Raw genomic sequence first — 72,089 nt, forward strand, 5'->3', positions numbered from 1 at the left:
CAACGACATACCATTACAAAAGCAACTACTCAGTGCTCATCCAATGACCTTGTCATAAGTGTGTTACCCTTATAGGATATTATTGATCTCTTTGGGATAATATTTTTTCTCCCAATTTCATCCTATTTTATCTCATGATAACCATTACATCTTCCTTCATAAAAAGTCAATCACTATCAAATCGTAATCAAGTCATCCATCACAAAGATGGATGACCCGTGGCCACGTTTACCCATGTTTTAGGCTATGAATTCCACTGTTGTGAATGGAGCTACATACTATAAAAGTCGTACAACCAATGCACCAGCTTTCGGTTCCTTATCAATTTGGACTTAGGCTTTTACTTACATCAAAGTGTAAGAGTCATGCATACATAGTTCGCCATCCACTCAGGATTTAGGTATGCCACATGTAATAGCTCATTTTCAAGTGGTGTCAGAAATAGTGATTTTGGAGCCACAAAACCGACCTGAGAGTATTACATTGAATTTTTAATTTAATAGTTTTTGCAAATAGAAAAAATAGTTAAGCAAGTGGTTTGTCCCTAAAGTCAAGTGGTTTTGGAAAATGAGTTATCAGGACATCATTTCTATAAACTGAGCCTGTAAATAATACAGATTTATTATATTGGTGTACTGAAATTGGGTCCAATAATTTTGATATTTCGAAAAAGAACTAAATTATAAAAAGTAGAAAAGTCAACTATTGTTAGTTATTTGAGTTAAATGGTATGGAAAACATCATTGCATGGTTTTAAATGGTAATTAAACCATTCTTAAAATTTAGTGGCCGACCATGTGTTGTTAATTGATTTTTTTTAGTTAAAATATTATTAAAATTAATGTTAAAATGGTAAAAACAAAAGAAAAGTTTCAATCATCTTCTTTCTTCTTCATTTGGCAAACTGAACACAATTTTTAACACCTTGGAGCTTTGGTTCTTCTATTTCCTTGCATGGGTATGTTATTTTTGCCCCTTTTTAGTAATTTTTATGTTTTTGACATCGTTGCAATTAGGTCCAACTAACCTGTACATCCGTTTTTGAAATTGTTAAATATTTTAAAATGTGTCATGGATGAGTTTGAGTTATTTGTGAAAATTTGTGATAGATTACTAGGCTTGGTTATTTAATAGGATAATTTTGTAAAGTAATTTTTGTTGATTTTCATATTAAAGGACTAAATTGTTTAAATGTTAAAATCTTAAGGTAATATTGTGAACTTATGATGCATGGAAGGCTGTATAAAGGCCTTAAATATTTGACTGGTATGGGTTATGTTCAAATAAGGTTAATTTTTTAAATTCAGGTTTAGGGACTAAATTGAGAGAAATGTAAAAGTTTAGGAAAATGCATAAATAATGAAAATTTAAGGGTCATATGCATAAAATTGAGTTGGGATGTGTGTTTTAATTTCATAATATTGAATTTAACTATTATAGATCAAGGTTTGATTAGTACGGAGGATAATCTTGAAAAAGCTAAATTAACGGATTAGTCGTCGACCTTATTTTTGTAACAGTTTTTGTTTAGGTAAGTTCATATGATATTGTTTTGAGTATTTTTAGTATGTTATTATTTTCAATTATGAAATTTGATGACATTGGTCTTATTTGAAACATTGTGATTGAATTGGCGAGAAATGGATTGAATTGGAAACTATTATATGGCTATGTGTATCGAGCCCGAAGGAACATTGATATTGATTTTCAATAGTATATCATAAATTGATATTGATTGAATTCGTATGATTAAATGGGTTACGTAACTTGTATATTTGTATAACTCACCATTGACTGATTATGGTTGGCAGGACTAATGTTTATTGACATTGTTATTAAATGGTTATTTATGTTTATTCAGTAAGCTCTATCGTTTTAATCTGTGAACATACTAAGCTTATGAAATCTTAATTGTGTTACTTTCCTATTTACTTGTAGATAACATTTTGCAGAATCGGGTGATTGGATCAACACAAATATCACACTATCCAAATTCTTTTTGGTAGATTTTGAAAACGATTAATTGTGGGACATGTGGCATGTAATAGGAGTATCTCGTATGTTTTAAGTACTTACTACAAGTGGTATTTTTTATACTTGTGTGATAAATATAAGCTTTAGTTAATAATGTGTTAATTCATGGTTTGGTATGAAATTCAAATATAGTATAGAACTTGTCATGTAATAGGTGTTGGGCAAATATTTTGAATACAAGTTACTTGTGGTGCTTGTTATACTTGAAAGATGTTGCCTTGGATGGATTTTTTGTGCTTGTATATATATGCTTTTAAGGTTTAGCTTGTAAAGGCTCATAAGTACATATTTTGGTCATATTGTTCTATAGTACAGTGAATGATGCCTATGGTGAAATGGTATAAATGAATGCAAATGCACAAATAGAGAAATGGTAAAGTTTGTCTTGATTGTAAGATGATTTAAGTGGTCAAGTATAATTGGTTGATATATGTGTATGACTTGAGAACCTAGCATTGGTTTTGGGTTTTTTTGATGTTTGAATTGTGGTGTCAATGAAGGCACATTGGTTAGGCACATAAGTTGATTGTTTTTTTATATGTTTTGAGTCTATTTGATTGTGTTTTGAAGGCTTGTAAACATGTGTTTTTGGTATGTCCTAGTACTTAAGCAATTGGGTTGAAAATGGCTTGTTTTAGGGGTAAACTTTGTAGCACACGAGATGTCATACGGTTGTGTGTCACACACGGTCACCCTATATGGTCGTGTGTCTTTATTATTTTAGGTGCAGGTTTCACACGGTTATGTGAATCTATTTCGAATACTCACATGGGCGGACACACGGGTTGAGACACGGCCATACGTCCATATTTCGAATGTTCACACGAGCTGGGCTATTTCACACAGTCGTGTGACCCCTATTTTCAAAATTTTGATGTCTTTCCAAATTTTTTTAATTTTTTTCGAATTGATCCCAGAATGTCCTCAAACTATTTTTAGGGTCTCGTAAGCTCAATTTAAGGCCCATAACTGTATTTTTACCCTGATTTATATGAGTTATTGATTGATATGAGATAAATTTTATCATTGTTATGGTTTGAATTTAAATGTTCTGAAATTTATGGTAATACTCCGTAATCTTAATCCAACGACGGAAACGGGCTAGGGGTGTTACATTTAATGGTATCAAAGCTACGTTTTAGTCAATTCTCAGACTGAACATAGTGTGTTTGGAGTATAGAAATTACATGCCACATAAACCTGCGATAGGGTGATGTTATTTGATCCAATCTAACCCCTGTTTTTCTTATAGATTTAAAAGATGTTGATAGAATCTGATCGTGCTGATATTGATAAGAAAATAGTAATGTCCTAACTTCCGAACAGGAAGTAAGTCATAGTCTACTAGTTCCGTAAATGTCTAATGGTGAAGTTAAATGTCTTTTGAACTTAGAAAGTCAGTGGTTCACGGAAATTATGTGAGCCAATTAGTGGCTCAACAACCTCTACCCCCTATCTTACATCCTGTGGCACCCCGATTCCTCAACCGAGTAAAATAGTTCGACATTTTTTTATTGATAAATTAGAAAATATAGTAATGAAGAATTCAGAGGTAAAACAGACGATGATTCAACAAGGATGGGGTACTGGCTTGAAAATATCTAGAGAATTTTTAATGATATGGCTTGTTTCCTTGATGATTATTTCAGATGTGTCATGTCTTTGATACAAGATAAGGTTTATAACTAGTGGTCAGAATTAACAACAGTTGTACAGAAAGACAAGATTAACTGGGATTTCTTCGTATCTGAGTTCAGAAAGACATATGTCATCAAATGATATCTGGATAGGGATTTGTACAACTCAACAAATATAATCGAGAAATTGTGCCTATGGATAGTGTTTATAGTGTTTGTAATGTCCCTAGACTTGTATGGGTACATTGTAAAAAAATTGTATGCTGGTAAATGCATGACAAGTTAGGTACATGTTCAGATGTGAATCAATGGATCACCTCATGAGAAATTGTCCGAGAAAAGTGGGAGACACTGATGAGTGGAGTGTTAAACACTGATGAACGGAGTGTTAATCGTAGTGGGACCAAAGACAGAGTTGTTGGATTTGAAGCTACTGCACTTGATGTTGTTTATGGTATATTCTCTTCCTTTGATATTACTTACTGTATATGCACTGATTAAAACTAGGTCAACTTATTCATATATTTGCACTGCATTAGTAACGGATAAGGACCTACATCTTGAGTCAATTGAGTTTGATGTTCGAGTCATAATCTATTGGGTCAGAGTGTAATAGTTAACTTAGTATGTCAAAATTGTCTACTGAGAAACCATGATTGTGATTTTTCTACTAATCTGATGTTATTACCATTTCATGGATTTGATATTATTCTAGGAATGGATTGCTAACGTTATACGATGATGTAGTGAATTGTAAACTGAAACGGAATAATCTGAAATGTCAGACTGGTGAAATGATTATAGTTGAGTCCAATAATTCAGATAGTACTACCAGATTTGTTTTATCTCTGCATAGAAATCGATTCGAAAAGTTTGTAAAACATTTCTAGTATATATATCCACTTGATACTCAAGAATTGGTATTAAAGATTAATCATGTATCGATTGTTAGTGAGTTTCTTGATGTGTTTCCTAAAGAATTACTGGAATTTTTGTCTAAACGTAAAAATTGAATTTGAGATTACCTTAATGCCTAGGACTACTCCAATATTTATTGCACTATATTGAATGACATCAATTGAGTTGAAAGAACTTAAAGCGCGGTTGCAAGGGTTACCAGATGAGGATTTATTCGATAGAGTGTATCTTTCTAGGGTGCATTTGTGTTATTTGTGAAAAAAAACGGTCAATGAGATTGTGTATTGACTACAAACAATTAAATAAAGTCAAGATAAAGAATAAATATCTTTTACCTTGTATAGATAGCCTGTTTGATCAATTAAAAGGTGTAACGGTGTTTTCAAATCTAAATACAGATCTGGTTATTATTAGTTTCTAGTTAAAGATTGTGATGTGCTGAAAACTATTTTTCAAATTTGATATAACCATTATGAATTTTGGTAAAGTTGTTTGGACTAACTAATGGCCTTGTTAACTTATGAATTCGATGAATCGGGTTTTTCAGCCTCACCTGGATATATATAGTTCCAGTTGTGTTTATTGATGATATGTTGATCTATTCTAAAATAGAATCCGAGAATGCTCAGCATTTAAAATTTGTATTACAGACTTTGCACGAGAAATAATTTATCTGAAAGTTAGTAAATGTGAGTTTTGGCTCAGCGAGGTTGGTTTTCTTGGTCATGTAATTTCGACAGAGGGATTTGTGTAGATCCGAGTAAGATCTCCTCTATAGTTAACTAGAAAGCTCAGAAAAATGTCTCTGAGAGTTTTGACCAGCAGAAAGCTTTATTGACAAAAGTTCCTGTACTAATCCAGCCTGAATCCGGGAAGGAATATGTTGTTTATAGTAATGGTTCTGTATTAGCTGAAATAAAAGCTAGATCGTTATTTCTACAAAGAATTCAGGAGTTGCAAGATGATGACCTAAAAGCTGATAGCTAAATGAGAACATATATAGAGTGATCAATTTACAGAATTCAGAATTGGTATTATTGGTATGTTACATTTCCGTAGTAGATTGTGTATTCTAGTTGACTTGGAATTTCAACAAAATGTATTATCAAAGGCTCACAATAGTACGTACTCCATTCATCTGGGTAGTAATAAAATATTGTGATTTGAAATAGATGTACTGGTGATCAAGTATGAAACATGAAATTTTCAGAAATTCTGGCAAATGTATAGTTTGTCAGTAGGTGAAAGCCGAGCATCAAGTTTTGTCTGGTTATTACAGCCTGTTATGCTTCCTAAATGAAAATAGGAATAAGTCACGATGGATGTTGTATTTCAATTACATGTGTCACAGAGAAAGAAAGACTTAATCTGGGTTGTTGTTGATAGACTAGCAGAACCGACTCACTTTATTTCAGTCAGAACAGAGTACCTGTTTGAAAAGCTAGTTGAGTTATATGTGTCTGATATTGTCAGATTACACAGAGTGTCATTATCTATTATTTTTATCGAGACCCGAGATTCACCTCTAGGTTTGGGGAAAACTTCACGAGGCTTTAGGTACTAAACATGGCTTCAGTACAACCTTTCATCTACAGATAGACAAATAGCTAGAACAGGCAATACTGGTTCTAGAAGACATGCAACTATGTTATGTTCTCGAGTTTGAAGGAAGCTGGAAAAAAAATAATTATCGTTGGTAGAATTTGCTTATAATAATAATTATCAATCCACAATAAAAAATGGTATCATTTAAAACTTTATACGAACAGAATGTAAAACCCCACTATACTGGTTAGAATTGAGTGAAAACAAGATAGTTGGGGCAAACTTGATTAGAGAAAATGAAGATAGAGTTCGTGTTATCGATACTATTGAAAGTTGCATCAGAACGTTAACTGTCATATTCCGAAGAGCCAATAATGATATTAGCTCATGAGAAAAAAAAAGAACTTTGAAACAAGCAGGCATCGTTAGAAAAGTCCTCTAAAATCAACATGGTACTGAGGAAACTAATTAGGAAATCAAGGAATTTATGAAGACACAATACTCGAACGTATTCTCAAGTAAAAATTTCGAGGACGAAATTTCCTAAGGGGGGAGAGTTGTAACAGCCCGTTTTCCAATGGTGTCAGAAACATTGGTTTCAGGACCACAAAACCGACATGAGATTTTATAAACATTAATTATTTAATATTTACAAGTCAAGTATAGTATTACATTGAATTTTTAATTTAATAATTTTTGCTAATAGAATAAATAGTTAAGCAAGTGGTTTGTCCCTAAAGTCAAATGGTTTTGGAAGATGAGGTATTAGGACCTTGTTTCTGTACACCGAGTCTACAAATGATTTTTAATAATATTACGGAGTTATTATATAGGTGTATTGAAATTTGGTCCAGTAATTTTAATGATTGTCTAGTTAATTAAAGAAAAAAGCCTAAATTGTAAAAAGTGAAAAAGTCAACTATTATTAATTATTTGAGTTAAATGGTATGGAAAACATCATTGCATGGTTTTAAATGGTAATTAAACCATTCTTAAAAATTAGTAGCCGGCCACGTGCTGTTAATTGATTTTTTAGTTAAAATATTATTAAAATTAATGTTAAAATAGTAAAAACAAAATAAAAGTTTCAATCATCTTCTTTCTTCTTCATTTGCAAACCAAAAATGATTTTTAACACCTTGGAGCTTCTGTTCTTCTATTTCCTTGCATGGGTATGTTATTTTAGCCCGTTTTTAGTAATTTTTATGTTTTTGACATCATTGCAATTAGGTCCAGCTAACTTGTACATCCATTTTTAAATTTTTTAAATATTTTAAAACTTTCCATGGATGAGTTTGACTTATTTGTGAAAATTTGTGATAGATTACTAAGCTTGGTTGTTTAATAGGATTATTTTGTAAAGTATTTTTTTGTTGAATTTCATATTAAAGGACTAAATTGTTTAAATGTTGAAATCTCAAGGTAATATTGTCAACTTATGGTCTATAGAGGGCTTTATAAGGGCCTTAAATATTTAGCTGGTATATGTTATGTTCAAATAAGGTTAATTTTGTAAATTCGGGTTTAGGCACTAAATTGAGAGAAATGTAAAAGTTTAGGGAAAATGTTAAATAATGATAATTTAAGGGTCATATGCACAAATTTGAGTTGGGGTGTGTTTTTGAATTTGATAAGATTGAATTTAATTATTATAAATCAAGGTTTGATTCGTACGGAGGATAATCGTGGGAAAGCTAAATTAACGGATTAGTCACCGACCTTGTTTTTGCAACCGTTTTCGAGTAGGTAAGTTCATATGGTATTGTTTTAAGTGTTTTTAGTATGTTATTATTTTTAATTATGCAATTTGATGACATTGGACATATTTGAAATATTGTGATTGAATTGGTGAGAAATGGATTGAATTGAAAATTGTTATATGGTTCTATGTATCGAGCCCGGATGAACATAGGATAGGATATAGTTGGAATGCCAATAGGTTATATTATGCGCTGTGCGGGTCTGACTTGAGATGAGATGAGGATTCCCGATTTATTCTTATTCACTAAATATATCAGAGTCTAACATTTGTTGCAGACTATCGTATTATATTTACAGTGTTTCGGGTGTGTTATTGGGGGCAAATGTAAAGCCTTCGAGCTTGGCACTTGCTGCCGAGGTGTGTTTCTGGAGGGATGTTATGCTACGAGCTAAGCACTTGGTGTCAAGACATGTTCTTGGTTGGTTAGGCTCGTTAGAGCATTTTGGTGTGTTTCGGTGGATAATCGCATATCCAAGTTTGTTATATCGTTCATCGAACATATTTAAAATGGCTAAATGAATTGCGTATTGAATTGTATAAATATTTGCTTGATTTTTTATAGTATATCGTAAATTGATATTGATTGAATTCGTATGATTAAACGGATTATGTAACTTGTATATTTGTATAACTCACCATTGACTGATTGTTGTTGGCAGGACTAATGTCTATTGACATTGTTATTAAATGGTCATTTATGTTTATTCGGTAAGTTTTATCATTTTAACCTGTGAACTTACTAAGCTTATTAAAGCTTACTTGTGTTATTTTCCTATTTCCTTGTAGATAACATTTTGCGGAATCGAGCAATTGGATCAACGCAAATATCACACTATCCAAATTCTTTTTGGTAGATTTTGAAAACGATTAATTTCAGGTTATGTGGCATGTAATAAGAGTATCTCGTATATGTTTTAAGTACTTACTACAAGTGGTATTTTCTATACTTGTGTGATAAATATATGTTTTAGTTAATAATGTGCTAATTCATGTGCTAATTCATGGTTTGGTATGAAATTCAAATATAGTATGGAACTTGTCATGTAATAAGGGTTGTATAAATATTTTGAATACAAGTTACTTATGGTGCTTATTGTAACACCCAAAACCCGACCTAGACATTATGCCCGAACCTAGGAGTATTACGAAGAAAGGTTTCGAAATCAATCTTATTATTATTTTCGTTAAGGAAAACATTGTTAATTTTCCCTTTTAAAAAACTTATTTTGCAGCGAAAGTTTGATATTGTTAAAGTTGAAAACCGAGTTTGTGATTTTAGAAAAACATTTGCTGGCGTAAAACCGTGCTTCTGTCAAACCTCGCAATATAAAAGTCAAAAACACATCCAAAACCAAAATTAAAACAAACAGTCCAGAGAGTCCCAAAATTACAAAACTCTCAAGAACAACCAGTAATTAAAATAAACCAATGTTTAAAAGATAGTTTCTAGACTAGTGGTCACCGCTGGGCCTCCGTCACACCGACCTGCCTATGTTTGAGGATTCTCTTAATAGAATAGACAAATAAATGTGAGTTTTCATAAACTCAGTGTGCAACTCAAAGGAACATACATGCATATATACTCAGATTTTTCGTATACAGAATAGATACAAATACAGACATTAATCCTTAACAGAATCAGATCAACAGAGTCATACAGATATGCAAAGTCTTACCCCCATCCTCTATACATCATCTCCGTCCATCCCAAGACACCACGTGGGGTATAAAACACCCACCTGGCCCTACACACCATATAGTGTCTGTACAACACTTATCAAAATAATTTGCAGCTGTGCTGCCAGAAAAACGGTGAAATATCGCCTTACAGAATACTTCCTCCAATAAACAGATCCCACCCCATATATAGATACAAAATAAAGATATACCAATATACAGATGTGTAGATATACAGATATACAAATATAAAAATATAATACATGCTTATACAAAACAATCAAACATATGTGTCAGTTTTTCCTAAACTTAAATTAGTCTATCGGAATAGTAGATCTCATGCATTAGGGTTTGTTTTTCCTTTACTGACCCTACAGAAGGCCCACGGTCGATCGGAATGACGTGTGCGACCCTAGGGAAAATTTTAGAATTTTGGGCCCACACAGACAAGCCCACAGCCCATATGCTCGTGTGGTATGCCCGTGTAGCCTACACGCCCAAATCGGCCTAGCCTGTGTAACCCACAAGGCCACACACTCACCCGTCACACGGCCGTGTGGCGTCAATAGGCCACTTTCTCAACTTTCGTCAAACCTCGTTTTCTCGTGTTTTCGTTACACACCTAGTTTGATTTCGAAGTACTTCCGATGGTGATGATACTAGTACCTATAATCTTCAATACTTTAATAAATTAAAACAAATAAAATCTCAAATTACTGATTCAACATCATCAATGTTCTTAACATGTTGAAAAACCCGAACAACCGTAACCACACAGAATTTAGTGGGCTCACTTACCCTCGAAGGCAGCGATCCACAACAATCACTCCTCTAGAGAAAACACCCACTAACTCGCAATCCTCCCCTAATCGATTATCAAACAATAAACAAAAGGGAAAATGGTTAAAAGAAAACCCTTTAAACACATTACAACACAAACGAAACCCCCAACCTATTCCTCAATTTCCATAACCAAAACTTAAATAAAGTCACATACCTACCAAAACAATAGCAATCGAACCTGCATGACAAAGATTTCCACAAACCAAACGTGAAATGCTTGAACAGGAAAGTAAACAAAGAAAGAAAACAAAAAAAAGAAGGAAAACCCAAAGAAAAAGAACGTGAAAAGAACAAATTGATTTTTAAGAGAGAGGAAAAATAAAATAAAAAGAAAAAAATCAAAAAGATTATCCCAACTCCCTATTATCCCACTAACAAACAAATCCCCCAAAACTGACCCACTACTCTCATCCACTACCACAGACTTCCACTTCCATCGAACCTCTACCACTGAAACACTCACAGGAGCAAAAATTAACATCCACGCCAGCACAAGGATTCGAACATGAGACCTCAAGGCAAGCTAAGACCTGACCACTCAAACCAACAGGCTTATTTTGATATGAGCTTACCAAATATATAACATAAACCCACCTAAGAGGGACAACGGTAAGATAAAAAATAACATATTTTCTAAAAGTGAGACTTGAACCCAAGACCCCAAACTCACATCCAGAACACTTTGCCACTAAAGTAGATACTCATTTTTGACATGACTCACAGAAGCAAAGTTAAATTATTCATGGTGTTACACTTGTTATACTTGAAAAATATTGCCATAGATGGATTTTTGGTGCTTGTATATACATGCTTTTAAGGTTTAGCTTGTAAAGGCTCATAAGTACATATTTTGGTCATATTGTTCTATAGTGTAGTGAATGATGTCATATGGTGAAATGGTATAAATGAATGCAAATCCATAAATAGAGAAATCATAAGGTTTGTCTTGATTGTAAGATGATTTAGGTGGTCAAGTATAATTGGTTGATATATGTGTGTGACTTGAGAACCTAGCATTGTTTTTGGGTTGTTTTGATGTTTGAATTGTGGTGTCAATAAAGGCATAAGGTTAGGCACATAAGTTGATTGTTTTGGGATGTTTTGAGTCTATTTGATTGTGTTTTGAAGGCTTGTAAACATGTGTTTTTGGTATGTCTTGGTACTTAAGCAGTTGGGTTAAAAATGGCTTGTTTTAGGGGAAAACTTTGTAGCACACAGCAGTCATGCAGCCGTGTGCCACACACGGTCACCTCACATGGCCGTGTGTCTTTATTATTTTAGGTATAGGTTTCACACGGCTTGCGACATGACCGTGTGACCTTATTTTGAATACTCACAGGAATGAACACATGGGCTGAGACACGACCGTGTGTCCTTATTTCGAATGTCCACACGGTTTGGGCTATGTCACACGACCGTGTGACCCCTATTTTCAAAAGTTTTAAGTTTTTCCAAAATTTTTTAATTTGTTTCGAATTGATCCCAAAATGTTCCTAAACTATTTTTAGGGCCTCATAAGCTCTATTTAAGCCCCGTAATTGTATTTTTACCTTCATTTATATGAGTTATTGATTGTTATGACATAATTTGTATAATTGTTCCAGTTTGAATTTAAATGTTTTGAAATTTATGGTAATACTCTGTAACCTTAATCTAACAACAGAGACGAGCTAAGGGTGTTACACCACACATGTCCATAAATCCATAAATGATTTCAAGATCTATTCTGCTTGAGTCATGTATGATGTACTGTTAGTCCAGTCAGTTACATCTATGTCTCTATCTTTTGGGAGTCATCTGCTCTAATGCCCAAGACAAGGTATCTCTCCAATTGAACTTGATAGACGACATATTAGTCTTTCAATTGGTTTGTTCATTTCTGATTAAACTAAAGACACGGTTAGGTTCGTCTACTAGTACAAGCTTCATTTCTGTACTATGATCCGACCACGTAATACCGTTTAGTATTAGTTAAACATTTTCTTCCATTTTGCTTTGCGTGCAAAAACCATGTGATGACAATTATACAAATTATATTAATGTAATCAATGGATTTTTTTTATTAACCAATTTGTTTGAAAAAAATTACAAGTGTATATTGATGAAAATACTACACTTAAGGCACCAAATCTAATAGTTAATAGGGGATATAAATTGTGAACCGGTTGAATGATAAATTGAAATTGATTAAATGTAACGAAGTTGAATTACAGGTACTTATATTCAATATTTGATTATTAATAGTATGTGAAAGACCATGCAAACTAGTTAACGAGCCTGAGGGCTGAGATGGTAAGGTATCAAATGATTAGGTTTTGTTGGCAATAAAATGTGGATTAATCAAATGTTGCAAATTGAATAGTTGTATGGATTTTATTGGCGTTGAAATATTGTTGTAATATAACCATTTGACTTGATTAATTCTAATAATGTATAAGTGATTCATTCAAAGTATTTGGTATAATTGTGGTATATGTATATATGTTGATGTATTGGATGAGATTTGCTATATGGTAAACTAGTATTAATTTACCTTAGCAATCATAATATTTATGCTATTGATTATATTTTATGTTATATTGATTAAATTATAAAAATATCATTCAGCTTTATCGCTCAGCGTACGGTTTGTTTTCATTGCACAGGTTAGGTCTAAATTGAGATATCAAGCATCGACATTAGAATCCATTCAAAGATCCCAAACTCAACAATGTTTGTGTATTTCCTTTTGTTAGTTATATGGCATGTACCTAGGTTGAGTCAAATTTGGTACAAAACTATGTTTATATGCAATTTTGGTTTAAAAGGTTGATGTATGAAGTTAGTTAATTGAATATAGCTTGTAAATGGATTTAAATATGGTTTGAAATGGTATGAAATGCTATAAATGTTAATGTTCTTGGTGAAATAGGTATGAATGTATAGGATTTGAATGGATTACACTAAATGGTTAGCCTATAGGTGATAAAGAATTGGCATAATGTGAATAAGGTATTGAAGTGTTTGAATTGATGCTAGAAAGTTGCATATATTGGTTGATCTTTAGGTGTGAGTGTGTATTATATTTGCCTGAAAAATTTACAAGTAATGTTCAATTAGGAACTGCAGAAACAATATATAATGTCGCGACATCAAATGTATGTTGCTGCAACGAGATCTAGTCATCATGCCATGGTGCAACATCGAGGATGTTCATTGCAATGAAGCCTACAGTTTGTCACGTCACAACGAGAAATCCCCCTTACATTGCGAGGTCAACCTACTTTTGAAACATTATATTTTAGTCCCAAATCAATCCCGATTTAGCATTAGAGCTTTCGTAAGCTCGTTTAAGACCTTGATACATATGCATATTGTATTGTATGCCTGTATTGGGTAGAATTCATCATTTAATGGTATAACTTCTTTTGTATTTTAATTGTAGTTGCTCCAGCAAAAAATGTGACACCTTATAACTTAGACCTGACGATCGAGTCGGGTATAGGGTGTTACACATATACTTTTCAGTAATTTGTAGGGCAAAAGGACTATTAGAGCAAAATGAACATTCAACATCGTTAACCTTTCCTCTTTTTAATGCTTGTAGTTTTTTTATGGGTTTCATTTGACTTTGTAAGGAGAATGTAAAATTTAAGGGTTACCTTCAGTATTCTCCTTATTTTAGTCAAGGTGAAAGGAGGTGAATTTTTCTTTACCTTAAGGTTTTTGGCATTGAGGGGGACCTTGATTTGCTCTTAATTCTTGAATAAGCTAAATATTTGTTTGGATAATTCTTGCATAATTTTCATTTGCTCCTAAAGTTCCAAAAAAGTGTTATGAGTTAGATTTTAGGGTTGACATGGTTTGATCGAATTCTAAGAGAATGAGGTGAAAAAAGGTATTTGATTAGGGAATGTAGTATGATCCTGTTAGGATTTTGTGCCCTTAGTGCAATGAATTTTTCATTATGCTTGGAATTTTCTGAACAAATCAGTTAAATAAAATTATGATTATCCTTAATGGTTTTTGTATGAAAAGCAAAATGAATAAGTGAATAGTAGCTCATTAATTACCTAAAGTTTAACTAATATTAAGATACATCATAGGGATTTATCATGATGCAAAAAGACAATTTATATTAGTAGGTAACCTAAATGGTTCATAGTCTAAGGAATCAAAATGAGAAATTGATTCACGGAACTATTGTGTTGTCTATTAAGTCCAGTTGGGGAGATATACTGTCTTGGGTATCAAAGCGGTTGACTCCCAAAAAATATAAATATAGTTGTAATTGTTTGGACTAACAATACATCGAACAGAACCCAAGTAAAATTTACAGAATTCGTTAATGATTTTATTCACTTGTAACGTGCATAGTGTGACTTACCTTAATCCTGAATAAGTGAGTCATTATGTGTACCTAACTCATATGCTTTGATATATTCATAGCTCGTGTTAAATCCACTAAAAGCATAATTCTAAATTGATTCCGTAATTGTGTATAATAGGGAGATCAATCATGATACTGTTAGTGGATTGACTCCATAATCAAATGATTTGTAATTAATAGGTGTAAAGTCAAAATTAATTACAAATTATTTAATTCTTAAATATATATATATGTCCATTTGATACCTCCGCTAGCTCAACACAAATGCGTATGGGTTCAAATTAAAACCAAAATAATGAATGGATGAAAACAATGAATGAGAATTAAATTGTATGAATTACTATTCACGGTAAATACATTTTCTCGGAAGGAACAATATAAAACATAAAATTTAATTTAATTTCTTTAGATTATTTAATTAAATGTAATAAAATAATTGATTCCAAAGTGAAAAATAAATTATTTAATCATCGCACTTTCTTGAGTAGGACAATTAAATTTATTTACTCATATATTCTAATATGATAAAATTATCATGACTTTGATGAAATTATAATTGGGTTGAAAAAATAATTTAATTTAATTAATTATTTAATATTTTGGGAATAGAAAAGGCATAATGATAAATTTAGCCCTCAACGTTTACATTTTTTGTCAAATTGGCTTTTATTCTTTTTTTTAGCTAAATTTGGCCTTTAACCTTTCGAAAAAGAGTCAAATCATTTTTTTAACGGAAATATTGACTAAAATATTAATTTGTAACGTTGTTAGTATGGAAACTCGCATTGCAATCCATATGCACATCATGTTAACATAACACCATTTGTGATATATGTCACGTCAACAAATAATTCAAAAATTATAAAATTAAATTAAATTAAATTAAATTAAAATTTAAAAAATATAAAAAGTTCATAAAAATTCAAAAAAATTAGCATGGAGTGCATGTGGATTGTCATGTAGGTTGCCGTATTTTAAAAATTAACATTTTAGTTGACATTCTCGTTATAAAAAATTATGTTGACTAGTTTTCAAAAGGTTGATGTCAAAATTGACTCTTTTTAAAAGGTTAAGGGTCAAATTTAGCTTAAAAAAAAGAATAAAGGCCAAATTGACAAAAAATGTAAATGTTAAGGACTAAATTTGACATTATGCCAATAGAAAATAAGTTATTGGGTTGGATAATTATATGAGCTTGTTTTAATTTAAAACTAGATAGCATATATAACTATACTCAATACATTAAAGGAGTAATGAACTCATATTTGTATAGAGTGGGGCAGCACACAAGGAGAATCCTAGTGTGTGTGCTGCCCACCACATTGGGTCCTAGTAGAACTCTAGGTTTTCTATTAAAATATTACTTTTTCCTCTTCCTATTCTATAAGAACTTTTGGTTTTTTTCCCTATATATGGGGACTATAAGGCAGCTAAAAATATACAACAAAACATAAGAGGATACTCTTTCTAATTTTAGAAAATTTTATTTAGGTTCAAATAAATTCTATTTTTCATTAGTAGTTTAGATTCAAATTTGGAAGGCTATAATTGCAATTTCCTTGACAATTATTTCAAATTTGCAATAAAAAATTTTTCGATTTTGGTTTCCCCATGAAGAAAGTCAACTTTCTTCACTAGAAAGTTTCAGTTTACATCTTGTATTCGATTAAGAGCCCACTCTCTTAGCATCCAAGGGTTCGAGAATAACGAAGATCTGTCGGTGGAATGCTAAAAGGAATTGGATGTTAGATCCAGAATTCATCAAGACTCCTTAACTCAGAAACACATGTGTTAAATTTAGTGAGATTTATTACTACAAATATCATAACTAAAGATCCAATTTTATTAAAAAAATTTAAAGTTACATTATGGGATAAAATCTTTTTGCATAAAAAAATTTACCAACATCCTTGGAGCGAATGTTTTGCTAATCATAAATATCCAAGGGACTAGGGTTGGTTGCTGGTTAAAGGACAATCTTTTCCTAGGGCATTTTCTTGGTTTTGAGCTTGGTGATTGTGGATATTCTCATAGAGATCAACCATGTTAATCTACATTCGACACACCAAATTGTTGATACAATGATGAGGGTAAAAAGTTTATGACGGTTCATACAGTGGTTGTAGGGAGGATCTCTCGTATGGTCTTATGACAAAGGGGAAGATGTCATGGAAAGGGGGTCTCTTCCTGATCTTTGTTTGTCTACTTTTCTATTAATAGTAGTATGACTTATAATACTCCTTGTTAGGTCTTCCTTCATATCCAAAGATTGAATCATAATGGACCTCTTTACACTTGCATTTGGATTTGAATAGTGGACACGTGTCACTTCCTCCATGTCTCCCAATCGACATGACCTCTTACCCATGTACTTATATAGATAAACATCAGCAATCATTTGCTATATGCTGAGAGCAACTCTAGTAAACAATCGATGTGGGATTCAAAGTTTCTCTAGGATCGTAAACCAGGTTTGAGTAATCATGAATTATGTTAATATTATACATAGATTATGTAATACCCAATTTTAGCCCGGGCCCAAAAAATAAATAAAAGTGCCCAGCCCAAATAAAACCTACAAACCCAAATCATTAACCCAAAACCCCAGCCCAATTACAATGTGGCCCGAAAAAAAAATTTCAGAAAATAGAAAAACCCTAGCCTCCCTACCTCAGCAGTACCGTAGATAAATCAGGCCATTCCGCACGTGTGTGCTAGTGGTTATCACCCTCTGCATATGCCACGTACGTTCTCCTTCCAGTATGTACCTGCAACGAACCACAAACCGCAAGGGAAGGCACTAAAATAACAGAAAGATAGCAAAAATTATAAAAAGGAAATGTTTTCTGTAATATAGGGAAAAAATAGAGGATTTTACAGAAGAAAAAAGAAGAAATCGATATTTTTCCAAAAAGAGAAATCAAAAAAATCGAAAGGTGATTTTAGTGTTCTTTATTTTCTTCGAGTTTTTTTCATTCCTTTTCATTTCATTTTTTTAGAATAATAAAAAGAGAAAGAAAGGAGGTACTTACCGAGGGTTCGATCTCCTTAGACCGCCATCCCATGGTGAGCTTTAGAGAGACACTGCTTGGCGATTGAAGTGAGTTAAGGAAAAACCTAGCAGAGAAAGTTTTAGATTAATTTTTTTTTGGTTGCAAATATCTCTTTTTGTTAAAGAAATTGGTTTAAATAATATAACGAAACGGCGCCATTTGGATAAGGGCAAGATCCGCACGTCGACCCAATCCGCAAGCAGGGTCCGCGCGTTCTTGCCCTAAATGGGAAATTTGCGCAGTTAGCCTCCTTTTTTGCGATGCGTTTTAATTAGGTCTGTTGTTCCTCTTTTAATTTGGCCCAGATATTTTACCTTTAAGGCATTTTAATCCATGCCGCTGCGCAGCGTTTTGGGAGGCGAAATATTTTCAATCTGGCCCCCATGTAATTCGCGTGTTGCAGTTTAATCCTTCATTTTATTTTAATCTCATTTATTTCCTGTTGATTTGGTTTTATTTGTTATTTAATCCTTTTTATAATTTAGTTTTTTAAATTAATCTTATTATTATTGTTATTATTATTATCGTTAGCATTATTGTTATGGCAATTTATCTAATTTTTTATATGTAATTTTATTCTATTATGTACTATTATTCTTTTTTTATTATTATCATATATTATTATTTAATTTTATAATGTACTATTTTATTTTTTTAAAATCCAATATAATATTTTAATGATTTTTATTTTATAAATTCACTTGTATTTTTTTATGCTTTAAAAGATTTATATGATAACATTTTTGTATAATATTATTTTATATATACATACGTAGTTTATATTTTTTATCTTGATTTCATATTATTATATTTAGTAACTATAAGTTTTCTTTTAAATATGTTTATGTTTTTAATAAAACCTATTTTATATATAATTTGTACTTCAAGACCCCATTTTGTTATATGCTTTGTTTACTTAAACTTTTTATATATTGCTATATGCACACGTTATTATCTATATAAAGTTTTCACGTATTATTTAGTTAGATCAATGTATATATGTATATTCAGTGCAGCATCTAAATGGTATAATCAATTGAGCCGTACTAGAATTAGTTCTTAGAGGGATTTGGCACAAGCTTTTATGAAGCAGTACAGTCATGTAGCAGAAATGATTCCTGATAGAATTACCTTGCAAAACATGGAAAAGAAGTCCAATGAAGGTTTTAGGCAGTACGCACAGAGGTGGAGGGAGGTTGCTGTCCAGGTCCAGCCACCGTTCCTAGAAAGAGAAATGACAATGCTCTTTATAAATACACTAAAAGCCCCATTCATCACACATATGTTAGGAAGTGCCACAAAAAGCTTTTCTGACATAGTCATGAATGGTAAAATGATTGAAAGTGCCATAAGGAGCGGAAAGATTGATGTTGGAGAAAATAACAGAAGGCAAGCCTCAAAGAAAAAAGAAAATGAGGTAAACAACGTGAATACATACAACAAATCAATTACGGTGAATCAACCAAGAAAGGTGGTTGCTAATCAACAGGGTTCATTAAAACAAGAATCTGGTGTGAGGCAAAGTGCTGAGAAGCCCCAGTTCACACCAATTCCAATGTCTTATAAGGAGTTGTATCAGAGTTTATTTAATGCACACGTTGTTTCCCCTTTTTACTTGAGCCCTTTACAACCTCCGTATCCCAAATGGTATGACGCGAATGCACAATGTGACTACCATACAGGAATTACGGGGCATTATATAGAAAATTGTACTGCTTTTAAAAAGCTTGTTGAAAGGCTCATTAATATGGTCGTTGTCAAGGTAGATGATACATCTGGTATAGAAAATCTGTTACCCAATCATACTGATAATGGGGTAAACATGATGAGTGAAAATATAGGGAAAAGAGTCAAGGCAAATATTGCTGAAGTGAAAACCCCTTTGAAATGGGTTTGGGAAGAGATGGCAAGAAGAGGGTTAATCATTTTGGATTTAGAGGAAGGTGGTGAGACCAAAAATTATAGTGAGTTCCATCATGAGGTGGGGCACGAAATGCAAAGATGTGAAGAATTCAGAGTTCTGGTCCGGAGCATGATGGATAATAAAGAAATAGAGTTTTATGAAGAAGCAGAGGAAAAAAGAAGCATATGCGCGTCGGAGTCAATGATGAGAATTCTGAAAGTAAATCATCCTGTGATTATCATATCGTGCCCTAATATTAACGAGGTAGGGGCACAGGTGACACCAAAGATCGTAATTAAAACCAGTAAATTTCTCATATAAGGATAACAAAAAGGTCAAGGCAAATATTGCTGAAGTGAAAACCCCTTTGAAATGGGTTTGGGAAGAGATGGCAAGAAGAGGGTTAATCATTTTGGATTTAGAGGAAGGTGGTGAGACCAAAAATTATTGTGAGTTCCATCATGAGGTGGGGCACGAAATCCAAAGATGTGAAGAATTCAGAGTTCTGGTCCAGAGCATGATGGATAATAAAGAAATAGAGTTTTATGAAGAAGTAGAGGAAAAAGGAAGCATATGCGCGTCGGAGTCAATGATGAGAATTCTGAAAGTAAATCATCCTGTGATTATCATCTCGCGCCCTAATATTAACGAGGTAGGGGCACAGGTGACACCAAAGATCGTAATTCAGAAACCATCAAATTTCTCATATAAGGATAGCAAAAAGGTCCCCTGGAATTATGAGTGCAATGTAACAGTCCCGAGAAAGGAAGCTTCAGTTAGTATTGCAAAAGGAAACCAAGAGGCAGGTTCTTATATGCGTAGTGGGAAGCGCTACGATTTGATACATGCCCGAGCAGAACTAGCAAAAGGAAAAATTTTGATGGCAGAGCAAAAGAAGGAGAAGGTAGTTGAATCTAAGTTATTGACTAATGAGTCAATAAAAGAAAAAGAAGCCAAAGAATTCTTGAAATTTTTGAAACACGGCGAGTATAGTGTCGTGGAATAGTTGCATAAACAACTAGCTCGCATATCTGTATTAGCTTTTCTCTTGAGTTCAGAAGTACATCGAAGTGCGTTGATGAAAGTGTTGAACGAAACATATGTGGCTAATGATATTTCTGTCAAAAAATTGGATCGATTGGTCAACAATATAAATGCCGATAATTTTATCTTCTTCAATAAATAGGAAATATTGTCTGGGGGTATGGGGTCCACTAAAGCTCTGCACATTACTACTCAGTGCAAAGGGTACACGTTGCCGGGAGTTTTTATCGATAATGGATCCGCATTGAATGTATTGCCCTTATCCACTCTTAATAGACTACCTGTAGATAGCTTACATATGAAGAAGCGCCAGAATATAGTAAGGGCATTTGATGGAACAGAAAGGAAGGTTATGAGAAGAATTGAGATACCATTGCTGATTGGCCCGACTACTTATGAGGTGGACTTCCTTATAATGGATATCAAGCCTTACTATAATTGTTTGTTGGGGAGACCTTGGATACACTCGGCAGGGGTTGTACCTTCATCACTACATCAGAAGTTGAAGTTAGTGTCAGAAAGACAGTTGGTGACAATAAATGCCGAAGAGGGTATTATCGCGTCAATAACTAGTGATGCACCATACGTGGTGACCAAATATGAGGCAGTGGAATGTTCTTTCCGATTCTTAGAGTTCGTGAATGCAACATTTATTACTGAGGGGAGCAGAATCCTAATGCCAAAAATATCCAAGATTACAAAAATAGGTCTTCAATTGATGGTGAGAAAAAGAGTTGTACCGAGAAAAGGATTGGGAAGACATCTTCAAAGAGGAGTTGGGGCACCAATGCTGAAAGACAAGTTTGATCGTTTTGGCTTAGGCTATAGACCAGACATAAAACAAAAGAGAAAGAAAATGGAAAAAAAAGGCAAGAGAGAAGAAGGGCACGCCTGAGTGGAGATGAAGTTAAGTGAAAGCCTATGACTTTTCCCCACATATCCAAGACCTTTGTATCAGGGGGTTCATTCATCCCAAGCGAAGAATACCCAAAGAGAAAAGTATTGAAGAAATGCTGGGAAATGTTCACATCAATGCCATAGATACAACTGAAGGAGAGACCTTGTTAGAGATTCGCCCTTACAAACTTGGGAGCGAGCTAAACAATTGGACTGCGGAAGAGATCCCTATAGTTTTTAGAGCTTATTCAGAGTAATGTTCAGAAGATCCTTATTGTTTTTAGCCTAAAAATAGAAATTCCTTTGTGAAATATGCTCATGTTTGAACGACATTATTCTAATAAAATACATTTTCTCATTCATTTTTTTGAGCCAATATTCTTTCATTCTTTTCGAGTAATTATTCTTTCATTCTTTTGGATTTTCTTCCACATCATTCTTTTAGTCATTCATAATCATATTGTACAAATAATTATTCATAAATTTATACATTCTTTATATATTCTTTGGCATCTACCATAGGTCCCCGGATATCAATGATATGAGTGACGCTGCTTCAGACTCAAAATCTCCTTTTGAGCAAGACAGGTGTTTAGAGGAATCTCACAATTTTTTAGACTGAAAAGGAAATGTTTTCTGTAATATAAGGAAAAAAATGGAGGATTTTATAGAAGAAAAAAGAAGAAATCGATATTTTTCCAAAAAGAGAAATAAAAAAAATCGAAAGGTGATTTTAGCGTTCTTTATTTTCTTCGAGTTTTTTTCGTTCCTTTTCATTTCATTTTTTTTAGAATAATAAAAAGGGAAAGAAGGAGGTACTTACCAAAGGTCCAATCTCCTCAGACTGCCATCCGTGGCGGAGCTTTGGCGGAGACAAGGCAGTGGCGGCTGGGGCTGGGTTAAGGAAAAAAACCTAGCAGAGAAAGTTTTAGATTGATTTTTTTTATTTTATTTTTTTGGTTGCAAATATCTCTTTTTGTTAAAGAAATTGGTTTAAATAATATACCGAAACGACGCCGTTTGGATAAGGGCAAGATTCGCGCGTCGACCTGATCCGCAAGCAGGGTCTGCGCGTTCTTGCCCTAAATGGGAAATTTGCGCAGTTAGGCCTCCTTTTTTGCGATGCATTTTAATTAGGCCTGTTGTTCCTCTTTTAATTTGGCCCAGATATTTTACCTTTATGGCATTTTAATCCATGTCGCTGCGCAGCGTTTTGGGAGGTGGAATATTTCCAATCTGGCCCCCATGTAATTTGTGTGTTGCAGTTTAATCCTCCATTTTATTTTAATTTCATTTATTTCCTATTGATTTGGTTTTATTTGTTATTTAATCCTTTTTGTAATTTGGTTTTTTTAAAATTAATCTTATTATTATTATTATTATTATTATTATTGTTGTTGTTGTTGTTGTTGTTGTTGTTGTTGTTGTTATTGTTAGCATTATTTTTATGGCAATTTATCTAATTTTTTATATGTAATTTTATTCTATTATGTACTATTATTCTAGTTTTTTTATTATCATATGTTATTATTTAATTTTATAATGTACTATTTTATTTTTTAAAATCCAATATAATATTTTTAATGATTTTATTTTATAAATTCACTTGTATTTTTTTATGCTTTAAAAGATTTATATGATAACATTTTTGTATAATATTATTTTATATATTCATACGTAGTTTATATTTTTTTATCTTGATTTCATATTATTATATTTAGTACCTATAAGTTTCCTTTTAAATATGTTTATGTTTTTAATAAAACCTATTTTATATATAATTTGTACTTCAAGACCCCATTTTATTATATGCTTTGTTTACTTAAACTTTTTATATATTGCTATATGCACACATTATTATCTATATAAAGTTTTCATGTATTATTTAGTGAGATCAATGGATATATGTATATTATCTTGTATGTACTTATCTTAATTCTCTTCTTATAATATACTTATTTTAAAATTCAATTAGATATTATTTCTTCACATAGTATTTTTTTATTTTTCATTTTAAATCTATTTCAAATTCATATATATTATTTATTTTGAAATTCTATGCATATAATGTATTGTTTGTATTGATGATTTTAAATTTCCTTTTGTGAATATTTTTTATGTAAAAACTTGTATAAATTTATGTGTGTTAATTTGTTTAGTGCTTTGATTGACTTTTAATTCATTAACCTTTGAATGTTAGCATAATATATGATGTGAGGCTGTTGATATATATATATGTATACCTTAATTTGCTCTTTCTTATTTACATATTATTTTATATTCTTGATATGTATTATTATACCATGCATGCAATTACGCTCTTATTTCTCGTTATCGTATCGTGAATTAAATTTCAATGTATGAAATCATTATTAATTGTTTTTCTTTATGTCAAACCAATCAGTTAAATACATTTTGAGTCGGCTTTATAATGTGTTTCGAGGTTTCGGAAAATCGTATCCTAACTTACGGGGTCTTGGTTTTCTTGCTAACTCGAAATGACCTTTTTATGTCCAAAAGCATATGTTTTTAAATAAAATTGAAAGCAAGCTGCATGTCGTCTTTGGAAATTCGAGGAAACGTGCCCTAACTTACTGGGTTTCAATTTTCTCGTCAAACTAAAACGACTAAACATTTTTAGTTTTCAAATACACAAAATTTTGATAAAAATTTAAAACCAAGCTTATCTCGAGAATTTGAAATGTTATATCCTAACTCACTGGATCCGACATTTTGTTATCTCAAGACGAGGTTTTTAATAAAAGCAAATTCGTATATTGTCATCGGAACTTCAAAGAACCGTACCCTAACTTACGGGGTTGCGATTTCTTCATTGAAGCAAGATGACCAAATTTTTTTAGTTTTCAAAATAATAAATTTCAATAAAGATTTTAAGAGGGAAATTGCTTTTTAATCTTTTGACATTCGACCTTAAGACATTAAACAATCAACCCAATACCAATTTTGGGCGTTACGAGGGTGTTGACCCTTTCTCGTGCGTAACCGACTCCCAAACCTATTTTCTCAAACTTCGTAGACCAAAATCGTTATTTTAGTAAATCAAATGTCTCAAGGTGACCCGATCACACCTCAAAAAAAAAAGAGATTGGTGGCGACTCCATTTTCGTTTTTAAAGTTGACTCCCGTTCTTTTCAAAAAATGGTTTCGACAGATTAAACCCAACCCAATGTATAAACATTTTTGATAAAGTAATTTATTTTAGATATAAAATGATTTATATGCCCTTTTCATCACATTTTATTTCTTAATTAAAGTATTTTAATATCAACTCAATTATCAACCATGCGTTTAAACTTTATACAATTAAATGGTATTTTTTATTAATAAATCGATTTCTATTTTTAAATTATATATTAAAGCCCTAAATTTCATTTTATTAATTTATAAATATAAAATAAGAAAATGATTAAACACATATAATTTTGGAAAATTGCAAATGCTTATTCAAATTTATTGTTAATTTTATGAATTAATTAAATAAAACAATACTTTTAATTAAATAGTTCGTATATTTTCAAAAATATTTAAAATAGTTAAATTTAAAATTATTTATGTGATAATTACAAGAATATTTTGATTTTGAAAATATATAATTGAAAAAATAAAATATAATTTATAATTTTCTTCACTGATTAACCAAACTATTATTTTGATTAATTCTTTTATTTATGCTCTATCTATTTAAATATATGTATAAAGCATATAATTATTTAACTCCACAAGTGTGTTGAGATTTTTTTCATGTGTATTTAATTTGTATTTAAAAATTAAAAATAAATAAATAATACTGTGACAAAATCTCAACTCTGTTTATGGAATAAAAAATTTACGCCTATATACTAAATAATTGCCCAAAAGAAATACAATATTGTTTTTTTTTCTTTAAAACCTTTATTTTATTGTTAACTGGATTTTAGTTTAGTTGATATTATTGTTGTTTTAATGTGACTTCGAACAACATTAAACATAAAATATCTTCCACTTTAAATAATTAAAAATTATAAATAGTTTAGGCATTGTATGAAAAAAATCTACTTTATTCTAAATTAGTGGTGTTCATGGGTTGAGTCTAGTCGGGTTCGGGTTAGGCTTAAACATGATACTAACATTACTTTATACTTCCCCAACCCCAGCTTGAAATGTTAGCCTAAAATTTTGCACCAACTCGTTCGTATTTGTAAGTGGCTAACTGAAATCCTTTTTGGTATGACTAATATTACTTTTTCTAAATTTTTTAAATAAATTTATATTATTTTTAATTTAACATTTAATAGTTTTATATATTTTAATTTAATCAAATTTTATATTAAGTATGTTAATATTTATATTGTAATATTATTTATTTAAATTTTATGTGATATAAATTAGAAATATAGAAAATAGACTGGGGAGGATCAACTTTCAACTTGAACCGGTAATACCTTGAAATCAAATTAAAGATAGGGTGGCCACCCCTTCATATTTGATTATTTACATTTAACGAATGAGATGTTTTGGAAGTGGTAATTTTGGTATAGACAATTAACATTATTAAACGTGAAATCGAAGTGATGGATTAGTTGAAGATTGATTTCAGCTGTGGAAACTATGAACAATCTCCTCCTGGAAGTTCCTATAATCATACTTTCTTATTCACCTTTAGTTTCTTTCCTCCTATTCTTCAATTTCCTCTCCCTCATCACAAGATGTAAAAAATTAGTTCAATTCTGAACCAATACAGGCCGATTGAACTGATTTTAAACTATATTTAATCAGTTAGTTTCTAGACTAATAGGTTTGGCCTGTTCAAAGCAAATAAGTTATTAAAAATTTAAAATTAAAAAATATTAAAAATATAAAAATTAGTTCAACTGTAGTTCAACTAGTTTTATAGTCCGGTTCAACCATTTTATACCGGTTCGTGGGTCAATCGATTTTTTACCTCTTATCGGACTAATACCCCAACTGGTTCTTGATCCAAATAGTCTAGTTAGATTTAGATAACATTGAATTTTGAAATTTTTTAGATTTTAAAAATCTTTTTATTTTTTATAATTTTAAAGAGTTTTATTTTAAATTTTAAAAATTAATTTTAAATTTTATGTTTTTCTAAATAAGAAAAAATAATTTCTTTTAAAAAATGTATGAACTTTTAAACGATATGACCAAATTGAAAATAAAAACTATAAATGTTGAAGTTTAAAATAGTTTAAAATTTTTTAAAATGGTAGACTCGTGGATCAATATGGACTGATTGACTTGAGCTAAAAAAATTTAGTTGAACTCGCAATTAAACTATTTTTAATAAATTTTCTATTTTTTATTTTTAATAATTTATTTGCTTTGAACTAGCTGGACCGGTTATTTTAAGAGCCAATTGGTCAAACGAGTTCAAAATCGATTTAATTGTTGGTTCAATTGATTTGTTAGTTTGGATCAATTAGCCCATTAGTAGGTCAACCGATTTTTTCCCTCACTGGACTAATACCCCACCCCATTCCTAATCCAACTAGACGGTTCGATTCAGTTTAGATAATATTGAATTTATTATATATATATATATATTTAAAATCATTTTATTTTTTTATTTCAAAGAGTTTTTTTAGTAATCTTTTTATTTTTTAAATTATAATTTTTAAATTTAAAAACTATATATTTTCAATTTTATGTTTTCATTTAAAATATGAAAAAAGTTAATTTTAATTTTTGTTTTGTTTTTAAAAGGTAAGGATCAAATTGACAAAAATTATAAATATTGAGGATTAAAAAATTAATTTACCTTTAATATTGTTAACTTTAACAGAAAAATTAAATGGAAGAATAAAAATTTTTAGACTTAATAATAAATTTGGCCACTAGTATTTGCATGTTTTGTTAATATGACCCTAATTGTATTTTTGAGCTTTTTTGGCCATCAACCTTTTTTTTCAATCTATTTTTCTAACAAATTTAATGAATAAATTCAAGGTTTCAATCTTTCTTTTTTCTTTCAAAAGGTTTTAATCTTTCTTTTTTGAACAAAAGGTTTTAATCTTTCATACGTTTGTTTATTGGGAATTTTTTCTTGAGTTAATTTTTTAGATAATTATGTTTATTTTTTAAATTAAGAATTTTTTAATTTAATGTATCATTTATTTATTTTATTATTTTCACGTGTAATTATCTTATTGGATTATCTAAGTAATAAATTACATTTCATTAAAATATTTCACATATGAAATTACACATCATCCTCGTTAACTTTTTAAAGGTACTTTCATTAAATCAGTTAGAAAAATCAGATTGTAGAAAAGAACAAAGATTGATGGCCAAAAAGATTAAAAATACAATTAAGACCATTTTGACAAAAGATACAAATATTAGTGGCCAAAATTATTATTAACTCAAAATTAAAGAATAAGTTTCAAAAAGAAATAGAAAACCTTTGAAATATTATTTTAATTATTTTTCTTTGTTTTTGGTAGAAATTTCATCCTCGTCCCGAATGATCAAACCTAATTTCGCTAAAAAGTAAACACATTATGTTGACCGGAATGCAGATAATTAAGGACAGAGAAGATAGTAAGTCAATAGTCAATATCTTTTTAATTACATTACTGTATTTAAGCAGACCCAACTAGAACTAGAAATTTAACCAAATTAAACATGGAAGAATCCACCCTTTTTTACGCATCTCTTGCTCTTCTTTTTCTTTTCCTGGCTTTCAACTTCTTGTTTCAATCAAAACATCGCCATGAAAACTTGCCGCCCAGTCCGCTTTCCCTTCCCATCATTGGCCACCTTCACTTGCTAATAAACCCACCTCTTCACCGTCCCTTCCTCCAGCTTTCGAAAAAGCTCGGTCCAGTCTTTTCTCTTCGCTTGGGTTCACGCCTTGCCGTGGTCGTTTCATCACTCTCAGTGATCCAGGAATGCTTAACCAAGAACGATATCGTGTTAGCCAATCGCCCCAACTTGCTGTTGAGCAAACACCTGGGTTATAACCACACCACCGTCGTAAGCGCGCCATATGGTGATTATTGGCGTAACCTCCGTCGTATTTGTACAATCGAAATCTTCTCACCGAATCGTCTCAACAAGTTCCACGGTATCAGAAAAGATGAAGTGCGAAGATTGTTGTTGAAACTATCTCATAACTCGCGAGAAGCTTTTGCCAAGGTAGAGCTTAAATCAATGTTTACTGACTTGATACTTAATAATCTCATGCGAATGATGGCCGGAAAGATATATTTTGGTGAAGATGTTAGTGATGACGGTGAGGCAAAGGAGTTTAGGGAGCTCATAGCAGAGGTGGTTGAATATTCTGGCGCAGGGAATCCGGCAGATTATCTGCCAATACTGAATTGGGCTGGTAATTATGAGAAGAAACTGTTGGAGCTCTTTAAGAGGATGGATGGTTTCTTGCAAGGGCTAATCGATGAACGTCGAAATGCAAATGGAGGAAATATGATGATCGATCATCTCCTTTCTTTACAAGAATCGGAGCCTGAGAACTACACCGATCAGACTATCAAAGGGCTTATAGTTGTAAGTCAAGTTATACTCAGTTTATTTAAAAGGCACAAAGGAAATATACATGATGATTGATACCATCTCCTTGCTTTGTAGGTATTGCTTTTCGCCGGAACTGACACATCGGCGGTGACGTTAGAGTGGGCCATGTCGAACTTACTGAATAACCCAGAGGTGTTGAAGAAAGCGAAGGCGGAAATCGATGCTCAAGTTGGTGAAGAAAGGTTGATTGATGAATCGGATATTGCTAAGCTACCTTACCTTCAAAACATGATGTCGGAGACCCTTAGACTATACCCGGCCGCCCCACTTCTAGTGCCTCATAAAACATCCGATGACTGTACCATAGGTGGGTATAATGTGCCTAGCAACACCATTGTGTTAATCAATGCATGGGCGATACAAAGAGACCCTGAGTTGTGGGATGATCCGTCGAGTTTCAAGCCGGAAAGGTTTGAGAGTGAAAGTAAAGATCATGGGCACAAGTACTTGCCTTTCGGTATGGGAAGGAGGGCATGTCCTGGGGCAAGCATGGCTCACCGTATGGTCAACTTAACTTTGGGGTCATTGATCCAATGCTTCGAATGGAAAAGGGTAGGTGTGGAAGAAATTGATATGACCGAAGGTAAAGGAGTCACCATGCCCAAAGTTGAGCCATTGGAAGCGATGTGCAAGGCACGCGCCATCCTCCACAAGGATCTTTATAGGGCAGCTTAGAAGAGTTTTATATATTGCAAAATTATATGGCGTATAATGTTTTTCATCTAGTTTTAATGTTTAGACTATAAATGTCGGAAGCTGCTTTTTATGAAATTTTTAATTATCCTATGCTATGGATATAAGATATTAGTATAACATACCAAAAAGAGTTGTTTCATTTCATAGTCTCTACCTTTAAAACGGAGTAACGTAGAATTTATAAAAACATGTTGAATTTTGCGCACTGTGTTTTTAATTAATTCAATTGTTGTAGCAGTTAATTGCTTCTACCGAATTATAAAATTATTTATTTATCCGATTTACAATAATTTACATTACCAACCCAAACTATTTCCAAATTCCAACTGCAAGGTACTGGATCAGTGAGCCATTCTGCTCAGTACGTTGTTTTTAAGTTGATATTGCTGATGCCTTGAGAAGGTTGATACTATTGAGATAGTCTAAATCCAGTGAAAAATGAAAATGAATTAAAAGGTGTTTGGTTTGGAGAGTGTTTTGATACTTAAATTAGTAAAGACAAAATGGATAAAAATAATTTTAAAAAGGATTAAAAGTTTGTATGTACGTGGGTTTTTTATTAAAAAAAATTTAGTACTAAAATAAGTCGTCAGAAAGATTATTTACGAAAATGGTACATTTTTTTTATTGGCACCTATCTCAGAGGCGCCAATGTATATTTTATATTAAATTTTTTTAATAAAATATAATTAATTTTTTCCCGAGTCAATAAATGACCCGGTATATTACAAAGTAGTGGCGCCTATCTCAGAGGCGCCAATGGTGGTGCCTATCTGACAGGCGCCATTAGTGGTGCCATGTTGAGAGGTGTCAATGGTCTTATTTTAGGGTTTTTTAATAGGCCAAAAAAAAATTTTGTACTGAAATAGGTTGTCAGAAAGATTATTTACGAAAATGGTATACTTTTTTCATTGGTGCCTATTAGACCTGTCCATGGGCCGGGCGGCCCGGCCCGGCCCGACGGCCCGCCCAAAATATGGGAGGTTAGGGTAAAATTTAGGCCGAAATATGGGCTTGGCAAAAAAATGAGGCCGTTTAAAAATGGGCCAGGCTCGGCTCAACTTTTTGGCCCAGGCTAGCCTACCGAATATAATAAATATATATTTTATTTTTATTTTTAATTTTTAATTTTAAAATACTTTAAAAATTTTTATTTTTATTTTTATTTTAAAATATTTTTTGTGTTTATTAAAAATCGGGCCGGGCCGGGCAGGCTCAAGCCTCTTTTTTTCGGGCGGGCACTGGGCAAAATTCAGCCCATATTTGGGCGGGCAGGCCCGGCCTAAGAGTTGGGCCGAAAATTTTTCCGGCCCGGCCCATGGACAGGTCTAGTGCCTATCTCAGAGGCGCCAATGAATTAAAAACTATTAATTTTTTTGAATAAAATATTTTTTTTATTTTTTTAAAAAAATTTAAATAAAAATACGGGTCAAAATACGGTCAACGGGTCGGGTCGGGTGGCCCCTGTCAGGTAGGCGCCACTAATTGTGCCTCATAGAGAGGCGCCATTAAAAATGCCTCATAGGGAGGCGCCAATGGGTGACCTTCTGCCCACCGTTGCACCGCTGCAAGAGCAGCATGGTGTTGTCCCTTCAACACCATAATTTTTAGCCTATAAGGAAATGGTCCCCAAGCATGCAATGGACGGTAGAGAGAAAAAAAAAAAAAGAGAAAGGAGAAGAAGAGAATAAGAAAAAGAAAGAAAGAAAAAGGTAATGTATTATTTTAGTAAATAATTTTTTATAATTTAAAGAGTTTAATTAAGATATTGTGAATTTTTGTTATTAATTATTAATTATAAATTATTTATGTTTAGTGTTTATAGTTTGGATTAGTATTTTGTATGAATATTCTAATTTTTGTATGAATATTGTAATTTTGTATGAATATTGTAATGATTTTATAATTAATTTTGTATTTATAGTTTTGGATTAGTATTTTGTATGAATATTGTAATATTGTAATTTTTGTATGAATATTGTATTTTTTATGAATATTGTAATTTTTTGTATGAATATTGTAATTTTGTATGACTATTGTAATATCGTAATTTTTGTATGAATATTGTAATTATTTTATAATTAATTTGTTAGTAATTTAGGATTATGTTATAAATTTTGTGTTTGTAATTATTTAAAATTTAATTTATTAGTAATTTAGGATTAAGTTATAAATTGTTGTGTTTAGTTTAGTATTTGGTGAGTTTAACATATAAGTTTATAAAAAAATTAAAATCAATTTATTAAAAGTTTAATTATAACTAACTTTTTAATCATATAGTTGTTGTTAACTCATTTAATTTTTATATAATGTAACTTTTATACAATGTAATTTTATTTGATTTTGTATTTATTTAACATTATTTATTATTTTTTGAAACAAATTAAATGAATTCATTTTTTTAATTCTGATTTGCGGAAATGGGTTCTTTGATTAATAATAGTAATCACATATATAGTACTATTAATGAGATGGTAATAAAATTTTTATTTGATACTCATGTTATTTGCTGAATTAAATTATATTGTATTAACTATTTTGCTAATTTAATAATGTCAGGGTCCGTACCGCATATTGAGTGGCCATGTTAATAGTGTAGGGTTTCAGCCAGATGAACGCCTAATCCCATACTTAGAGTTAGCCGGGTTCGGATCAGCGGCATCGATCCGAACTTTTGATCTGCGATACGACTTGATTTCCACTTTAGTCGAGCGATAGCGTCCGGAGACCCACACATTTCATTTGCCATGCGAAGAGTGTACCGTCACTCTAGAGGATGTTGCAGTACAGCTCGGGCTTCCCATAGACGGGAATGCGGTCATGGGCGTAAGTTCAATCTCTAGGCCGGCTACCTTTTGCTATGAATTACTTGGACGCTCGCCAAGTGAGGGAAATTTACCAGTTTGAGATTTTTATGGCTAAAGACCAATTTTAAGCATTTGCCAAGTACTGCTAATGAATGGGAGGTGATGCAGGCCGTTTGAGCTTACATTATGCACCTTATAGAGGGTGTACTCATGCCGGATGCAAATGGCAGTAAGGTCCACTTGATGTACTTACCCCTATTATCCAATTTGCATAACATTCGTTCATACAGTTGGGGGTTCGCAGTTTTAGCCATTCTGTATCGCGAACTTTGTCGGACAACAGATCCTTCTGCGGTTGACATGGGTGGGTGCCTCATACTGCTGCAGTCGTGGGCACTTTACCGGATGTCATTCTTGGCATCCATTAGTCATCAATCATATATATTTCCACTCGTTAATAGGTGATGAATTTTTACTCATTATAATAATTAGTTGACTTTTTTATATTATATTATTCTAACAATTTATTTTCGTAGATTGAGTACTAATCTGGGTATCGGGAGGTCATACACGGTTCTGATATACCGTTTAATGATTGAGAATCATGCTGGAGAGGGGGTAAGTTTTTCCAATATAAACTTGATTTTATTATTTTATCTCACTCGACCCGCGTTAATATAACAATGTTATTAACTGTGCAGTTCATTTGGATGTCATATTCTGTTCTAAAAATTATGGCAGTTATCCCCTCATTTGCCCACGTCCACTCAAACCTATGGTGCATTAGCGCACCCATTATAAATTTTGACGTAGTGGAGTGGTATCATGGCAATCGAGTACTCCGGCAATTCGGTTGCATATAGTATATCCCGACACTGCCAGTACAATTGAGGGAGATCCATGGGATGAGAAAGAGGGGGAGGTATGGATATAATTAGGGAGAAGTGCACGAAGAATATATTACGATGTGAAACAACTGGTTCGGGAGGGTACCTCAGATGGATTGTGCTCTAGATTTGCAGCCCTCGTTAGAATACATACAGTGGTACTATGAGATAGGGAAACCATTTCTGCTTGGTAGGCGGTCGATGGTAGTCCCTCCGCATAAGACACGAATTACACAACCCCTTCCAGATCCGTATCATGCACCAAAGACAGAACTACATTCTAGGGATAGTTCTTATCATCTAGAATTGGGGGTGATGACTATTTCGCGAGCTCGCATCCACCTCAATACTCCGCTCCTTCCGGCACGTATCCGCCGTCGTACTCCTCTCCTCCCAGCTCAAGTTCATCGATGGCATTTGAGACATGATTTTTCATCTATGTTTCACACACCCCAACATACGGTTGAGGAGAATGTTGATGGCCGTAATCGCCCGCAATGTGAGCGTCGAGCTCCACAAAAATATACCCCTAGAACCACACCATCAAACCATCAATTTTAGGGGTTTTTGTAATAAACAACCTCATATTTATGTAATGAATTTTGTTGGCATTTTATTTATCAGATGGAGATAATTTTTTTGCGTTTTCAATTTAAATAGTCAACTGTGTATTTATATAATGACTTTTTTCCTTTTATGTAAATAAAATTTTTATGTTTTTTTTTCATTTTGCAATTTCAAATTACTCCATAACTGTAACAAATTGTAGACAAATTTATGATTCAAACCATCAATTTATGTAATGAAGTACATATCAATTTCTACCCGATTGAGACAATTGTCCAACATGGTAGTTTCTGAGCGGGCATTTACTCCGATTATGACCGGCTAATCTGCATACGCCACACAGCGTCCCGTCGGATTTCTCCCTAATGTCCATTTCGTTATGGATTCTGGATAATTGCGGACGACCTTTCGGGTTCCTACGCAACCTTTTGTCTGGGACAAGCTCGAAGGTTGTCGGAGGTACCTCCTAAGTAGATAGGTCAGGAAGCACGGGAAACTCGTTTTCCCATACAGGCAACGTGCGTTCGATGGTGTACACTTCATCGATAAATTGTTCTATATTGAGCCCAACTTTAGCACAAGCTACCACGACATGTGCACATGGATAATGAAGTGTTTGAAACCTCCTGCAATCGCACCGTCTGTTTCGGAGATCAACTCCGTAGGACCTAGGTGGTATACCGGGTCGACGACCAATGGTCTCTGTAACTCGAAACGTTTCATTATGTCGTGAATATACTTCTACTGTCATCGACCTCGCCATCCGACGGTTTACAACCATTGCATCCCTAATATCTTCGACAAAGACGTGTCCTGCCTCTATCTGGTTCACTTGTTGCTGACCCATTCTTGACATCAAGGTAGCCAACCTGTAGAATGTAGTCGAGAAGACAGATGAAATTGGAAGATGCCGTGGTTTTAATAACACAGCGTTGATCCCTTCCACCAAGTTTGTGGTCATTTGACCATAACGAAAGCCCTCGTCAAAACTTTGAGCCCATTGCCACGGTTCTATGGTACCTAACCACTGCCGAAAAGATGTGTTGGTTTGACCCTCCATGTCACTCTCAAGTCGGGCCATTCTTTGGTGAAAAATGTGTGGCTCTAGCTCATGCGCTGTATATGTATTAAGAAAATTTAAGTTACAGTATTGCTCTAAAACATTAAAACTTATATTGAAAAGATAAGGTAATTCTTTACCCATTCTCACAACTTGTCTCTTCCAGTCTGCATTCTTATAATTTCACTGGAAGTTAGCCGCAATGTGCCGAATGCAGTAAACAAATCTTCATGGTACACTGGAACGCCTAATAGCTGCAATTAATCCTTTCCCTCTATCGGAGATGATGTAAATATTATCGTTGCTAATAACATACCTCGCAGGTTGGTAAGGAAGAGTTCCCACGATTCCATGTTCTCCTTATCGACAATGGCAAATGCTATCGAGAGCATGTTCCTGTTGCCGTCTTGAGCAACTGCAAGAAGTAGGATCTGTGTGTATTTTTCATATAGCCAGGTTCCATCTACTTGCACAAACTGTTTGCAGTAGGGAAATGCGCGCACACCTTGATCAAACGTCTAGAACATCTGATGGAAAATTCTTTTTCTCGATTGTAGTTGGTCATCCGGCCCATAATAAGATCGTGTCTGCAACTCAATTACAGTCCCTGGCACGTGTTCCCTCATAGCGGCTATCCATCCCTGTAACTCATTGTACGATGCATCGAAAACTCCATACAATTGCTCTATTGCCATCTGTTTAGCTATCCATACCTTCCGGTATGATACTCGATACTGGAATCGTGCTTGTATTTTGGCAATCAGTACCGAAACTTTAATGGTCGGCATGTTTTTCACTATTGGCATGATGCACGTACAGATATTTTTGGAGTCAAGTTTTCGATGATCTTCTGTCATATGTGTTGAAGTACATGTATGAGGCCCAACCAATTTTCGTATCTCCTACATCTGCGACTTCTGGATAAATACAGCTCGTATCCGCCAATTGCAGCCTTCTGCCGACCTCCAACACTCTCCAATATATAATGTTGGTTTAGACACGATGACTTTATAATCTACTGATATATTCATGCTATACCGCTTAATGGCAAATATGTATTCTTCCTTGCTTTCAAATCTTTAGCCCACGCACAACTCCTCTGGATCAGAATATACACCCATTTGGTTAGCAGGTAGTATTTCAGGGTACTCCGCAAACTCGGCTGCCCGTGCCGCATCGGGGTTTATCTGAGACATGTGTGCCCCAGGATTATTGTGTATCACAATACGACGAATCTGGTTTCCGACTGAAGACGCGTTAATGTTTCCATCTTCATTCACGCCTTCATCGTCAATATCATCCGGGACCTCGTCCATGTCGAGATCACTCTCACTATCCACTTCGTAATCAACAAGATCACTACTATAGTATACATCATCACCAACCATATCAGTCTTGGCTGCAGCATTAATATAAATATCGATCCCATGTATAGTTGATTGACTATCAACATACGATACCGGAACCACCATACATGGCGTTTGAACTCCATCTTCTTCACCTAATGGAGTGGGATCTTCAGTTGCCTCCACACCGGCTAACTCAGCAAATAACTGAATCGGTGCATTTTTTTTACTCTGAGTCCTAGAATAAAGAACGACCATTGTCTCCACGTCTTCATCGTCTACAAGTTCCATTTCGGTAAATTTTATTGGATATGTCAAAACTGGAATCTTGTAGAAAACTTTTGATATCCTTCTCCCATAACGTCTATAAATTTTTTCACTAATTTTTTCCTTCATATCATCAAACGAGATATTTCTATTAAATCTCATTGCTACTTGTTTGCGACATTCAAATATGCATCCCACGGTTGTTGTCAAAATTTCTCCATCGAAATAAACGCATACAAAAAACTGGTTCTCCATCTTCAATACTAGATCTGTTAAAAAGAATTTCAAATTTCTTAAAATAGTTTTGAAACGTAAAAAAATTACATAAAATTTTTAAAGCAAAATTTTTCATTCAGAAGCTAACAAAATTAATAACCTAACAAAATAACTTTCAAATAATAAAATTACTAACAAGACTCTACATTCTATTTAAAAATAAATAAACCAAAATACCTTATCATTCTTCTTCTTTTCCTTTCTTTTTTTCTTCCGCCTTCCTTCTTATTTCTTCCGTTTCTCTGGTAAAAATTATGCCTGTGTTCGGGGGTATATATAGGGAAAAATCAGGCCATTAGCGCCTCTCAACATGGCACCACTATTGGTACCTCTCAGATAGGCACCTTCATTGGCGCCTCTGAGATAGACGTCACTACTTTGTATTATACCGAGTCATATACTAACCCGGGAAAAAAATTAATTATATTTTATAAAAAAATTTAATATAAAATATTCATTGGCGCCTATCTAATAGGCGCCATTAAAAAATAGTTTTTAATTCATTGGCGCCTCTGAGATAGGCACCAATGCAAAAAGTATACCATTTTCGTAAATAATCTTTCTGACGACCTATTTCAGTACAAAATTTTTTTTAGCCTATTTTAGTAAAAAACCCTATTTTTCCCTATATATACCCCCGAAACACAGACATAATTTTTAGCAGAGGAACGGAAATAAGAAGGAAGGGAGAAGAAAAAAAGAAAGGATAAGGTATTTTGGTTTATTTCTTTTAAATAGAATGTAGAGTCTTGTTAGTAATTTTATTGTTTGAAAGTTATTTTGTTAGGTTATTAATTTTGTTAGCTTCGAATCAAAAATTTACATTAAAATTTTATGTAATTTTTTACATTTCAAAATGTTTTAAGAAATTTAAATTTTTTTAATAGATCTAGTATTGAAGATGGAGAATCAATTTTTGTATGCGTTTATTTCGATGGAGTAATTTTGAAAACAACCGTGGGATGTATATTTGAATGTCGCAAACAAGTAGCAATGAGATTTAATAGAAATATCTCGTTTGATGATATGAAGGAAAAAAATTAGTGAAAAAAATTATAGACGTTGTGGGAGAAGGATATCAATTTTTTTCTACAAGTTTCTAGTTTCGACAGATCTAATAAAATTTATCGAAATGGAACTTGTAGATGATGAAGACGTGGAGACAATGGTCGCTTTTTATTGTGGGACTCGGAGTAACCAAAATGCACCGATTCAGTTATTTGCTGAGTTAGCCGGTGTGGAGGCAACTGAAGATCCCACTCCATTAGGTGAAGAAGATAGAGTTCAAGCACCATGTATGGTGGTTCCGGTATCAGATGTTGATAGTCAATCAACTATACACGGGATCGATATTGATCTTAATGCTGCAGCCGAGACTGATGTGGTTGGTGATGATGTATACTATAGTAATGATCCTGTTGATTACGAAGTTGATAGTGAGAGTGATCCCGTCGTGGACGAGGTCCCGAATGATATTGACGACGAAGGCGTGAATGAGGATGGCATGCCGGCCATTAAAGTTTTGGTACTGATTACCGAAATACAAGCATGATTCCAGTATCGAGTATCATACCGGAAGGCATGGATAGCTAAACAGATGGCAATGGAGCAATTGTACGGAGATTTCAATACATCGTACAATGAGTTATAGGGATGGATAGCAGCTATAAGGGAACACATGTCGGGGACTGTAATTGAGTTGCAGACACGGTCTTATTACGGGCCGGATGACCAACTACAATCGAGAAAAAAAAGTTTCCATCAGATGTTCTGGACGTTTGATCAATGTGTGCGCACATTTCCCCACTGCAAATCGTTTGTGCAAGTAGATGAAACCTGGCTATATGGAAAATACATACAGATCCTACTTCTTGCAGTTGCTCAAGACGGAAACAGGAACATGCTCCTGATAGCATTTTCCATCGTCGATAAGGAGAACATGGAATCGTGAGAGTTCTTCCTTACCAACCTGCGGAGGTATGTTAATAGCAACGATAATATTTGCATCATCTCCGATAGAATGAATGAATTAATTGCAGCCATTAGGCCTTCCAGTGTACCATGGAGATCTGTTTACTGCATCTGGCACATTGCGGCTAACTTCCAGCGAGATTATAGGAATGCAGACTGGAAGAGACAAGTTGTGAGAATGGGTAAAGAATTACCTTATCTTTTCAATATAAGGTAAAATGTTTCAGAACAATACTGTAACTTAAATTTTCTTAATACATATGCAGCGTACGAGCTAGAGCCACACATTTTTCGCCAAAGAATGGCCCGACTTGAGAGTGACATAGAGGGTCAAACCAACACATCTTTCCGGCAGTGGTTGGGTATCATGAAGCTGTGGCAATGGGCTCGAAGTTTTGACAAGGGCTTTTGTTATGGTCAAATGACCACAAACTTGGTGGAGGGGATCAACACTGTGTTATTAAAAACACGGCATCTTCCAATTTCATCTATCTTCTCGGCTACGTTCTACAGGTTTGCTACCTTGATGCCAAGAATGGGTCAGCAACAAGTGAACCAGATGGAGGCGGGACACATCTTTGTCGAAGATGTTAGGGATGCAATGGTTGCAAACTGTCGGATGGCGAGGTCAATGACAGTAGAAGTACATTCACGACATAATGAAACGTTTCGAGTTACAGAGACCATCGGTCGTCGACCCGGTATACCACTTAGGTCCTACGGAGTTGATCTCCGAAACAGACGGTGCGAATGCAGGAGGTTTCAAACACTTCATTATCCATGTGCACATGTCGTGGCAGCTTGTGCTAAAGTTTGGCTCAATGTAGAATAATTTATCGATGAAGTGTACACCATCAAACGCACGTTGCGTGTATGGGAACACAAGTTCCCCGTGCTTCCTGACTTATCTACTTGGGAGGTACCTCCGACGACCTTCGAGCTTGTCTCAGACAAAAGGTTGCGTAGGAACCCGAAAGGTCATCCGCAATCATCTAGAATCCATAACGAAATGGACATTAGAGAGAAATTTGACGGGAAGCTGTGTGGCATATGCAGATTAGCCGGTCATAATCGGAGTAAATGCCCGCTCTGAAACTACCATGTTGGACAATCATCTCAATCGGGTAGAAATTGATATGTACTTCATTACATAAATTGATGGTTTGAATCACAAATTTGTCTACTATTTGTTGCAGTTATGGAGCAATTTGAAATTGCAAAATAAAAAAAACCATAAAATTTTTTTTACATAAAAGGCAAAAAGTCATTATATAAATACACAGTTGACTAGTTAAATTGCAAACGCAAAAAAATTATCTCCATCTGATAAATAAAATGCCAACAAAATTCATTACATAAATATGAGGTTGTTTATATTACAAAACCCCCTAAGATTGATGGTTTGATGGTGTGGTTCTAGGGGTATATTTTTGTGGAGCTCGACGCTCACGTTGCGGGCGATTACGGTGATCAACGTTCTCCTCATCCGTATGTTGGGGTGTGTGAAACATAGATGGAAAATCTAATTCTCCATCTTTAATACTAGATCTGTTAAAAAAAAATTTAAATTTCTTTAAACATTTTGAAATGTAAAAAATTACATAAAATTTTTAATGCAAAATTTTTCATTCAGAAGCTAACAAAATTAATAACCTAACAAAATAACTTTCAAATAATAAAATTACTAACAAGACTCTACATTCTATTTAAAAAGAAATAAACTAAAATACCTTATCCTTCTTTTTCTTTTCCTTTCTTTTTTTCTTCTCCCTTCCTTATTTTTGTTCCTCTGCTAAAAATTATGTCTGTGTTTTGGGGGTATATATAGAGAAAAATAAGACCATTGGCGCCTCTCAACATGGCACCACTAATGGCGCCTCTCAGATAGGCACCACCATTGGCGCCTCTGAGATAGGCACCACTACTTTGTATTATACCGGGTCATTTACTGACCCGAGAAAAAAATTAATTATATTTTATTAAAAAAATTTAATATTTTTTAATTCATTGGCGCCTCTGAGATAGACGCCAATACAAAAAATGTACTATTTTCGTAAATAATTTTTCTGACGACCTATTTCAGTACTAAATTTTTTTTTAACCTATTTCAGTAAAAAAACCCTATGTACGTGGATAGTTATAGTAGAGGAGTAATTTTTTTAATGTTTTAGGCGAATTAGTGGAAGAAACATGTTGAACTTGATTGTGCAAGGTGATCTTTGTTAAAAGCATGAGCGATGTCATCTTAAGGTAGAACCTTACCTGGATTTCGATGTGCCGAGTAGATTGAGTATAAAGCATCCAGCATGAATCTTAGTGTGCAAGGCAATAAACTCCAACTAAATATGATATGAACACGTGTCCTCGGATCCTCTTAGCCATAGTCAAAAGTGTGTTTCTCTTAGCCATGTCAACGTATATGGGTCTTGTGTTGGTTGTCCAAGACCACTGGCTCCTAGGCTTAGTCCTTTAGGCTAACATATACATGCATACAAACTACAACTTGATGTCCAATTAATCATGCTAGTGCTACTTTTCCACTAGTTTTAGGATTTTTTATGTACTTAAATACTACAAGAACCAAAAACAAGAAAAAAATTCATGAATCCTCCTCCATAAATAAGGTCAACCAAAGTCTTCCCTTTCCATCTGCCCCTCCCTTGGTCATTATTGTTATTCATTGCAATTGATTCCTGATGCTTAGACATATACTTATAGCTTCCAGTATACAGGGAACAAACCAGTTTCAATGGAAAAGTTGCTCTTCCTTTACTTACTCTTACCTTTGTTTCTAACACTCCAGTTTTATCCTGTTCCAATTCTGTCCCATCCTTATAATTTTCCAGATAAATTCTTCATCAACTGTGGGTCGGGTTCTAGTTTGCCACAATGCGGCAACAGGAAGTTTGTTGGTGACAAGAATCCCAATTCCTTCTCTGTTGAAATCAGCAAATATGTCCAAGACACTAACCAGTCCACAACAGAGTTGTCTCTCTACAAAGCAACAAGGTTTTACAGATGCCCATTTTCGTATGAGTTCGACATCACTGACAAAGGCCTGCATGCGGTACGCCTTCATTTTTTTCCATTCTTGTCCAACAAGGCTAATCTAGCTGATGCTTTATTCAATGTTTCTGCTTCCAATAAGTCTCTGGTATCCAATCTCAGTTTCAGAAACATTACTTCTTTCCCTTTGATCAAGGATTTCTTGGTGCCTATCAATTCAGCCAGCTTTAGAATCTACTTCATCCCTGCATTTAGAACATCTTTTGCTTTTGTGAATGCTATAGAAGTTTTTCGTGTTCCAAATCTTAAGGACAACCGAATTCATGTTACTTCAACAGGAAATAAGGGTCCTTTCAAAGGCTTGACCTTTCAGGTACTTAGAACAGTTATGAGGGTTAATGTTGGGGGTCAATCAATTAGTGACCAAAGTGCTGCGGCATCAGTATGGTTAGCTGATGATGACTATATATTTATTGGAAATTCATCAAAAAGGTGTACCTATCTGCAGAATGGTAAGGTAAACTATGTTGATGAAGAAATACCTAACGAAAACTTTACTCTAGCATCTGAAAACTTAGTTCCAAAGGCTGTTTATATGTCTTGCAGAAAAGTAATCTTAAATGATGGACAAGCATCAAATTCTACTAACATTACTTGGCATTTCAAAGTCAGTAAGAATGCCCGTCATCTTGTTCGGGCTCATTTCTGTGACATTATTGCTCCGGGGGTTAACACAGTGTATTTCGGTCTCTTTATATACAGCAAGTACAAACAAGAAATTAGTCCTAATGAGGATTCTGGTTTTACAGCAATTCCATTCTACTATGATTTTGTGGTTGACTCGGGTGATTCTGACTTTATTGGTATTAGTGTTGTCCTTGGGGAGGAGTTAGCGACAGATATATATGCTTACCTGAGTGGACTCGAGATCATGGAGTTTATCAAAGAACCAGGCTTGGAACTAGAAATAAGGCAACCAAAAGGGAAGCGTGCAATATTTATCATAACCGGTTCAGTCGTTGGGTTTCTTGTTATCTGTGGCTTGTTGGTGTTCTCCTTGTTGTGCAAGACTTCGTATGGTGTCCGTACCCTTCGTTTTCTAAGAATGAGCTCTTATCTTGGAACAGGCACAAGATCTGTCAATCCCCCTCAGTTAAATATGTCTTTTGCTGAAATAGTAGAGGCAACAAAAAACTTCGAGGCCAAATTGCTGATTGGGAAAGGAGGCTTCGGTAAGGTTTATAGAGGAACTCTACGGAATGATCTCAAAGTGGGAATGAAAAGAAGCGAGTCAAAACATGGTCAGGGCCTTCCAGAATTCCAAACTGAGGTTATGGTTCTATCCAGGATTCGACATCGCCATCTTGTTGCCCTGATTGGATATTGCAATGAAGGGCCTGAGATGATACTGGTGTATGAGTTCATGGAGAAGGGGAATCTCAGAGACCATCTTTACAAGTTGCATCAGAATCTGGAGAAATCATCTATATTATCTTCATTGACATTGAATCAAAGGCTTGAAATTTGTATCGGAGCAGCTGAGGGTCTTCATTACCTCCACACCAGTTCAGATGGAGGAATCATTCATCGTGATGTTAAGTCCACAAACATATTGCTTGATGAAGGATATGTAGCAAAGGTTGCGGATTTTGGCCTTTCCAAATCAGGTCTGCTTGATCCAGCTGAGCGCAGCATAGGCGTAAAAGGCAGCTTCGGTTATCTCGATCCTGAGTATTTTAAATGCCTTCAGTTCACGGAAAAATCTGATGTTTATTCATTTGGTGTGGTACTCCTGGAAGTGCATTGTGCTAGACCAGCTATCCTTACCTCCCAAAGGATGGAAGAAATAAATTTAGCTGAGTGGGGATTGTCTTGGTTAAAAAAAGGGGAACTTGAAAAGATTATTGATCCTTCAGTGGCAGGCCAGATTAATATTAATTCACTGAGGAAATTCAGTGAAATAGTTGAGAAATGTCTGAAGCCCACTGGAGCCAACAGGCCTACAATGCATGATGTCTACTGGGACTTGAAATACACATTGCAGCTACAGCAAACTGCAGTGTGCCGAGAGCCCCACGAGGACAGCGCCATAGATCCTTCTCTGGACTCATCATCACCAACTTTTCAGCATTTACCATCAAACAGCTTCCCAATGGAGAAAGATTATGTGCCTATGGAAAAGGATGATGGTTCTGCCACAACATCTAGTGGAGTCTTCTCCCAGCTGAAGATTGATGATGGCAGATAGTCCTTTGCCTAGTAATTTGTCTGTTCTATCACTATGTTGATGTTGAATGTATATTGTTTCTAAGACTTTCATTGAGTTCACGCACATTTGTATTAATACAGCCTTATTTTCATGTTGTGTATGTGTAGTGCAATTCTGTCCAAAATTATCAACTCTAGTGGGTGATATTCAAGTGATGTTTTTGAATGTAAAAGCAAGCAATTTCTAGGAAACTGGTTTTTGCTAATCCCTTATTTTCAAACCAACTAAAATATCAGGGATTAAACTACAAATACTAATGGGGTCTATTGCATCAAGGAATAAAGTTAAGAAATGAAAGGTTCTGGGGCCAAACCGATCTTATCCTTGATTCCAAGCTTTTCCAGGGCATTAAATAATTTCTCTCTAACAAAAAGCAATTCAACGTCAACTAGAAATCTCTTTTCTAAACGGTGGCAATGCACGTTTATCACTTAACTTTAATTCGTCCAACCAGCATTCTCTTATACACTTCCCTTCACTGTGAAAGTTTCAACAACCCAGATCTCTTGTGAAAAATGCTCAACTCTTTAATGGTTATGTTCTCACTTCTTCCACTACTCTTGTTTTGTTCACTCTTTCTTCTCTCACCAGCTGAGCCTGCAGCTGTTGATGATACCTACACCCTTCCATATGAATACTTCATTAACTGTGGATCAAAGTCCAGAGTGACCTTTGGAATCAGGAACTTCACCCAAGACCGAAATTTGGGTCCCTTCTCATGCAAAGGAAGCAAACCTGTCCGAGACACTAAATCTTCAGCTTATACACATTTGTTATATCAAACAGCAAGAATATTCAGACACCCTTGGCCTTATAAGCTTAGAATAAGCCGAAGCGGCACGTACCTGGTACGACTTCATTTCTTTGCTTTTTCATCATCATCTATCATCTTGACGGATGCTGTGTTTAACGTCACTGCTAAAGCTGAGTCTGCTGATGCTGATGCCTCAGCTCCATGGTTCTTACTGTTGTCAAAGTTTAAGATGAAAAATAGTAATGAACCACCAGTAGTTAAGGAATTCTTGCTTAGAATTGGAGCTGGTGAGTTTGTGATCTACTTCGTACCTTCGGGAATATCATGTTTGGCTTTTGTAAACGCCATTGAAGTCTTTCTTGCACCCACTGGCTTCATCCCTGATAATGCCGTACGCATCAATTCCTCAGGGATTAAAGGCAATTACAGCGGTTTGCTTTCTAAACTCTTGCAGAAAATTTATAGGATCAATGTTGGAGGTCCCAACGTCACAGAGAAGACTGATACACTTATGAGGCATTGGATAGCAGATGACCAGTTTTTGCTCCTTCCAGGCTCTGCTGAAAACAAGCAAATCAGCTATGACCAACTAGAATTTGAACGTGGAGCTAATGGTTCAACTAAGTATATCGCCCCAGAGGATGTCTATGGGACTGCCAAAGAGTTGAATCCAAAATTTTCAAATATTACTTGGCGTTTTAAAGTCGGTGAGAATGCCAGGTACTTTGTTCGGGCACATTTCTGTGATTTCATTAATCCCTCTCTTAGTTATCCTGGGCTCAATCTCTGTATCAATGAAAAATTTTGTGAGTGGATAAGTCCAAATGAGGCAGTTAATCAGCTGACAGCTCCATTTTATGCTGATTTTGTTGTTGCTTCTGGCAAAACTGGAAATATCGACATAACAGTCGGTCCTCATATAAATGGTACAAGTGAAACTGCTTTTTTGAATGGCCTTGAGATTATGCAGCTAATGGAAAACTCGTATTCATCTTTCGTGCCGCCCAAGCCCAGAAAGAAGATTCTGGTCGTTATAGCAGTTTCACTTGGTCTGACATTTGCATTCATTATAATGGCGGTGGTGATGGTTCGTCTAGTTTGCATGAAAGAAGATCGGGATACAACTCCGCGTTTGCCATCTTCTTTAGCTCTTCTTGGATACGGCAGTGGAAATGACATGTCAACTGGTAGAACTGCAGGTCTTAGTCTGTGCCTTGAACTAAGGATACCCTTTGCTGAAATACAGCAAGCAACACAAGATTTTGACTTGAAATGTTTCGTTGGTGAGGGTGGATTCGGTAAAGTATACGAAGGAACACTTCGTGGCGAGAAAGTTGCTGTTAAACGGAGGGAACCAGGACACAAGCAAGGTCTTGCAGAATTCCAGACTGAGATAATGGTACTTTCTCAAGCTCGCCATCGTAACCTTGTTTCCTTGATTGGATACTGTGATGAAAAGTCTGAGATGATATTAGTTTATGAATTCATGGAAAAGGGGAATCTTAAAGATAATCTTTACGACAAAGATGGCTGTTCTAAACAAAATGGATTGTCATGGGAGAAAAGACTTGAAATCTGCATTGACTCAGCAGCAGCCCTCCATCACCTGCACACAGGTTCCCCTGTGAAAATTATTCACCGAGATGTCAAGTCAACAAACATCTTGCTTGATGAAAATTACACAGCTAAAGTATCTGATTTTGGTATTTCGAAATCAAGAAGTCCTGATCATGCACTGGATAATACAGGTGTAAAAGGTAGCATTGGCTACATCGATCCAGACTATTTCATGTCTTTAGAGTTGACAGAAAAGTCCGACGTGTACTCTTTTGGAGTGGTACTTCTAGAAGTTCTTTGTGCTAGACCAGCTATTATCAACTCTCCTCAGAAGGAAGAGGTGAACCTAGCAGATTGGGGCTTGCACTGCCTAAAGAAACGGCAACTTGAAAAGATTATTGATCCTTTCCTGGTGGATAAAATAAACTCAAATTCATTGAGAAAATTTGGTGAAGCAGTTCAGAAGTGCTTGGAGGCAAAGGGTAGTGAGAGGCCTACTATGAGCGATGTTATGTGGGACTTGAAATATGCATTGACTCTACATACAGGAATAACCAGAGAAGAGCCTGATGAAACCACAACAAATGCTTCATTGCAATTTGGGTTACCTGTTCTTCTCCATTTACCAACTACTAGCTTCCCAGGAGAGGAAAATGAACAGTCCATAGTAGCTAACAGTGGCTCAGAGAAATCTGCTAGTGAAGTGTTCTCCCAGGAGAAGTTTGCTGGTGCCAAATAATCTCCATTAATTCAAGCTAACAAATATGATTGCTGCAGTTCCAGAGAAGTGTGTTCCTCCAAATAACATCACTCAGCTGCTGGTAATCTTTTGAATGTCAGAATAATAATCTTCTTGTTCTTAGGTTTGTTTTTAGCCAGGAAGATTTCGTTTCCTTAAATTGTATGCTTGACTAATATAAGGGCATTTAAAAGCTGCTATGAATCTGAATGACCAAGACATGCAGGTTTCTATATGAACACCAGCAAATAATCGAGGTTCAATGTGAAAACAAAATCAATCAGGTTCCTCTTCTGCTTGTTGATGGATGATGTTGGTCATGTATGAAGTGCTTGTAATATAAATATCCAAGCAGTAAATGGATGTTTACATATGATTTGCTTCCATTTAAACCTAGTCTTCTAACTTGTTGATCCAGGCAGGGTTTTCATAAAACCTCTCAAGCTAAAGTTAAATTCTAACCTCAGTACTTACAGAGTTTCAAAGTTGATTATTCACCGGACTCACATGATTCGAGCATCAAGTTTCAAGTTTCATTAATGGTTTTTGTTTCCTTCCAGTCACTCACAGGAACTTATTGAATCCCAAAAGTTCTCTGCAAAATCAAAAGGTCTTCAATATCAATCATCATATACAACAATGACATGTCAAATTCAGAAAGTCTTACTGAGATTAAACTGTACCAGGAAACGATGGCGGCTGAATATAACCTTGAGCCAAGTCCAACTAACATATCCATGAATCTATGACAAAGGTCATGTAAAACCGGCTTTAGGAGATGATTGCTTGAATAGCAAGAGTTTTGGTTTTTCAGAAGCATCAAGATGACATGAGATTGCAGATGGTTAATTAATAGTTAGCTGAGTTATGGATTCTTAGCTTCAGACCAGTGACCATGGGCACAAAACTAACAATATCCAAAATATTAATAATTATAATAGTAATGCAGCAAATTCTAGACGCTCATATGGTCTGAAAACAGAAGATGTGAAAAATACCAGCTGGTAAGGTAACCGGCAAGTACTATCTATAATCACATATTTATTAAATGGTTAAAACAAAACAATGCACAGATGGCAAACAGCATTTCCTTAACAAGCTGAAGCTGACTTCTCTGAACAAAGCAGTTCCTTGACCGCCACCAGGTCAGGAAGAACAATAGCACCGGATTTTCTCCACTCCTCAGCATCAGGAGTTCTGAACCTATCCAATAACAAGGCATTCATCCCCACACTCCTTGCTGGTACATAATCTTTGCGCATGCTGTCACCAATGTGCAGAGTCTCTTCTGGAGCAATATTTCCAGCCCTTTGAAGAGCAATCTCGTAGATCCGGGGGTCTGGTTTCTCTACACCTTCAAGACCAGAGAACACACCAAAGTCCCACTCTGTTCCCTGGTTCAAACCCAAGGCTGGAAGAATCACATCTTGGTACCGATATTCAGCATTGCTTATAATCCCCACTTTAATACCCTTTTCACGAGCCCATCTCAGGAAGGGTTGTGAGTCCGAAAATACCGTATAGGGTGCGGATGAGCCAAAGGAAGCATATATGCGTCTAAATATCTTCTCAAATGTCTCCTCATCGTACTCGTATCCTGCTCTGACAAATGAATCTCTAACACAAGTTTTCCACCAAACAATGTTAGGCATTTTTGCTGCAAACCCAAAACACGGATACTTGTTCACCATCTCTGTATACGCAAGCTTGAAACCTTGATGCACGCGTTTATAGTCGGGGCATGGCAACCCAACAGATTTGGCTGCCATGCAGTAGTAATCACCAAGCTCCCCTTTATAAGCTATGAGAGTCCCAGTAACATCCACAGTGATACATCGCAATCTGGATAAAAGGGACATTGCAATAGCAATGGCGCAGATCCAAAAATGTAAATAAAGAAGATTTAGATACCTATAGGATGTTTTGATTGGCCCAATCCTCAATCAAACGGAGAAATTGAGTAGAATCTGGATGAAGTGTCGGAGGGCTGAAATCAGAAATTGCCGCTGTTTTGTATTAGCTTCAGCTTCGCCTCAACTACTAGTACTTCCCTTCCTTTTAATTTTCTCGCAAAACTCGGATCTCAGCCAACGACTCTCTCTAAAATGCCAAACCCAACACGAAAACTGTAATTTCTTTTTCCCTCTTTATTATTTATATAAATTAAAAATTGATAATGAAATTTGAGCAGGCAGTGTGTAAATATCAATGAAATTAATACTAGGTTTTGGTGCAAAAAGTGCAAATGGAAGTGTGCAAACGTAATACCAATGGCAGTACCTAGATATTGGAAAACAGCGACAAAAACCATGGACGGTTTAGGTTTTTAGTAAACCCACAACAAAGAACTTGTATTTGAGCCTAAAGGGAAAATATGTCATCATGGGTTGGGCTACCCGCCTGGCCCGATGGTCCGCCCAAAAAATAGGAAAGTTCGGGTAAAAATATAGGCCCGAAATATGAGTTTGGTAAAAAATGAGGCTCGTTTAGAAAACAGGTCGGGCTTCGGGTAAAACTTTTTCAGCCCGGCCCGGCCCGAATTATATATTAAATATATATTTTTATTTTTAATCAAATATATTTTTATTTTATTATTAATTTGGCTATTATTTTAGTTCTAATTTGTTTCAATTTTAATATAACCACTTTTTATTATATTTTTAATTTGTGTATTGTTTTAGGAATTGTTTTAGTCTCATTTTTTTTATTTGTTTTAATATTTGTTTTAAAATTTTTTATTTAATGAAATAAGCTAAAAAAATTTAATATGGGTCGGGCCGGGCCGGGTCGGGCTAACAATTTTCTTTCCGGCCGGGTTTGGACAAAATTTTAGGCCCGTTTTTTAGGCCTAGGCCCAGGCCCAACCCTAAATATAGGCTTAAAAATTTATCCAATCTCGGCCCGAACCCCGCCCGGCCCGACCCATGGTCACCTCTAATCTAGATTTACATTTCTTAAATCTATTTTTCTCACAAAATTTAGTACTAGGATTTATCAAATTTTGATGCTTGAAATCTAAAACCTATAGTATCTATACATGACTATTATTATTAATTTTACATTAATTCGTTGAGTTCAAGAATACTTCCTTACCCATGAATTTATAATTTTAATAATCAATCATTTATCCTAATTTTTATTCTTAATTAATAATTTAATATATATCTTTTAATGATATATACTATAAAACAAGGTACTGATACGAGTCAAGGAGGTGACACTCAATGGGTTGTTTTTCCTAGTGGTCCAATCACTCAAAGCAAGGCACGACAATTAAAATCAAAGATGAATGCTTTTGTCCAAGACTTTGTTGCTACAAATTTAATTCATCATGTTCGTGACATTGACAAATACGGGAATGCAATTCACTGGACCAATCTTGGAATAGTGAAAGCCCATAAATTGGTGGATTAATCTTTTATGTATCTTATTATTATTATTATTTACTTAATTCTCATTGGTTGGGACACATCATTTATGAGTTAAGTAATTTTATTGGTTAGGTTATTATTTATTTATTTTCTTAGATAATTTTAAAGAGTTTTATTAGGATTCAATTACTCTTTAAAGAGTTTTTATTAGAATTCAATTACTCTTGTAATTTGCCTATAAATAGGCTTGTTTTCTACACATTGGAGGATATAAAAAAGAGAGTATTTGTTTTCTTCCAAATTTGTGTGAGGCAAATTTTTGAGAGTAGAGTGATTCTTCTCTTGCTATTTAGTTTAGAGTTTGTTACTTTCGAGGGTATTTCGGAGTTACAAATATTCAAATTTCTTTCCTGTTCATCGGTGTTTCTAGAGGTTCTTCTTCTAGGGGTTTCGTAGGGAGCTGCTCAATCATTGGCATTTTTGGTTGCAAGTTAACCAAGGGTTCCATAGGGCAAATCTATCCTTTTTATTATTATTATTATTATTATTATTATTATTATTATTATTATTATTATTATTTAACTAATTTTATTTATTCTCGTTTTTATTTCTAATTTGTGTTTCTCTTGTGTCTAGATCCGGGGTTTCCGCATCAGTTGGTATCTGTTTCAGGCCATTCGGTGTTATTTTTTAAGCTAAAATCAAATCTGAAACGAGTCAAATACCAAAAACACTTTTCATCGGTCTCGTCGATTCTCTTTTTTTTGAAGTTTGTGTTTATTCTCCTCTTATTCTTTAAAAAAAACAGAAAAAAAAGAAGCAAAAAGCGCAAAAAAAAAGTTGCCTACCTTTCATACGTAGGTTTCTTCTTTTCCTATTATTGTTATTATTTTTATTTTTATTTTTCCCAAAATTGAATTTTTTTTCCTTCTTCTTTTCTTGACTCAAATATAATTAAAGCTTCAATTTTTGAAAATCTTAAAACACCAAACATTTCCAATTTTTTTTTAATTTGGGTAGAGTTTTCTTAAGTTTTCTTCTTATTAAAGCTTTTCTTTGACTCTAGAGTTAGGGATCGTTGCAGGTCTACGTTTTTTTTTTGTTTCTCTTACACTTTCTAACCATTTATTTCTTCTTGTGTTAGCAGATATTAAAGGCACGCACATTCCTTCATCCGTGTAGCCTCCATTACAAATTGCCTCGTCAAGTTTATTGGCCTCTTAGAGCAATTAGGGTCTTCATTGTTTCTTTGAAGTTTGCACCTCCGTTATTTGATCTTGATTAGTAACCCTCTCCAAACATATTTACAAGTTTTGAATCATTCAGAGAGTTATTCTTTTGAGAGCTAACAAGTGAGGTTATTATTATTTTTTCTTTCTTATTCCTATTTGTTTGATCTTTCACAGATACCATGCCGCTCACTAGATCCCAAACTAGTAAAAATGAAGAGGATGAGCAAAAAAGAGAGAACGATCCTTTGGTCGAGTTGTTACAAAAAGAGATGAAAAAGTTGCAAACTCAATTCGAACATCACATGAACCAGATGTTACAAGAGCAAAGGGAGTATCTTGATGCAAAACTTACAACTCAAGAGAGATACATTGCCGATAATTACAAGAAGTTGAATGAAGCCTTTATAAGCCGATCAAATTCGCGCGATCGAACTTTTAAACGAAGGGAGGACCATGTTTTTGATGATGACTTTGAGTCCGAGTATGTACCTAGAGAAAGGTTGGAATGAAACAATGACACCCCCAAACCAAAATTTCCTTCTTTCTCAAGGAAGAATGATCATGATGCTTACCTTGATTGGGAGGAAAAGATGGAAGCAATCTTTGCTTGTTACAACTACTCTGATGAGAAAAAAGGTAACATACGTTGTCGCTAAGTTCATTGATTATGCACTAACATGGTGGAATCAATTATGTAAAAGCAGGATTCTTTATAGAGAGCAACCTGTTACTACTTGGGTTGAAATGAAACGCATCTTGCGAAAACGGTTTGTTCCACCATACTATTATCGAGAACTCCATCAAAGACTCCAACATCTTGTTCAAGGAGATAGATCTGTGGATGACTACTACAAAGAGATGGAGACTATTCAGATTAGAGCCAATCTTGTTGAAGAGGCTGAGGTGACTATGGCTAGATTCCTTGCCGGCCTAAAGCCTGAGATTGCAAATCGAGTTGAGTTACAACACTACATGGATGTTGAAGAGATGCTTCAAACCGCACTCACCATTGAAAAGTAATTACGAAAGAAAGGGACAACGAGGGGTGCTAGTTCAGTTTCTAATCCTACTTGGAGAGGAAATTGGCAAAAACAAGATGATAGATTATGGAATGGGAGAGATGCACGGTTCAAGCCAAATGAGCCTAGAACTTACTCCAAAGATAGAGGTATGCCTAATTCATTTAAAGGTTCTACTTCTACTAATCGAGCTCCATCTTCTTCTTTTACTTCTCCTAGTGCCATTAAGCAGCCAAAAGGTATTACTTGTTTCAAATGCCAAGGAAGGGGTCACTATGCTCGAGAATGCCCTAATAAAAAGTCACCGGTGATTCGAGAAGATGGCGAGGTTAATTTTGAGTCTGATAACGAAGATAAGATGCCTCCTTTGGAAGATGCTGACTCATGATGAGTATGAAGAATACTTGGAGTATGGTGAGAAAACACTTGTTGCTCGAAGGGCTTTAAATGTCCAGTTTAAAGAGGAAGGGCGCGAACAAAGAGATAACATTTTCCACACAAGATGTTTGATTGGCGGACAACCTAGTTCATTGATCATCGATAGTGGAAGTTGCACCAATGTGGTGAGTTCTTCCCTTGTTGAGAAACTTGGCCTACCTTGTGTGAAGCATCCAAGGCCATACCGCTTGCAATGGCTGAATGATAGTGGGGAGGTAAAAGTATCTAAACAATGCTTAGTTTCATTTTCCATTGGTAGATACTCTGATAAAGTTTTGTGTGATGTTGTTCTAATGCAAGCTGGGCACATATTACTTGGACGGCCATGGCAGTTTGATCGACGAGTAAATCATGATGGTTTCCTTAACCAATATACCTTTGTGTTCCTCGGAAAGAAGTTTACTTTGGCTCCACTTTCTCCTCAAAAAGTCTACAATGATCAACTCAAACTTGCTAGTGAGATGGGTAAGGGAAGTGAGGTAAAATCATTAAAAAAGGCTGAGAGTAAAAAGGCCCTTAGTGTTAAAAGCCAACTTAAAGGCCCAACATTGGTAAGTGATTGCACACACAAGTCACGAGATGAGAGAGTGAGTTTATTCACTAGGTTTCGAGATATCAAATTTGCTCTTTGTACAAAACAAATATTTGTAATTATTAGGTTTAGAGAAAACTTTGTTTTGACTAACCCTAATACACATTTTCCTAGTTGTTTTGTTGATCTTTTGCAGGATTTTGAGGATGTATTTCCTTCTGAAATGCCTAAGGGATTACCTCTTTTACGAGGGATTGAACATCAAATTGACTTTGTGTTTGGTTCGAGTATTCTGAATAGACCAGTCTATCGAAGCAATCCTGAAAAAACTAAGGAGTTGCAAAGGCAAGTTGAAGATCTCTTAGAGAAAGGGTTGATTCGTGAGAGTCTAAGCCCTTCTGCGGTCCCTGTACTTCTCGTCCCAAAAAAAGATGGTTCTTAGAGAATGTGTGTTAATTGTCGTGTTGTCAACAAGATTATGGTAAAGTATCGATATCCAATTCCTCGATTAGATGATATGTTGGATGAGCTTAATGGTGCATGCATTTTCTCTAAAATTGACTTAAAAAATGGTTACCATCAAATAAGAATGAAACAAGGTGATGAATGGAAAACTGCTTTTAAGACTAAGTATGGCCTGTATGAGTGGTTAGTCATGCCATTTGGCTTAACTAATGCTCCTAGCACATTCATGAGATTAATGAACCACATACTTAGACCTTTTTTAGGAAAATTTGTCGTTGTGTATTTTGATGACATACTGATTTATAGCAAAACTTTGAATAATCATGTTGGGCATGTTAAATTAGTATTGGATGTGTTAAGGCATGAACGACTCTTTGCTAATCTTGAAAAATACACCTTTTGTATGGATAAGCTTGTTTTTTGGGGTTTTGTGATAAGTTCTACAGGAATCCATGTGGATGAGGAGAAGGTAAAGGCAATTAAAGAATGGCCTATCCCTAAAACTATTTTTGAGGTAAGGTCTTTCCTTAGGTTAGCCGGTTTCTACCGCAGGTTTGTTCGTAACTTTTCCACAATTGCTTCGCCTTTGACTGCACTTATTAAAAAGGATGTATATTTTCATTGGACAGATAAGCAAGAATTAGCATTTAATGAACTTAAAGATAAATTGTGTAATGCTCCAATTCTTGTTTTACCTAATTTTGAAAAGGCCTTTGAGATTGAATGTGATGCTTCTGGTGTAGGTATAGGTGCCGTCCTCATGCAAGATAGTAAACCACTAGCCTACTTTAGTGAGAAACTTGGTGGAACACATTTGAACTATTCGACCTATGATAAAGAGTTGTATGCCTTGGTAAGGGCATTAGAAGTTTGGAAACATTACCTTTTACCAAACGATTTTGTGATTCACACAGATCATGAATCACTTAAGCACTTAAAGGGACAAGGTAAGTTGAACAAGCGATATGCGAGGTGGGTTGAATTTATTGAATCTTTTCCTTATGTTATAAGGTATAAGAAAGGTAAAGACAATATTGTGGCTGATGCTCTATCAAGGAGGTACACTTTACTTAGTACTTTGCATACTAAGTTATTAGGTTTTGAGTATCTCAAAGATTTATATGCCACTGATTCTGATTTTGCATGCATTTATGACGCATGTAAACATGGTGCATTTCACAAATTTTATAAGCATGATGGTTATCTTTTTCGAAATAATAGACTATGCTTACCAAAGTGTTCAATGCGAGAATTGTTGGTTCGAGAGGCTCATAGTGGTAGTCTTATGGGTCATTTTGGAGTCACTAAGACTTATGATGTTTTACATGAGCATTTTTATTGGCCTAACATGCGAAAACTTGTTGAGAAAATTTGCTCTACTTGTATTACTTGTAAACAAGCTAAATCTACTGTGATGCCTCATGGTCTATATATTCCTCTTCCTGTTCCTAGTTCACATTGGACTGACATTTCAATGGATTTTGTAATAGGTTTACCAAGGACAAAGCATGGACGAGATAGCATCTTTGTGGTTGTGGATCGATTTTTTAAAATGGCTCATTTCATTCCATGCCATAAGACTGATGATGCAACCCATGTTGCCGATCTATTTTTCCGTAAAGTTGTGAGATTACATGGAATCCCAAGGACTATCATTTCCGATAGAGATGCAAAATTTCTTAGTCACTTTTGGAAGGTGTTATGGGGTAAGTTAGGTACTAAACTACTTTACTCTATTACATGCCACCCTCAAACTGATGGTCAAACCGAGGTGGTAAATCGAGTTTTGGGATCTTTGCTTAGAGCCATAATAGGTAAGAATGTTAAATCTTGGGAAGAATGGATACCCTATGTTGAGTTTGCTTATAATCGTTTTGTTCATTCTTCCACAGGTTTTACTCCTTTTGAGATTGTATATGGCTTTAATCCACTTACTATTTTAGATTTGCTTCCTTTACCTTTGAATGACATTGCTAATTTAGATGGTGAAAGGAAAGCTGATTTAGTGAAAGAGATCCATGAGAAGGCTCGTAAAGCCATTGAGAAAAAGAATGAGTCCAATGTACATCGAGCTAATAAAGGGCGAAAGCAAATCTTGTTTGAACCTGGAGATTGGGTATAGGTGCATATGAGGAAAAACCGATTTTCTTCTAAGAGAAAGAATAAACTTGATGCACGAGGAGATGGACCATTCCAAGTACTCGAGAAAATAAATGACAATGCTTATCGCATTGATCTTCCTGGTGAGTATAGTGTTAGTGCTGCTTTCAATGTTTCTGATCTTTCTCCTTTTGAATTTGATGTAGGTTCAGATTTGAGGACGAATCTTCTTGAAGAGGGGGAGAATGATACGAGCCAAGGAGGTGACACTCAATGGATTATTTTTCCTAGTGGTCCAATCACTTGAAGTAAGACACGACAATTAAAATCAAAGATGAATGATTTTGTCCAAGACTTTGTTGCTACAAATTTAATTCATCATGTTCGTGACATTGACAAATACGGGAATGCAATTCACTGGACCAATCTTGGAATAGTGAAAGCCCATAAATTGGTGGATTAATCTTTTATGTATCTTATTATTATTATTTACTTAATTCTCATTGGTTGGGACACATCATTTATGAGTTAAGTAATTTTATTGGTTAGGTTATTATTTATTTATTTTCTTAGATAATTTTAAAGAGTTTTATTAGGATTCAATTACTCTTTAAAGAGTTTTTATTAGGATTCAATTACTCTTGTAATTTGCCTATAAATAGACTTGTTTTCTACACATTGGAGGATATAAAAAAGAGAGTATTTGTTTTCTTCCAAATTTGTGTGAGGCAAATTTTTGAGAGTAGAGTGATTCTTCTCTTGCTATTTAGTTTGGAGTTTGTTACTTTCGAGGGTATTTCGGAGTTACAAATATTCAAATTTCTTTCCCGTTCATCGGTGTTTCTAGAGGTTCTTCTTCTAGGGGTTTCGTAAGGAGCCGCTCAATCATTGGCGTTTTTGGTTGCAAGTTAACCAAGGGTTCCATAGGGCAAATCTATCATTTTATTATTATTATTATTTAACTAATTTTATTTATTCTCATTTTTATTTCTAATTTGTGTTTCTCTTGTGTCTAGATCCGGCGTTTTCGCATCGGTACTAAAACAAATTAGATAAGTTTGAATTTCAAATTATAATAATAATTGTGGTAAAAGCAATAAAAATTCAGTAAAAAAAGTGATTTGGTTTGACTTTTTAAAAATATTACATGGCACTAATTTATTTCTATTTTTGCATTTAAAAATATGAAGAAAATAACATTGATACAATTAAAAAAATAATCATAACTAAATTACAATTGACATCTATTCCTTTTATGTTCAAATTGAAGATTTTGTTTTTGTTTAAAAACAGGTAAGAGAAGGTTGAGTGATAACGAAGATAAGGCTTTCTCCAAGTTGTTCTCCGTCGTCTTTGGTGGAGGATAAGGCTAATAAGAAGGTTCGTATGAGAACTAACCAATCTTATGATGCGGATCAGATTATGGTAATGGAGGATTTTGAAAGTCCCAAAGGGATTGATAGACAGACTACTGATTGAATGTCTTTTAAAGACATGTTAGTTGGATGTACAAAATCATTGGGCAGTGTTTTGCAAGGAAAAATGGATTATGATTTATAGCTTCTGGAGGGTGATGTTACCATTGGAACGAAGGATGGATTACCATTGATTATGGAACAGCCTATTTCCAATAGTATTGGAAACAATAGTTTCGGGACCACAATTCTGACGAGTGAATTATTATTTTAATATTTATTCAATGTATATGGGATTATATTAAGGTCGTATTAAAGTTTCGTTAAGAAATTTTGATGTTTAAATGGTTAATTAGTAAAAAGAACTAAATCGTAAAAGGTGTAGAAGTTGAAATCTATTAGTTTAAAAAAGCTAAATGGATATGAAAAGGAAATTTAAAGGATCTAGATAGTAAATATACCATTCTTAATGTTAGTGGACATTTATGGGTAAGATTTTGTTAATTTTTAAGTTAATAACTAAGGTTAAAATGGTAAATTAATAAATAAACTTAAACTAAATAAAACATAATTTGTTTCATCTTCCTCACTCAGTCTCTCCACCAAAAATTGAAGAAGGAAATAGCCATTTTTAGGGCTTGAAGGTTCGACTAGCTTAGGTGCTTGTATGGTATGTGATTTCGATCTCGTTTTTAATGATTTTTATATTTTCAAGTTTGTTTTAGCTTAAAATTTAGTTAGCCCGGAGGTTAATTTGCAAAACTGTTAAAGGTGGAGGGACTTGTGATCGATTTTTTGAATTTTTTATGTTGTTTGATAGATTATTAACTTTGGTTGTTAAATAAACATGTTTTATTATGTGATTTTTTTATGAAATTGTAAATAAGGACTAAATCGTTGAAAGCGTAAATCCATGGGTTTTATTGTGAACTATTGATAATTATGGGTTATTCCAAGGTCTCTTGTATCTATGGTTAATATGGATTTAGGTTAAAATTGTTAAATTTCAAATTATGAGCTTAAAGACTAAACTGTGAAAAGTTAAAATGTTAGGGGTAATTTTGTAATTTTTCATAAACATGAATTGTGGATTAAATTGAATGCTAGAAGTACTTAATTGAATGAAATTATCTATTTAGATTAAGATAAACAACAACCGGACTTAAATCGAGGAAAAGCTAAAGCTTCGGATTAGTTTCGGATTCTACTTCTACAACATTAGTTATCGAGGTAAGTTCGTATGAACTATGATCATATTAATGTTAGTTAAATTGACTAATTGCTATGTTATGTTAATATAAATGGACTTGAAATTGTAAATGTGTCGATGTATGAATAATTGACGGATAACGAGTCTCGTTTGAAACTTAAGAATTTTTAAGATGCAAATGACATGTCATTTGGGATTTTATGTTTCGGATGCTAGTCTTGAATGTCCTACTGATGGCTGAGGTCTTGCATTTGTTGCGGATTCTCCATAGCTCGTGTGAGCAGTATCGTTTAGCTAACATTCTGACCCACTGCTCGTGTGAGCAGGCCCATTCCATAGCTCATTTGAGCATTGTTGAAAAGGAAATGTTACGGTTATATGGAAATGCACACTATGTGTGTGAGTATTCCCGAGTATCTGATGCAATTCTAGATGGTTCAACTGGTAAGAAAAGGAAATGGAATGGTAAATATGCAAATGGAATGAATCGTAATCTTATGAAAAGATTGATGAGTTAAATAATGTATTTATATATGGAAATCTACTTATCTTATGATTGAATTCATTTGTATCATGGACAAGTATACTAACTTATGAGTTTGATGATGTTGTATATGTAACAACCCTTTTTCAGTGAGATTGAAACACTGGTTTCAGGACCATAAATTCGATGTGAAAATATTTATTTTATTATTATTTTAATGTCTATGGTATGTTAGTAGTGTCGTATAAAAATTTTGTTAAGAAATATTATCGTTTGCATGCTTAATTTGGTAAAAAAGAACGCAATCGTAAAAGATGTAAAGGTATAGTTCCATTAGTTAAAGGTACCAAATGGCTATATAATTGTAATGTAAGAGGACTTATGTGGTAATTAGACCATTTTGATTGCTAGTGGACTTATGTGGACATTAAATATGTGATTTTAAGGTTAATAATAAAGGTTAAAAATGTAATTTAATAAATAATCTAAAGTAAAATAAAGAATAACAAAAGTTGTCATCTTTAACTCATCTCTCTCACCGAAAATAAGAAAGAAAAACACCATTGAAGGGTGCTTGAAGGTTCGGCTATTTCATCCTTGCACGTGAGTGAATTTTGGTTCAATTTTTAATGATTTTTATATTTTCGGGATCGTTGTAACTTAATCTAGCTAGCCTAAAGACTAATTTGCAAAATTGTTAAAGGGTTAGGGTTTTTTCCATGAATGTGTTTGTGTGATTTTTGAAGTTTAATGGAAGAAAATGAATCTTTTTTGTTAAATAAACAACTTTTGTAAAGCGATTTTTGATAAAACTATCATTTAGGGACTATTATGTAAAAGTAGTAAAATATCTTGATAAAATTGTGAATTGATGTTTTGTTTGGGTTGATATGAGTCCCTAGGTAAATCAGCTAGCATGGTATATCAATGAAATTGCATGAATTTCAATTTATAAGCTTAAGGACAAAATCGTAAAGAAATTAAAATAATAGGGGCAAAAGCATAATTTTGCAAAAGTATGAATTTTGGACTGAATTGAATAGAATGAATATTAAATGGATTAAATTTGCTAATTTAGATCAAGTTAAGCCTCGTACGGATCTAGATTGAGGGAAAGATAAAGTCTCGGATTAGTGGTCCTATTTCGTCGTCTTTGTATTCGAGGTAAGTTCATGTGTTTAAATAGCGTTCTAATGTTATTAAAATTAAATGCTATTATGTTGTTCATCATATCATGTTACGACAGAAATTCAACGATATTTCGACGACTATCAAGCCCCGTTTGAACCTTATGAATATATAGGATACAAATGACATGTCATTAGGGTTACCATGTTTCAGGTGCTGGTTTTGAATGTCCTACCAATAGCTGAGTTTCGACATTTGTTGCAAATACTCATCAGCTTGTATGAGTAGCATCGTGTAGCTACATTTCGACCGTCAGCTTGTATGAGCAGACTCATTTATGGCTCGAGTAAGCATTGATGTAAAGGAAAAGGAAAAAGAAAAGGAATGGTTTCAACCATATGTTAGCACACTTTGTGTGAGCTTCCTGCATATCCAATATTATTCTAAGTGGTTCAACGGGCATGTAAAGGGAAGGATCGATAAGGGTTCTAATTGATTATAATATGAATTTATGGAAATGTATGAATTGTTGATGACCAAAGTATGTTTAACCATGTTTATGGAAAGTATGAATTCAAATGTGTTATGTTCATGAAACCTATCTTACAATGTGATGATTTTGTTAAGTTATGTAGTTATGTGTTTAATCACTAACTTGTGTTGTTGATGATGCTTAGGCTTGTGTCAACCTATGTTGGATTGATTCATGTTTATTTTATAAGATTATGCATTGAAATGGTAAACTATGTTCATGATTTACGAACTTACTAAGCATTATATGCTTATGTTATTTTTCTTTCCTATGTTTTATAGATTATCGAAAGCTTGATCGATTTGGAAGCTTGTCGGAGACCTATCACACTATCTAGAGATTATATTTTTAGATTTTGACGTTTTAGTTATGGTTATGATGACATGTATAGGTAGACTTGTGTCTAATATTTAGTTGATGGTTATGACATTTAATGTTGCTTTGAATTTGTGGTACTTATGGTATTTTGATGCCTTGATGGCTGAATATTAATATTACTAGGTTGATGCATGTTCTGAATGACCAAATTTGGTATGTGTTAGTATGTTTATAATGTGGCCAAGTTGGGTTACACTTTGAGGTAATTATGAACTATTTGTGTTGGCATAAATGTGGTCAAATATGGTAAGTTTGGTATGGAAATAAGTAGTTGTGTATGGTTGGATTATGGATAAATATGCACATGTTTAGATAAGTTTGATAAATTGTGATTAAGGAATCTTTTGGCATATTGGTTGTATGGATATTTGGTATAGAGATTTGGTCATTTTATGCATGTATTGGACATGATTTAGGGTCTTGATTTTATGTGCAAATGGCTTGTAGGTATGTGCTTGAATTGGGTGAAAGAAATAGCTTGAATTTGGCCTATTTCTTGTCCACATGGCCTCAGACACGGGCATGTGTCTCAGCCGTGTGTGACACACGGTCATGCGACATGATTGTGTGTCTTTTGTAGGTTTTAAAAGGTTGCAAGTCAGGCAGTTACACGGCCTGGTACACGGGCGTGTAAGGCTATTTTAAGAGTTACATGGCCTGGCACACGGGCGTGTGGCTTGGATTATGCATGTGTTTTTAAGGCCTCGAGGGCTCGAATAAGGGACGATATGCATGTGTTTGAATGGATTATGTTATGATTTATGAAATGTTTGGAAATGATTGGTTTTAAGTTACGTACTTATAGCAATGCTCCGTAACCCTATTCCAGTGACAGATATGGGTTAGGGGTGTTACACTATAGGCTTATACTAAGTTTATGACATTGGTAATGATTTTATGCTTAACCTATGAATTGTGTTAATGAAATGGTAAATTATGTTTAAGTTTATACGAGCTTACTAAGCACTCGTTGCTTTCATAATTATTTTCCTTTGTTTTATAGATTATCGGAGGCTCGATCGGTTGGAAGCTCGTCAGAGACCTATCACACTATCCAACAATCATTTCGGTAGTTTTTAAGTATTTTGGTCAAGGTTAATAATAACATGTATAAGATCTTTGTAATAGTATTTCTTGAATTTGTAATGGATGTTTTAGTATGTTTAAGCTTTTGAAGTTATGTTTGATTTGGTGAACTTCAATACCTTACCAAGTTATGTCATTTTGGTCATGTATATGTGGTTGTATATAAGGCTCTTTTGGTATGTTTGTGATGGCTTGTAAATGGTCATTTGTGGTATCATGTGGTAGATAATTAAACTAGGTTTTATGCTTGGAATACGACAATATTGACTTGTTTTGGTAAATGATGTTTTGATACAATTGTAGTACTTTTGAATGGCATATTGGTTAGATGAATTGGGATGTTTAAAATGGCATGTTTAGGTGTGTTTGAATGATATTTAAATCCCTTGAATGTGTGCTCAAATGATATGGTTGGATGGATTTGGTTTGGCCTTGAAATGACATGTTTTTATGGTCAATTTATGGATCACACGGCCTGGGACACGAGCTGTCACACAGCCATGTGACACATACGGCCTGACAACACGGGCTGTCACACAGTCGTGTGTCATTTGAAATTTCTTAGTGTTTTAAGTCAGTGAGTTACACGACCTAGCATATGGTCGTGTGTGGCAACTCAGAGAGTTACACGGGCTGGCACATGGTCGTGTGACCCTACTCAGTGAGTTACACGGGTAAGGACACGGATTGGGACACAGCCGTGTGTCCCTTTGTTCGAATGTTAGACGGCCTAGGCTACGTCACACGGCCGTGTAACCCCTATTTTCACATTTTTGCATCTTTTTTCTTAAAACTTCTATTTTGTTTCAAATTAGTCTCGAATTGCTTCTAAGTTATTTTTAGGGCCTCGAAGGCTCGATTTAGGGACCAAATGCTTATGTTTGATATGTTTTGAATGAGATTAATTTATTTAATGTTATAATGATAAATTTCTTTTGATTGATCGGTAATTTTTTGTAACCCTAATCCGACGACGGAGACGAGTTAAGGGTGTTACGGATTAGGTTATCTGATTGGGTTCATTAGGCTTTGTATAAGAGTATGGCTCGAACGATGGTGGTTAAGCTTTTGGGATGGAAAATTAGGATTCATACTTTATCTAATAGAATCTACCACCTTCGGAAGCCATCAACACCTGTTAGTATTATGGACTTAGAGAATGATTATTTTCTAGTGAAATTTCAAAAGGTAATGGATTATATACGGGCCCTTTTGGAAAGACCATGGATTGTGTTTGAGCAATACCTAACGATTCAACCATGGTCGTAATTTTTCTATACTTCTCAACCATACCCATCAAATGTGGTCGTCTAGATACATCTCCTTGGTATTTTGGGATTCATGTATCAATAGAGTGTTTTAACGAAGAGTGGGGAAATGGTTGGAAATGTCATTAAATTGGATGATCATACTAGTAATGCACAAAGAGGTCGTTTTGTCCGCATGGCCATCCTCATTGATCTTAAGAAACCATTGATTTCTAAAATCAAAGTGGATGGGTATATTCAAAGGGTAGAATGAATTCCCACCTAATGTGTGTTTTTCATGTGCTTGTTATGGACATATGAAAGCTTTATGTAGTTTTGTCTCGACACAGGAAGGTAAAAAAGGTAAGAAATTAACTTTATTTGTAGATCGTGGAAAATTAAATTATGTTAATAATGGTGTTGAAAATGAAAAATACGAGCCATAGATGTTAGTTGATCGCCAGAGTAAGAGGAATAAACCGAAACAAAGCGACGATCGTGAAGCAAAGAAATAGGCAGATTTGTCGAGATCCAAGTTTTAATATTTTTGCAAGATTTATAGGAAAATAATAGAGAGTTAATTCGGGACCCTAATCCCATTAATTCAACTAATTTAAAACGCAAAGGGGTTGCCATTTATAACAACCCCCTAAGAGAAGACTTTTTAACGAAAAAAAGGCCTTTGACATGGGTGTTGTTATTTCCAATTCAGGTTTGGATGTTGGACAGGTTAATGGATCTAGGTTGAACGAAAAAAAGTGGGTGTTTGCATTATGACCCATCAGAATTTGAAGGAATCTATAACAATCCCTAGGCCAACCATTTTGTCATTCGACTCACCAAATGGATCCACTAGTGGAGTAGGCCCAAACGCTGGTCCTTCAGTGTCCAAAGTTCAGGGGCGTGATGGTGGGGAAATTTCAAAGCTGTCAGTGGAAGAAAACCTAGGTGAGGTCCATGTTCTGTCAACGAATGGGAAATTTCCTATCATGGTAGAGAAGATTAGAATTACTACTCTAAACTCATAATCCCATTCGGTAGTCAACTTTGTTGAAAACTGAAATCCTAATAGTTCTAGAGATATTGTGAATTCTTGAAATAAATTATAGGAGTTAGAAGAACCCCATAATAGCTGTTTCTTCTCGAAATTGGGTAAGCAAAAAAGGGATAAGAAAACAATTAATATTCTTAAAGGAAAAGGGAGCAGATTTAAGATTAAGGCCCCGAGTCGCGTACCAGTAGTTGAAGCCATGAACATGGTTGCGAACAAAATTGGGAATGAAGTTTCGAAGGCTAATTCGGGTTGTAATCATGGGAGTATATCACCAAGTAAATAATGGCGCCAATCTGGAGGGTTGAAGTAAGTCTAGTTTTATTCTCTTCTTTAAATTGGGATGTTACCAAATTTATTTGCTTGGGATTGTCAAGGCTGCGCGGATCCTAAATTTGTGAGGATTGTAAAAAAATATTTTGTTGAGTTTAAAGTTGATGTTGTTGCTTTTCTTATGACTAGAATCAACGGGACAAAGGCTGATGGTATTATTGCGAAAATTGGGATGGATCGATCACATCGGATTGAAGCTCGAAGCTTTGCTGGGGGTGTATGGGTTTGTTGGAACAATAATGTTTAGATTAATATTCTCATGAATGACCCACAATTTGTCCACTGTCGTTTGAAAATGGTAAAGGGTTCCTCGGATATACTGGTGACTTTTGTTTATGGGTTTCCTGATAAGTAGAGGTGCAAGATTTTATGGGATAAACTTAATATTCTTGCTAAGTCTGTAGTTAAACCCTGGGTTTTGCTTGGCGATTTCAATTTTGTTATATTTCCAGAGGAAAAGAGAAGGGGTCTCCCTATTTATTCCGAGTGCAAATTATTTTATAATTTTGTGCAGAATAATGAGTTAAGGGATATTGTCTTTAAGGGACCCCAATTTACTTGTAGAAGAGGGGGGATCTTTGAGAGGCTTGACAAGGTCATTGGAAATAGTATTTGGTGTCAGGCTTTCCCAAAGGCAACTGTGCTCCACTTCCCTCATTTAAAATCATATCATAAACTTATATTATTATCATTAAATTCCATCAAAAAAGTTTGAGTTGATAGGCCTTCTCGTTTCCAAGACCCTTGGGTTAGTCATCCATCGTTTTCACAATTTGTTCATGAAAATTAGAGTAATGGGGTGGATTTAGTTAGTAATATTAGGACTATCACTATGAAACTAAAAAATTGGAACTTAGAGGTTTTTGGTCATATTGTTAGAAGAAAGAGCTTGCTTGCTCTTCGCATCGATAAGATCCAAGCTACTTTAGACCAAAAGTGTTCTAGATTTCTTATGGATCTTGAATGTAAGTTGCATGTTGAGTGCGGAAAGTTCATTGATAAGGAAGAATTATTTTAGAAACAAAAATCGAGAGTGGATTGGATCTATTTTGGTGACCGAAATACGAAATTCTTCCATAATAGAGCACTTGTTAGGCAAAATTCTGAAAGGATTTTTGCTTTAAAGGTTGGGGGTCAATGGTGTTATGACAGTGAAGCCCTTCAAAAGGAAGCGGTCAGGTACTTCTCTTCTCTGTACTCTTTGGATAATCAAACTCTAGGCAGATTCCCTTTATACGGTTGTTTTTCGACTTTTGATTCTACATATTTAGATGTTCTAGGGGTGGATGTGTCTAATGAGGAAATTAGAAGTGCATTATTTAGTATAGGTTCCTTAAAGGCTCTAGGTCTATATGGTATTCATGCTTTATTCTATCAAATTTGATAGGAAACGGTTGGTGCAGATATGTGTAATTGGGTGTATGGAGTTTTCTCTGAGCGGCTTATCATTAGTAGCATCAACAAGACTTTTCTGGTGCTTTTTCCCAAATCTAAGGCTCCTGAATATCTGGCTCAGTTTCGACCAATTAGCATTTGTAATGTTATTTACAAGATTGTTACTAGAGTTATTGTGAATCAATTTAAGCAAATTTCCCTTCGATTATGGCCTAGAATCAAGTTAGTTTTGTGGCTGGGAGGCAGATTATAGATAATATTACTATTGCCCAGGAGGTTACTTGATGTGTACAAAAAAAGGGAAGAAAAGATAGATGGCCATTAAAGTGGATTTGGAGAAAGCCTATGATAGAATACGGTGGGATTTTATTGAAGATACTTTATCGGATGTTGGTTTTCCTTCGAAGATGTCTAGGATCATAATGGATTGTATTACAATGATATCCATGCAGATTTTGTAGAATAGGAAGCCTTCGGTTAATTTCTGTTCGAGGAGGGGTATTAGATAAGGATGCCTGATTTCTCCTTATATCTTTGTGTTATGTATGGAGAAGTTGGGTCAATTTATTCATAAAAGAGTGGAAGATAAAATTTGGAAACCAATTGTACGGGTAAGAATGGTTCTTCATTATTTCACCTATTTTTTGCTAAAGATCTTTTCTTATTTGCAGAAGTGGATGTTGATCAAGCAAGGATTATAAAGGATGTCCTTAACACTTTTGGAGCTACCTCGGGCCATTAAGTCAATGGCCTTAAAACTAATGTATTCTTTTCCAGCAATATTGGTTCCAACTATGCTAATGTTATTTATAGTGTTCTTGGTTTTCAGCAGACTGACAATTTGGGGATATATTTGGAATTGCCTTTTTTTAACCGATGAATAATGATGAATACCTTCAGATTCATTGTAGACAAGGTCAGACGAAAGCTAGATAATTGGAATGCCAAAACGCTTTCTGTGGTGGGACGAGTAACTTTAGCTCAGTCAATTTTGTTATCAATTCCCAATTATTTTATGCAAGCTGTGAAAATCTCATCTAGCATTTGTGTAAAAATTGAGAAGATTTCCCCGAGATTTATATTGGGAAATTTTGAAGCTAATCGGAAATCGTCTTTGGCAAGGTAGAGGGATTGATGTTAACCTCTGCCTAATAGGGGATTAGGTATTCGATGCCGTAAAGAACATAATGAGTCATTTATGCTTAAGTTGGGATTTAACCTCCTAACTAGTGAGCAAGCTTTGTGGGTAAGGTACTCCAATCTAAGTATAAAATATTGAAAGAATGCCCTGAGGATATTTCCCGAAGAAAATATTCTTTCATTTGGAGATCTTTTGCGAAGGTCTAGCCCCTCCTGCATCAAAGTCTTCTTTGGTCAGTTAGTGATGGGAATCTCATCAAATTTTGGACTAATAATTGGATAGTAGATGTGGGCCCCTCTTATTAACCATTGTTTGGCTCATTCCTTGATTGATGAGTCTATTACACTTCGAGAGGTTGTGAATACAGATGGAAACTGGAATAGAGAGTATATGCGGTGTTTTTTGAATGAAGATATTTTATCTTATATTGGAGGTATTCTTACTCCAAATACTTTAGTAGGAACTAATGGAGTTATATCGAGTTGGGTTTCCAATGGTAAATTCAGTATTAAAGCAGCTTATGGTGTGCTTATAAAAAAAACTCATTAAATCTGTCAGAGGTGAAAAGGAAGCTTGTTTGGTCTTTGAATGTTCCACAACGTGTTCGTCATTTTATTTGGTTATTGTTTAAGGGACACATTTTTACTAATGCGGAACGATGTATGAGAGGCTTATCAGAAGATCCTCCATGCAAGCTTTGTAGGAATGTTGAATAATCTTGTCTTCTTGTGTTACAAGATTATTGTAAAGCAAAAAAAGTGTGGAAGTAGTTAATTCCCTCGAGGAGTTCGATCCGATTTTTCTCTTCTTCTTTGGAGGAATAAGTGTCTATATGTTTGATGTTGTTTTCCAGGATTCAGACTGGCCTTCTCTATTTAGGATTAATTTTTGAAGGATTTGGAAACAGAGAAATTTGTGTGTATCCCAAGGTGTTCCATTCAACATATCTACTATGATCTAGTCTTCGTGGTGGTGAGCAAGAGCCATTAAGTAGGGGCATCTCAATTTAGGGGGGAGTAATGTGAAGCAATTCAGGGACCAAAGACGGGTTCCATTGCCTACTAGGTTCTTTAAAATAAATACAAATAGTGCTCGTAATCTAAATTCAGGTCTTGCTTGGTCAGTTGCAGTGGCCTGTGATGAGCATGGTAGATGGATGTGGAGACTAGGAAGAAATGTTGGCCGATGTAGTGTGATACAAGCTGAGTTTTGGGCTATTTATGATGGCCTCCAATTAGCTTAGAAGGATAAATGGGTAAACGCTATTATTGAGACAAATTATTTTTTATCTATCAAAGGTATTCATGGAGATTAAATAGGACATTCAAATGGAGATTTGATTTTGCGTATTCAAGAACTTTGCAATCGCAAGTAGAAAGTGCTCATAAAGCAAGTACCTATAGAGGTGAACTCTACTGTTGATACTTTAGCTGATCTGACGAAAGATTTTCCTATTGGTGCGAGAATTTTTCATGTGGCTCATCCATCGGTTGATGATCAGATACGACTTGACAGATGTTTTTGGTTATCTAACTCTAATCTTGTTAACTAGCAATTAATGCTATTTATATCTTGTTACAAAAAAAAATCATAAATAATATGTTTCATCAAATTGCAAACAATTTCACAAAAAGTTCTAAACTTTTTCTAGAAGTTTATTGAATTCAATTTATTGACATTTTAGACACAATTGAATCGATAATTATAATTTATAAATACAATTAACACCAATATAATCATGTAACAAATTTATTATGTACTTAATTATTCATTCCCCAATCAGTTATATTTAATCATATATTTACTAAAGTATGGTTTAATACCATATTTAATAATAAGCTTTACTACCACAATTTTACCAAATCTTGAATATTATGTCTTAGTTTCTTTTTACCTTGCCTCCTTCAAAAGCAAAAATTTCTAATCGTATAGTTGGAAAACAGTAGTGTTATATTAGTATTATTAGGGTGATTTGTGAGGTGAATACTTACACCAAAATAGTTAAAGGAATCAAATTGTAAAACATAAAGAAAATTAAGTCTTTTTATTGTGAATTTTCCTTTTAAAAATTTTGCAATATTTGATTTTTTCAGTAATTTATAAAAATATTAACATATATATTCAAAATATTATAAATTTAACATTAATGGCTATCTAAAAAAGAATTAGTGGCCTAAAATCTAAATTATTATTCAAAATAAAACGAAAATGATCTATAAAAAATACCTTTAGCACAAATTTCAATCAAATTTTAAAATCATTATATTCAGTTCATTAATTTTAATTATTATTCAATAAAATCATTAATACAATGTCACTGAAATTGATAATTTTTCTTTTGTATCAATTTATAAATTTTTGTTACTATTTTATAAAATATTAATTTTATATTAAAAATTATTTTTTAAAATATTTGTAATACATTATTATTTTAAAAGTCTTAGTATTGATACATTGACAATGCAATTTTTATTCCACAAACAACCTTCAAAAATTGATACGTGTCTATATTTTTAATATTTTACTATACTTTATAGGACACTTGTTAACCCCTAACTCTACTTGTGAAGTTTAAAACTCTCGTTGATAGTCTACCAAATAATTTTCCTTTTAAAATGATAATTATTTGTTTTACAAACTTATAACTATTTTTCATTATTTTATAAAATAATATTTTAATTGGTACACACCATCAACCCATGCATTGCACATGTATACAAATTAGTTATATATATATATATATATATATTACAAGGTCTAAAATTCAAAGCTGATATGAACATTTTATTTTATTGACACGTAAACTATTTAAGTTAATGACATGTGTAAAGCTAATTTTACATTAAGTTATCCCATTTAGTTAACAAAATTTTTTAACGAAATTAACTTTCCTCTCACCAAAATATTTTTATTAAGATTATATTTTTTAGTAAATTATTCACCAATTAAAAATATGTTTTACTTTTCAATAAATATTTTCTATTATTAATTGATACTAAAATCATACATAAAATATTATAAATTATTCTAATTACCACAAGAATCATTTCCAAATTATTTTTAAAACAAATATACAATAACGTATTATACACACCCAAAAAAATTTTTAACTCAATCTTTTCAACTAAGAATATTAATCAATATAAGTTTGTCCGTTTAAGCGTGTCTTAGATTTTTCTCTCTTTATTCTTTTGTTTCTTTTTCTTTCAAAGTCGGCGACAAGAAGCATAAACAGAAATTGTTTTGGGGTTAAAAATTCTTTAATGATTAAAAGTATACTGCGTCAGAAAGGAATTCGTATAGCGTAATCAATGTAAGAAGATTTAGCAAGGCTCAATATTGAGGATGAGGAGGAAGATCTAGTTTGAGGGCTAGAAGAGGATGTTGAAAGCGTTGATGAGTATGATTTTTTTCTTGCGGGAAGAATCTTAACTGATAGCGTTGTACACTTTTTCTCAATGCGAAATACCCTTGCTGAGTTATGGCATCCATTAGAAGGGGTTACAATTACAGAAGTTGAAAACAAATGAGTGTTATTTTGGTTCTATAATATGATAGACTTGAATAGGGTTTTGAATGGGACGCCTTGGCTTTTTAATAGGCATCTGGTTATCCTCCACCAATTAATGAAAGGAGAGGACCAGGTAAACGTCCCTCTCTTTCATACAAAGTTTTGGGTGTAAATCCATAACTTGCCAACAGGGTTCATGTCAAGAGGAATAGCACAATAGTTGGGAAATTTTATTGGGGAATTCATTGATTATGACGCTATAGCAATAATAAGGGGAATAAAAAGATTTATGCGTATTAGCGTAAGATTGGATGTTTGGCTCCCACTAAAAAGGAAGAAGCGTATAATTCATGGAAAGAGTAATTCTTCATATGCGATTTTCCAATATGAAAAGCTACATTTGTTCTGCTTTCTATGTGAACCACTAGGACATGGAGAAAGCTTTTGCCCAATAAAATTAACCTTAGGATTGTAGGAGGTAGAGTTTGGGAGGCATAGTTTACTAAGAGCTCTGTCAAGAAGGGCGACTACAATAATGAGTAGATGGCTGAAGGAAGATCCAAAAGAAGAGGACATATATGGA

At 34.2% G+C, this 72,089-nt stretch overlaps 4 protein-coding genes and 1 long non-coding RNA gene across 5 annotated transcripts; 4 read left to right on the plus strand and 1 right to left on the minus strand.

The window, feature by feature from the left end:
- Positions 1-28,306: 28,306 nt before the first annotated feature.
- Positions 28,307-30,022, plus strand: LOC105803974 (cytochrome P450 81Q32). The gene is made up of 2 exons (XM_012636449.2): positions 28,307-29,209; positions 29,291-30,022. The coding sequence occupies exons 1-2, from the start codon at positions 28,328-28,330 to the stop codon at positions 29,909-29,911; spliced, it is 1,503 nt and encodes a 500-aa protein (XP_012491903.1). The 5' UTR covers positions 28,307-28,327; the 3' UTR covers positions 29,912-30,022.
- An 11,665-nt stretch (positions 30,023-41,687) lies between these two features.
- On the plus strand, positions 41,688-44,543 carry LOC105801078 (probable receptor-like protein kinase At5g24010). The gene has a single exon (XM_052623007.1). It carries the CDS (start codon positions 41,863-41,865, stop codon positions 44,365-44,367), a length of 2,505 nt encoding a protein of 834 aa, XP_052478967.1. The 5' UTR covers positions 41,688-41,862; the 3' UTR covers positions 44,368-44,543.
- Positions 44,544-44,717: 174 nt separating this feature from the next.
- On the plus strand, positions 44,718-47,830 carry LOC128034529 (probable receptor-like protein kinase At5g24010). Its single transcript, XM_052623006.1, has one exon. It carries the CDS (start codon positions 44,904-44,906, stop codon positions 47,436-47,438), a length of 2,535 nt encoding a protein of 844 aa, XP_052478966.1. The 5' UTR covers positions 44,718-44,903; the 3' UTR covers positions 47,439-47,830.
- Positions 47,831-48,346: 516 nt separating this feature from the next.
- Positions 48,347-49,757, minus strand: LOC105803973 (uncharacterized). Its single transcript, XM_012636447.2, has one exon. The coding sequence runs from the start codon at positions 49,295-49,297 to the stop codon at positions 48,530-48,532; it is 768 nt and encodes a 255-aa protein (XP_012491901.1). The 5' UTR covers positions 49,298-49,757; the 3' UTR covers positions 48,347-48,529.
- A 15,220-nt stretch (positions 49,758-64,977) lies between these two features.
- Positions 64,978-69,617, plus strand: LOC105803972 (uncharacterized). Its single transcript, XR_001136682.2, has 3 exons — positions 64,978-65,435; positions 65,589-66,638; positions 67,526-69,617. It is a non-coding gene; the product is annotated as an uncharacterized LOC105803972 (long non-coding RNA).
- The last annotated feature ends 2,472 nt before the right edge of the window (positions 69,618-72,089 follow it).

The sequence above is a fragment of the Gossypium raimondii genome, chromosome 11, assembly GCF_025698545.1.
Source record: "Gossypium raimondii isolate GPD5lz chromosome 11, ASM2569854v1, whole genome shotgun sequence".
In the NCBI taxonomy this organism is placed as follows: Eukaryota; Viridiplantae; Streptophyta; class Magnoliopsida; order Malvales; family Malvaceae; genus Gossypium; species Gossypium raimondii.

What these genes read in the sequence shown, in the direction of transcription:
- LOC105803974 (XM_012636449.2), top strand. Translation starts at nt 28,328, where the DNA reads ATGGAAGAATCCACCCTTTTTTACGCATCTCTTGCTCTTCTTTTTCTT. An exon ending in CTATCAAAGGGCTTATAGTT is followed by an intron (nt 29,210 to 29,290) that starts GTAAGTCAAGTT and finishes CTTGCTTTGTAG; the next exon opens with GTATTGCTTTTCGCCGGAAC.
- LOC105801078 (XM_052623007.1), top strand. Translation starts at nt 41,863, where the DNA reads ATGGAAAAGTTGCTCTTCCTTTACTTACTCTTACCTTTGTTTCTAACA.
- LOC128034529 (XM_052623006.1), top strand. Translation starts at nt 44,904, where the DNA reads ATGCTCAACTCTTTAATGGTTATGTTCTCACTTCTTCCACTACTCTTG.
- LOC105803973 (XM_012636447.2), bottom strand. Translation starts at nt 49,297, where the DNA reads ATGTCCCTTTTATCCAGATTGCGATGTATCACTGTGGATGTTACTGGG.